Raw genomic sequence first — 72,089 nt, 5'->3', positions numbered from 1 at the left:
GAGAACGATCTAGCTTTTGATTCCCTATCTATTAGCAGTTCTGATTTGAGAGAGGAGGAAATCATGGCTGAAAACCGAACTTTGAAAGAGCTTGTTGCACCTAATTTGAATCAACAACCCTTATGCATAACCTTACCAACTTTAGATGCTAATGCTCCTTTTGAATTAAAATCTGGACCGGTACATCTCTTGCTCACTTTTCATGGTCTTGCAAGTGAGGATCCTCACAAGCATTTGAAGGAGCTTCATGTGATATGCACGAGTATGAAACCCACGGGGGTGACTGAAGAACAAATTAAATTAAGAGCCTTTCCGTTTTCTTTGAAGGATTCGGCTAAGGATTGGCTCTATTATCTACCCTCCAGGAGTATTACCACATGGAATGAGATGAAGAGGCTATTTTTGGAGAAATATTTCCCAGCTTCAAGGATGACCAATATTAGAAAAGAAATTTGTGGTGTAAGGCAGTACAACGGGAAGTCCTTACATGAATACTAGGAACGTTTCAAGAAATTATGTGCAAGCTGCCCCCATCATCAATTCAGCGAGCAGCTACTCATCTAGTATTTCTATGAGGGTCTCCAACCCACTGATAGGAGCATGATTGATGCTTCTAGTGGAGGAGCTTTGGACAAAACTCCCGAGGCTGCGAGAAACTTGATTGCAAATATGGTGGCAAATTCTCAACAATTCGGCTCTAGGCTTGACCCTCCATCAAAGCGTGTTAATGAGGTAAATCTCTCTTCCCTTGAACAACAAATTGCGAGTCTAACTTCCCTTGTTCGTCAAATGGCTGCAGGTAATATGCAAACGGTGAAGGCTTGTGGGATTTGTTCGATAGTAGGGCATCCAACCGATATGTGCCCAACACTTCAAGAAGAGCCCATTGAGTAAGTGAATGTGGCAGGTGGTTTTCTAGGGCAATCGCAAAGAAAGTATGATCCCTATTTGAGCATATATAATCTGGGATGGAGGGATCATCCCAATCTCAGCTATGGGAACCCATAAAACCGCCCGACTTTCTAGCAATATCAGCCGCAACCCCTAGACAATAACCAGCCCAAACTTCCAATTCTGGTATGCCTTTAAAGGATATTGTTAAATCTCTTGCCACTAACACTTTGCAATTTCAGCAGGAGACGAGGGCCAATATCCAACATTTGGACAATCAGATGGGCCAGATGGCAACCACAATTAGTCGGTTAGAGGCATAGAGTTCGGGGAAATTACCCTCTCAAACGGTTGTGAATCCAAAGGAAAATGTAAGTGCAATCGTTTTGAGAAGTGGTAAGGAGGTTGAGACTCCAGCAAAGGCAGCCCCTGCATCATCAAAGCAAGAAAAGGAGAAAGACATCATTCCCAATGACAATGAAGTACACAAGTGTAAATTTCCACCTCTTTCTAATTATAAACCGGTGCCTACTTTTCCTCATGCTTTGGCAGAATTTAGAAAAGATGAGCAGTTTAAAGATTTTTATGAAACTTTTTGTAGATGCAAGGTAAATATTCCCCTATTAGATGCTATTAAACAAGTACGTCATTATGCTAAATTTCAAAAAGAATTGTGTACACATAAGAGGAAACAGAAACTGAAAGGATATGAGAAGGTGAGAGTAGGGGAGAATGTTTCTGCAGTTATTCAAAGAAAACTCCCTGCAAAGTGCAAAGATCCAGGTATGTTCACTATCCCTTGCACAATAGGTAACAATAGAATTGAGAAAGCCATGTTAGACTTAGGAGTTTCTATCAATGCCATGTCATATTCTATATATGCTACTTTGAAACTTGGACCTATGAATAAAACTGGTGTTGTGATTCAATTAGTTGATAGATCTAATGCCTATCCTAAGGGTGTAGTTGAGGATGTTCTTGTGAAAATTAATGATTTGGTTTTCCCTACTGATTTCTATGTGCTTGATATGGATAATAGTAATCAAACCACTCCTATTCTACTAGGGAGACCATTCTTAAAGACATCCAAGACTAAGATAGATGCTCATAGTGGAACACTCGCCCTAGAATTTGATGGTAAAATTGTTAAGTTTAATATTTATGATGCCATGAGATTTCCTAGTGATGATAATCATGTTTATTTTATAGATATGATTGATTCTCTAGCACAGGAAGTTTTTGAATTTGATGGGAAATATGGAAAGGAAATTTCCATTAGTAAGCATCCTGAGAAAGAGGAGTTAACCTTGAGTTCTAATTTGTAGGAGACTGTTGCAGCATTGAATGATTCTCCAGAGTTACAATAGTCAGGTAACGCTCCTTATATTGTGTTGCCAATTTCCACAGGAGACCTTTAGCCTCTGTTTTGCAAGCCCCTATTCCAGATTTGGACCCACCCATGATGGATGAAAGGGGAGAACATCGGAAGTTGCAACTACAAGAGTTAGAGGAGATTCGGAATGATGCCTATGAGACTGCAAGAATTTACAAGGAAAAGACAAAGGCTTTTCATGCTAAAATGTGTTAGACAGTTTTGTATGCCCTTAGCTTCAATCAAAATTGATGTAATTTATGAGTTTATTGTAAATGATTAAAAGTACATATTTGATTCATGTTCCCTTGGTAAGTTTCTGTGTATTACCCTTAAACTGGACACTTATTGAGACTCGTGTTAGTTTTGAATGTTCACAGCCAGTGGGTCGGTCTAGGGAGACCTGACAAGGCTGACACTGTGGTGCCACCAAGTCGGTTGGGGTGGCTTGTCTCAGCTACCGGGGTGAGACCCTAGGCACATACAGTGTGGGATTAATTAAATCTTTGAACTGGACCAGATTTCCAGTATTGCCCTGGACCTTGGAGATTGATGGGCAAAACTGGAAAGTTACACCCGACCCCTAGACTCGATTATGATACTGCACTAGGTGTCGGATCGGGCTATCTTTGATGTATCAATCAGTGAGATCCTTAGTGGGGGTCAAAACCTGGGTATGTTGGGACAATCTGAGAATTCATCTGAGTGGGTGATCATAGTGACAGGGTCAGCCCCTTTGTCGGACAAAGGTAATGATCGGGGATGCACTCTCACTGTTGGAAACCAAGACTACCGGCAGCCGATTTCAACCGTTGAAATTTGTTTTGCAAAATATATTTTATATGAGATATAAAAGTATATATATATTATGGTTTCTAAAATGTTTGCAAAAGGGTTTTAATTCCCGGGATCCATATAATTGGAGAGTGCAGCACTGTTCCTTGCAGCCGAGGGAGAGGTCCTCTCTTGTCGGGCAGTGTATGATCATTATGGGTTGAGAGGTTAAGTGTAAGACCATTGAGGATAATACCCGATGGGCTAATCTTGCATCTGCCCACAGTCCCTGGGTGTTACAAGGTGGCTTGGCCCAGGGACCACTTAGGGTAAGTGTTGGACCCATAGAGCCCATTTGATGGGTTTCAGGGGGTGCACTGTCTTTAACAGTGTATTTGACCAGGCCTTGTAACAAAGGCTGGGCTGAACCCATGTGGCTGATGTGTAGATCAATGCTAGGGTCCGACGCCATACAAGGAAGCCCAACTGGGCAGCAGTTAGGAAGGTTAAGTGAGCACATAAGCTTGATGGGCCTAAAGCCCATTTTGAACTGGGCTATTAATTTAGTTAATTAAAGGGGCGAATTCTGAGATGGATTGGCAGTTAGGATAGGGTCTTAATCGTATCCAATCAGAGAGTCCAGATCTGAATGTGATTCAAATCTAGAAACCTCCTAATAAGATTAGGATAAAGCTAATCTAATCTGCAGATAAGATAAGGGTTTATCCTTATCATTAGAAGAGAAGGCTGATCCAAATATGATTTGGATAAGCACCTCCTAATGGGATTAGGAGCTGATCTTTTCAAGTTAACAAAAGGAAGGAGGGGGCGGCAGCCTAGAGAGAGAGACCAAGAAACACATCAGATCATCTTTAGTGCTGAAATCAAGAAGAGAGAATTCTGCACCCTGCGAATACTCTCTTGCCGCCTCCCTGCTCTTGCCGCCCTGTTTGCCAGTTCGATCTCCAGCTATGGGAGAAGTCAAGATTGGATCTTGACATCAATTCTTTGAGAAAGGATTGAAAAGGAAGCTGTACTCATGTTCCATCCTGCTGTTTCTTGCGAAGGACAGAGTTCTTGGGGAAGAACACTGCTGATTCTGCTCCATCCTGCACTGCGCCATCTTCAGTGGTAGCAGTCTTTGGATCCTTCCTTGGGCGTGAACACCTTCGTTGGGAGATATTGCTTCTCCATATCAGGTATCATTCTCTCCCATTCCTTTTGGTTCAGATCTGGTTCAGTTTAAGGTTCAAGATTTATCCTTGAAAATATGATTTTCTAAATAGGGAATGTGATTCCTAGTTGAAGGGAGAGAAAAAATTTTGAAATTCGCCCCTTATTCCATAATCTTTGGGTGTCCATGTGATGGATCTCTCAACCCTTCAGTGGTATCAGAGCCACAGGTTCAAATCTTGAACCATTCTGTTTCAGATCTGAACCTGCGCAATTAGGGAGAAGGCGTTCTACCCAATTTGCGCAGATTTGGTTTTGGGAAATTTGTTCCCAAAACAGTTGGGCAAATAATCTGAAATTAATTTTAAATAAATTTGATTATTATTTAGAATTGTTCTTTATAATTTTCTTGATTTATGGGCTGTTCGTACAAGAGGAGATCGAATTCTTGGTTTGCGTAGGGAACCTGCGACTTTGCAATTCTTGATTTATTTTGGGTCTGTAAATAATTTTTTTTATTTTCTAGACTCAATGTATAGGTATTCGATCTGATGTAATTATTAATAGAAATAGGATTTCTATTTATTTTATTTTGGATCGAAGATGGCGGCGCAGAGAAGGAGATTTCGCAGATAAGAGAAATGCTATCTGCGATTTACAGTTTGTGAAACTGCATTCTATGATCTAACCTCTGTTTTGCAGGAAGGATTGTGCGAACAACCCTGTTTGACTGATTCTTGTTTTTCCTTTTATCAGTATTTAATTTCAGATTATTTTCTTGAATTAAGGATTTAATTAAAGATCAAACACTAGACCCATTCGAACCAAGATTGGTTCAAAACAGTTTGGACCAATTCTAGGGTTTAATCAAGGCTGAAAGTCAGCCTTAATTTCCCACTAATGGGCCTAAGGATTGATATTTAATTAAATGGTTAATTCGGCCCAGCCTGTAAAGGCCCAGTTTTAAATAGTTAAAACTGCAAAAGCCCATTTTAAAGGATAAAGCTATATGGGCCGAACTGGGTAACCCTAATTCAGCCCATATACCTAGATAATATTAATGGTTAATATTATGGAATTTTAACGGGCTTCCAACGGGCCTTATAGATAATTAATTGATTGGATCAATTTATCCCTGCATGTGATGTATGGATGTGTGATGTGCTGCGTACATGGGCCATAAGTACTTGGCCCATGCTCATTCGGCAATGGCTCTTGCGCACACCATGGCTGAATGCACATCATTGCCATGGTGTCCCTTTGGGTCATTGGATGACTTTCCTCAGTGGTGGGCCCCACACCTCATCAAGAGGTTGCGTGCGGAACCCTAGCCGATTTAAGGCCCACCAAAATCTGGCTTTATGAAAGTCAGTGGGAGCCACTTTGGTTTGACCTAAATCAAACTAGGGCGTAATTTTGTTCCCTCCAGCTAATATGAGTGCGTGTGATAGGGAGATTCATATGATGAACTCTCTAAAGGCCTTCCATCATTAGCATGAGGATGGGTCCTTCAGTAATGAGGAAACGCACCAGAAAATGGGCTATCCATTTGCTGTTGGGCTTGTCTGAGTGTTTCATAAGATGATAGGGGCGTCATAGACCGATGTGGGAGGGGCTTCACCAGAAAATGGGAACTCTCTCACGGTACCTTGGCGTTCATGAATATGATGGGTAAGCACTCACTGGACAGAAAGGTTTACCTGAAAATGGCTCTGAACCTTGTCTGACAGAGGCCAAAGGGAAAACTCATATGATGAGTGGATGTGATCCTTCACAGAAAGGTGGTGGGGTTATGCAGCTGAAACAGTTGGCTCCATGCACCCTATGTGATTTCCCACATTTCCAAAGACAACCCGTAGTCTCCGTCACAGAGAGAGGAGGGAAATCTCAGAGACGAATAAATGGAAATGGATCGTAGATTAAAATCCATATCTATGAAATGAACATGAATCAAATTAGGTTGTGGACTGATGTTTGCTCTTTTATCAGAAAATGGCAAATGGATCTTTTGCAAAACTACTTGATGACAACAAGTTGAAGGGCCCAAACTATGCTGATTGGTACAGGAACCTTATGCTGGTCCTAGCTTCCGAAAAGTTGGACAAAGTGGCAAAGAATCCTGCCCCGGAGCGTCCGGGTGATAGGGCTTTTGAGGCCCGAAGGAGAGACTATCAAGAATGGGAAGAGAAAAACTCCCTTGCCCGGTGTTACATCATTGCCTCCTTAGACAACCCAATACAGAGGCAGTTCTATCAGATCGAACTTGCTAAAGACATATTGGATAGTCTCAAGACAATGTATGAAGAGCAGAATCGTTCTACTCGACAAAAGGTCTTGAAACAGTTCATGACCGCACAAATGTCCAAGGGTCAACAAGTTCACGACCATTGTCTTCGGATGATGGGATACATCAACGAACTGGAGGCTCTTGGATCTGGGCTGGACCTTGCTACCCAGATAGATGCTATCCTTAACTCTTTGCCTCATTCCTTTAATCCGTTCATCATGAACTATAACATGAACAAGCTGAATGTCAGCTTACAAGAGCTCAGCAATATGTTGCAAAGAGCTGAGGAACTGATTAGAAAGGATGAGCCTGTAGCCATGCTTGTTGAAGCTGGCAAGACAGGCAAGAGAAAGAGGAAGGCAAAGAAGCCTCAGAAGAAAGCCACTAAGAGCAAGAAGGAGAAGAAAGACAAAGCATCAGATGCCTGTCACTTCTGCAAGAAGACCGGCCACTGGAAAAGGAATTGTCCTGCCTACCTGGAATCCAAGAAAGGTAACTTCGAAACTTGTGTTATAGAAACCAATTTGTTGGTAGCTTCTGCTTCCTGGTGTATTGACTCCGGGGCTTTGACTCATGCTTGTAACTCACTGCAGGGGTTCAAAGTAAGCAGAAGGCTGAGTGAAGGAGAAGTCACACTCTTCTTGGGGACTACTGCAACTGTTGCATCCGCGGCCATAGGAACAGTGGAATTAATTTTTAGAGAAGGAATAATTGTACTGAAAGACTGTCTTTATGTACAAAATTTAAGGAGAAATTTGTTTTCTGTCTCAAAACTGTGTGCAGATGGTTATTCTGTCTTCTTTAGTAATATGATTACTGTTAAAAGAAACAACAGATTCATCGCATACGGGGAATTGGAGAACGGTCTCTATGTTCTACATCCTTCTCTAGAAACTAACATAACCGAAACTACGTCGGCTGAAATCCCTAAGAAGAGAGCTCGTGATACAGTTAATCCCACGTGTCTGTGGCATTATCGACTTGGCCACATCGGTGTTGACCGAATCACAAGGTTGGTAAAGGATGGTCCTTTGGATTTTCTAACGGTAGAAGATCTTCCCACTTGTGAGCCTTGCCTACAAGGCAAGATGACAAAACGACCATTTAACGGTAAGCCTGAAAGATGTACGGGCACACTTGACCTAATACATACTGATGTATGTGGTCCCCTGAGTGTTAGGACACAAAATCAACACGTGTATTTCATCACCTTCACAGATGATTTTTCACGATACGGTTACGTGTACCTAATTAGACACAAGTCTGAATCCTTTGAAAAGTTCAAAGAGTTTAGACAAGAGGTCGAGAAACAGTTAGGGAGAGAAATTAAGGCCCTTCAATCAGATCGAGGTGGCGAGTATCTCTCTGACGAATTCAGGGACTACTTAAAGGACAATGGGATAGTATCACAATTAGCTCCTCCTGCTACACCACAACTTAACGGTGTTTCGGAGAGGAGGAATAGGACCTTATTGGATATGGTCCGGTCGCTTCTCATACACTCAAAGTTACCCACATCCTTTTGGGGTTACGCATTAGAGACTGCGATTTATGTGCTGAATCGGGTTCCAACCAAATCGGTTCCGAATACTCCATATGGACTTTGGACCAGAAAGAAACCAAGTGTCAGACACTTGAAGATTTGGGGTTGTCCAGCACACGTTAAGAGAACGAGTGCAGACAAGTTGGAATCCAAGACCAGCCGTTGCCTATTTGTAGGCTACCCAAAAGGCTCTGTAGGTTACCTATTCTATGACCCAAGTGAGCAGAAAGTGTTCTGTAGTCGTAATGCGCAATTCTTGGAAACCGACTATATCCTGGACACCCATCGTCAGGAAGTTGTTCTTGGTGAGGAGAGCTCAGGAGTAGTGGGAGATGTCCCCCAAGTTCCAGGTAATGACCAACCTAGAAGATCCACTCGGGTATCCAGGCCATCAGTCCGTTATGGTTATGACCAGGATAGTTACCTGGTGGAAACCTTGACTAGTGAGGAGGATCCCGTGACTTACACGGAAGCTATGTTGGACATAGATTCCCAGAAGTGGGTGGAGGCCATGAGAGCAGAGATGGACTCAATGGAGACCAATGGAGTCTGGACTCTAGTAAATCCGCCCTCCGGGGTAAAAGCAATCGGTTGCAAATGGATTTACAAGAGGAAGAAGGGCCCTGATGGTAAGGTTGAGACCTTCAAGGCTAGTCTGGTGGCGAAAGGGTACACTCAGAAAGAGGGCATCGATTATGAGGAAACCTTTTCACCTGTGGCCATGCTTAAATCCATTAGGATCCTGCTAGCTGTAGCAGCATACCATGATTATGAGATTTGGCAAATGGATGCCAAAACTGCATTCCTGAATGGAGATCTTACTGAAGATATCTATATGCAGCAGCCGCAAGGCTTCATTGCTGCAAGTCAGGAAAACATGGTATGTAAACTTAATAGATCCATTTATGGACTTAAGCAAGCTTCTAGAAGTTGGAACATCCATTTTGACTCTGCCGTCAAATCATTTGACTTCGAGCAGAATCCGGATGAACCCTGTGTCTACAGGAAGTATAATGGAGATTAGGTTACCTTCTTGGTTCTGTATGTAGATGACATTCTACTCATTGGGAATGATGTGGGTATGTTAACTACGGTGAAAGTATGGTTATCATAGCAATTCTCCATGAAAGATCTTGGAGAAGCCTCCTATATACTGGGTCTTCGACTCTATAGAGATAGATCGAAGCGGATAATAGGATTACCCCAATCTGCCTACATTGACAAAATAGTCAAAAGATACAGCATGGAAAACTCAAAGAAAGGAAATGTTCCTTTCAGGCACGGAGTCACTCTCTCCAAGAAGATGTCTCCCAAGACTTCTGAGGAGATTGATGGCATGAAAGACGTTCCCTATGCCTCTGCCGTAGGGAGCATCATGTATGCCATGCTGTGCACTCGTCCTGACATAGCTCAGGCAGTGAGTGTAGTAAGCAGATTTCAGGCCAACCCAAGGCAGGAGCATTGGACTGCTGTGAAAAACATACTTAAGTACTTTCGAAGGACAAAAGAGTTTTGTCTAGTATTCGACGGTATCTCACTACAGATCCAAGGGTATACAGATGCCGATTTCCAGTCAGACCCAGATGATAGAAAGTCTACATCTGGATATATTTTCACAATAGGATCGTGTGTTGTTTCCTGAGTGTCAGCAAACAGGGGTCCTAAGTTGCAAATTAATAGTCCACAACCCAAGCCGAGCGCATTTCCATAAGTGATGCTGCCTTATGAATGAAGGTGTTCATTCATGAATTTGGAATTCAGCACATCACCCATTCCATTGTTGTATGACAACACTGGACCTACGGGAGGATGATAGCAAGAGGTAGCATCAGCGGAGAATGTGGTAGACCCATTGACTAAGCCACTGACACAGAAAGTGTTTGAGAAACATGTGGAAAGCATGGGACTCCGGCTAGTACCTGATTGGACCTAAGTGCAAGTGGGAGCTGTTAGACAGTTTTGTATGCCCTTAGCTTCAATCAAAATTGATGTACTTTATGAGTTTATTGTAAATGATTAAAAGTACATATTTGATTCATGTTCCCTTGGTATGTTTCTGTGTATTACCCTTAAACTGGACACTTATTGAGACTCGTGTTAGTTTTGAATGTTCACAGCTAGTGGGTCGGTCTGGGGAGACCTATCCTGACAAGGCTGACACTATGGTGCCACCAAGTCGGTTGGGGTGGCTTGTCTCAGCTACCGGGGTGAGACCCTAGGCACATACAGTGTGGGATTAATTGAATCTTTGAATTGGACCAGATTTCCAGTATTGCCCTGGACCTTGGAGATTGATGGGCAAAACTAGAAAGTTACACCCGACCCCTAGACTCGATTATGATACTGCACTAGGTGTCGGATCGGACTGTCTTTGATGTACCAATCAGTGAGATCCTTAGCGGGGGTCAAAACCTGGGTATGTTGGGACAATCCGAGAATTCATCTGAGTGGGTGATCATAGTGACAGGATCAGCCCCTTTGTCGGACAAAGGTAATGATCGGGGATGCACTCTCACTGTTGGAAACCAAGACTGCCGGCAGCCGATTTCAACCGTTGAAATTTGTTTTGCAAAATATATTTTATATGAGATATAAAAGTATATATATTATGGTTTCTAAAATGTTTGCAAAAGGGTTTTAATTCCTGGGATCCATATAAGTGGAGAGTGCAGCACTGTTCCTTGCAGCCGAGGGAGAGGTCCTCTCTTGTCGGGCAGTGTATGATCATTATGGGTTGAGAGGTTAAGTGTAAGACCATTGAGGATAATACCTGATGGGCTAATCTTGCATCTGCCCACAGTCCCTGAGTGTTACAAGGTGGCTTGGCCCAGGGACCACTTAGGGTAAGTGTTGGGCCCATAGAGCCCATTTGATGGGTTTCAGGGGGTGCACTGTCTTTAACAGTGTATTCGACCAGGCCTTGTAACAAAGGCTGGGCTGAACCCATGTGGCTGATGTGTAGATCAATGCTAGGGTCCCACGCCATACAAGGAAGCCCAACTGGGCAGCAGTTAGGAAGGTTAAGTGAGCACATAAGCTTGATGGGCCTAAAGTCCATTTTGAACTGGGCTATTAATTTAGTTAATTAAAGGGGCAAATTCTGAGATGGATTGGAAGTTAGGATAGGGTCTTAATCGTATCCAATCAGAGAGTCCAGATCTAAATCACATTCAGATCTAGAAACCTCCTAATAAGATTAGGATAAAGCTAATCTAATCTGCAGATAAGATAAGGGTTTATCCTTATCATTAGAAGAGAAGGCTGATCCAAATATGATTTGGATAAGCACCTCCTAATGGGATTAGGAGCTGATCTTTTCAAGTTAACAAAAGGAAGGAGGGGGCGGCAGCCTAGAGAGAGAGACCAAGAAACACATCAGATCCTCTTTAGTGCTGAAATCAAGAAGAGAGAATTCTGCACCCTGCGAATACTCTCTTGCCGCCTCCCTGCTCTTGCCGCCTTGTTTGCCAGTTTGATCTCCAGCTGTGGGAGAAGTCAAGATTGGATCTTGACATCAATTCTTTGAGAAATGATTGAAAAGGAAGCTGTACTCACGTTCCATCCTGCTGTTTCTTGCGAAGGACAGAGTTCTTGGGGAAGAACACTGCTGATTCTGCTCCATCCTGCACTGCGCCATCTTCAGTAGGAGCAGTCTTTGGATCCTTCCTTGGGCGTGAACACCTTTGTTGGGAGATATTGCTTCTCCATATCAGGTATCATTCTCTCCCATTCCTTTTGGTTCAGATCTGGTTCAGTTTAAGGTTCAAGATTTATCCTTGAAAATATGATTTTCTAAATAGGGAATGTGATTCCCAGTTGAAGGGCGAGAAAAATTTTTGAAATTCGCCCCTTATTCCGCAATCTTTGGGCATCCATGTGATGGATCTCTCAACCCTTCAAAATGATCTCTAGGAAAGAGTATAAAGTTGGTCAAAAAGTTCTTTACCATTCATGGCTTCGTCTATTTCCAGGTAAGTTGCATTCTCATTGGATTGGACCCTTTGTTGTTACTAATGTTTTTCCTCATGGTGCAATTGAAATTCAAAGTCTAGCAATTTCCAAAGCATTCAAGTGAATGGCCATAGACTCAAACATTTCTATGAAGGCTTTTAAGTAGAGAATGTGGAACAATTAGATCTTGAGGATCCGGTTTATGCTGATTAAAAAAAAAGGGGAGTTTGTTTTTTTTTCTTTTTTTTCCTATTTTTGCATTTATGTTTTAGTTATTTCTGCCCTTTCTTTGCATTTCACCTTACATTGGGGGCAATGTAAGTTTTAAGTGTGGGGGAGGGGATTTAGGTTGCATTTTAAATTTTGATTTAGATTGTGTTTTAATTCTGCATTTTTTTTTTGAAAAAAAAATATAGTTTTGCTCTATGTTTTTGTTGTTTTCAATGATTTTATGTTGTGTATGCCATGAGCAAGATTAAATTAAGCTTGAAAAACTCATAACATGATTGAATAAGTAATCTTCCAATTTAGAATTAATTAGTCTAGTTATTTTTCTTGAGAATGGTAGTGATTAAATCTAGTAGACAAAAGCTGGTGAGATTTTGAGCCTTTGAACTGACACATCCACATCAGTCCTACTATTTTCTTTCATGTGAGATATTCTTCCATGGATTTGTTTCTCTATAACTTGCCTTGATTCTCTTCAAGATCACATTGACACAAGCATGCATGAACATGATTAAGGCCTTTTTGTTATAAGCTACATAAACCAAATAACCTAACCTTTGATAAATTATCCTCTTTGTTGAACCCCTTTGAGCTTTATTGACCTTTGTTGTTCATTGTGAACCCATGTTACAAGCTTTAAACCTGAGAAAAAAATAATACCCTTACCCAAGCCGTAGACTTAGTGGAGCATTACTCATCATTATGATGTGCATAGATGTGCAATTTTCAAGTGTGGGGGTGTTTGGATTCATGGTATGGTTATGAATGGTGAAATGAAACATGTTTTCATTCTCAATTCGTGAGTTCCAATGATTGATATGATTTGAAAAAAACAGCAAAAAAAAAGAAAAAAAGAAAGAAAAAAGAAAAAAGAAAAAAAAAGTAAAGATGAAAGGAAGGAATGGAGGAAATTGCTTTAGATGTTACCAATTGTCCATGCCCCTCCTTAAATTCCAAGAAAAAGGGGCTGCTTATACATACAAAGGTGGAAGCTGTTGTGAAGGATTGTTCCCTGCTGCAAACAAAAAGGGTTCCTTTGAATGATCTCTTTTCCAATACAGGAGTTTTACATGCTTTAAATGCATTAAAGCAAAATTGAAGAAGTTGCTGAATGGAGTGGTTGGTTTTACATGTCTTATGCATTCGAGCTTTAGATGATTCAGTTTTACTCTACTAGTTTTGATGGCTTTTGAGCTACATTTCCAAATATTCCCCACTTTGATTCTAAGCCCCGTTAGAACCATTGAAAAGTCCATTTGATTCGTGTTATTTGAGCGAAACACATACCCTTCAAACATGAGAGTTGAGTGTTTATTTCCGTGAAGGTCTACGTATTTAGTTTATTCCATCTTCGAGTGGAAACGCTTACTAAGTAATTGAAATTTGTTAAGAATGTTTGTTCATGATGTGTTATGAGTATTGGAGAGCTTGGTTATTTTCTGTTGATGGCATTGTAACTTTGGTGTTTTTGGGAAAGTGAATTTGAGTTTTGCCCGAGGATGAGCAAAAGCTAAGTGTGGGGGGATTTGATAAAAATTCAAAATATCATATTTTTCCCTCTTAATGTTTAGTCTTTTATACTTATTTAGTGCCTAAATGGACTCATTATTCTTATATTTTGATTTAGGGTACAAATGGAGGCGTTAAATAAAAAACAAGGGCAATCGGGTAATTCTGGATAGTTTCGGCACTACGTCGTAATTTGAGCATAACTCTTTTATTATAACTCCGATTGAGATGATTCAAGATGCATTGGAATGATAAGGAAAAGCTCTACAACTTTCATGTTTTGAGTTTTGTTACAGACTAACGGAATCGAGGTTGAAATCGGGCGCAAAATAACTGCAACCGCACTGCTAACGTGCTAGAAACATTCCTTAGCCTGCAAGTTTTCATATGCGAAATCACCACTCTCCCACTTACGTTAGAACTTTGTTTTATCTTATCTTTGATATTTTTCTTGATAAGTCAGACTTGGAGACTGTTGTCTAGAGAAAATTTAGGAGATTTTGTAGGGTTCTCTTGGGGGAAGTAAAGAGAAAGAAAAGAAGAGGAAAATAAAAAAAGAAAACAATCAGACCTAGGGCTGCCGCACCTCTATTCTCTTCTCTTCTCTTATCTTTGATTTTTCTTGAGTTTTCACCATGACTATGCATGGATAAATTCTGATACTTGGTCGAAGGAAACAAAAGCCTCAGAATCAACAAAACTGTGAGATCTAATTTGATTTATGCTTTGAATATCGAATGTTATTCTATGTTTATGTTTATGATTGTTTCGTCTGATTGCTAGGAGGCCTACTAGTTTATTATTCGTTGCAATATACTGCTAGGTTAGATATCACATCCATAAATGTTTGATCCCTCTAATCTGTGAAGCAACTAGGGTTTAAACATTTGCTGCATCAGAAATTGTTAGATCTTAGTAAGAACACTCGGCTGAATTAAATGCAACTGCTTGTGCTTGTGTTGTTTAGTTTCATCAATCTATAATGCTTAAGGCTACTGCTGGATTAAATCTTTAATGCTTGTTTAGGGATTGTTCAGTAGTAAGGGTTAAGAGGATCGCTTGTTTTCTGATTATCTGTGATTAGGGGGATACAGGAAAATAATTCCTACGATGAATATTCAAAGTCTGAATTGATATATCTTTGCATCGATGACTAATAGTGAAATTCTGATGGTGGATGTTGATTTAGACCAAGACTCGCTCTTTTGATTAATTTCAGTACCTTGGTTTGCATTGCTTCTCATTTGGTTTTCTTTCTTTCTAATTCTAGTTTTCGTTACATACAAACCCCCCTCCATCTTTGTTCACGCAGCACAAAACTAGGCTAGATACTCTCTGTGGGAATGATCCTTACTCGCACTACTGCATTTGTTTTAGGAGTATAGGTTTTATTTTTGGAGGCCTACGATAGCACGCCAATAAGCTAAGATGATGATTTGAACTAAATTAGTCAAGCTATACCTCTGATCATAGACCCATTACATCCATTAGATTAAAGACATTCGAAAGTGCCAAACCACCAAATTCATCCCCAAATTCCCCTATTTGACATTTCATCAAATAAAGATTTTATTTTAGTAAATCTCATTGATCTGAACTTGTCAACCATAGATCTCAATTATCCCAACCCTATTTGAAAAATTAGACATCACCACTGTATTAAGAGACCCAAAACACCCTAGCACATCAAATTTCATATCCTAATTCATCTGTTTGATTGTTAAACTAGAAAGATACCATTTTGATGCACCAGACTAAATTGTCATGTCATCTATCCCAACCTAATAGTCCCAAAAAGCCCCAAAGCCCCAAGATATCCATACTTAAAACCAAGAAAAGACAAAATAACATTTAAAAGTTCATCAAATTTACATTTTCTACCCCTGACAGCCCCAAATACGAGACTGCCATGGCAGACACGCCCCAAGCTCCCATTGGATGTACAAAACCCATGAAAACCACCCCCAAATCAAAGAAAATGTTTTACCAAATAGAAAAGCTTTACTGAGCATCTATTCTTTGATGAATCTTTACTTATTTATGTGGAAAACCTCTATTGAATCCTAAACACTATAGCTGAACAAATTTAGACTTGATCCCCTCCATTTCTCTATAAATATTGATCTAATTCGAGCTCAAAAGGGGAGAGGAGGAAGGACACCTGAGGAAGGCTCCTAGAGAGAAAGGAGAAAACCAAAGAAGGAAGGTAATTGAGGGAGGTCCTTAGAGAGAAAGAGAGGAGAAAACCAGAAGATGAAGGAAACCTGAGGGAGGCCCCTAGAGAGCTGGAGAGAAAGGAGAAAACTAGAGGATGAGAAACCAAAAGAGGAAGGAAACCTAAAGAAGGCCCCTGGAGAGAAGCGAGCTTTCTTCTAGACCCTCCTATTCACCAAAAATTCAGAGGTACTCTGAACCTTAGATTCCAAACTCACCTCCTCCATTTTCAAGTGGAAGTTGGAACCCACTTAAACTTCATTCTATCTCATCCTTAGTTGTTGGAAAACTTTTGACAAGGTACATACAAAATGTGAGTCTTTTCAGTCTTTTGGATTGCTTGAGGTTTTAAAATGTTGGAGAACCATCGCTTGCAATTTCTTCTTGACTGAGAATAGAGGAAGAGAGGCAAAGGTTTTAGGAAAATTAGTACCTAAGACTCAATAACATCACCTCAAAATCAGTTTTATGAGAAGTTGAAATCATGTTCCTCCAAATTTTAGAAATTCCTAAAACCATTTATATTTTTCTCCGAAAGAAGTTGAGCCTAAACAACTCCCATATTGGGCTACTACAATAGCTTGGAGAGAGGGGTACCTAATACCTTCCCTCTCCTAATCCTTGGGACCTAAAATCTCTTAGTTGTGTGCCTTTTCCATGAAAAATAGAGTCATTATCAAAGATTTAAAACGAACTTTTCAAATATGAAAATGAGGGCCCATTTCCTCTAAAAAATGGGTTGCGATTTCATCTCTTTGAACCGATCATGAGCTACTTGGAGCTCACAATGGGGTTTACCAATCTCCAATTAATTTGTTAGAAATAATGTCAAGGTCCATGGTACTTGTTTTGTGTTGTGGATACTTGTTATTACATCCCAATTTGAATGGAAGCAACATCCCTTCCCTTGGCTGGAGAATAAATAGCTAGGCTTTCTTTTTGATGTTTTTCCCCATTTCCTTTCTCCTTTATATTCAGTCGAACCTGTTGAACTTGCAATCAACCTATTTTTTAATTTCTTTTTATTTTTATATTTAAAAAATGAGAAAAGTGCATAAGCCACATAATAGGAGGGTCAACTAGTTGTTTAATGACTCCATCCATGTGAAACGTAAGTGTTGTAGATGGATGGCGTGTAAAATGGTGAATGGAAGAGCACCCCATCTCAAACCAAGTGGAGTGTAGGAAAACTTGACTCCTTTTAATAGTAGTACAATGCAATATCATTTGCTCTAATACAAATGTATGGGAGTACAAATGAGAAAATTGTAAAATTTGGTTCCTTTTTGCTTTGGGTTTCATTTTATTTTGTTTAAGGTTTTATTTTACTTCATTTGCACTATAAATAAACAAAGCGAAGAAAAACCTATAACCAAATCAAACCAAAATTTGGGCTCAACTTATTTGCACTCCCATGCTTTTGCATCAGTGCAAATGAAATTGCACTACAAATAAACAAGGCCTAAGGAATTTAACAAAATTTGTTATGAATTTTCCCTCAATTTTTTGTTTCTCTTTTCCCATGCTTTGCATCAGTGCAAATGAAATTGCACTACAAATAAACAAGGCCTAAGGAATTTAACAAAAAATGTTTTGAATTTCCCCTCAATTTTTTGTTTCTCTTTTATTTTCTATTCAAACATATCAAAGGATCAATTTTCCTCATAGTAGGAATCAGAATCGAAACTGGAATTAGAACCGAAATCCCTCAGAATCAGAATTGGAATGGTCTATTCTCATAGCTTGTTTGGTTCAGATAGAAATCAGAATGAGAGTTGAAACTAGATGGAATGGGATTTCATTCCCAAGGTAGGGGAAGAAATGGCAATTCCCTCAAATGGAAGAATGTCATTCCACTAGGAATGGGAAAGGAATCTTGATTCTGCCTAACCAAATAGTTGGAATTGGAATGGTCCATTCCAGTTTGATTCTAGACCCTTATTCTTGTGAACTAAATGGGCCCTAAGTGTATGTTCATGGTTTCATTTGTTTCCATCTGGGCCTAGAATATATAAAAACAAAAAACTTTTTTATGTATTCAATTCAATTGTTGTAGTTTTCAAATCAACAACTATGGTTCCAAAATCAACAAAACCTCCTTTTTTGAAACATGTCAACTTATTGTGCTATATATCAATTATATGGCAATGGGATTCTTTGCAAGTAAAAACTCTATACACAATTAGAAAGCAATAGAATCCAATCCGATGTAATAAGCATCTCCCTATAAATTTAACATGCATATATACATGTGTGGGAGATATTCCCAATGAGTGACCAAGTAATATGTGATTATGTTCGCAGATTGTATGTTTGTAAGGGATCGGGACTCAATTATATAATGCATCTGATAGACTAATAAAAAGCTCCAATTACGTTTCTTTTGCTCAATAACAACCATATAATCAAAAGTCAATACTAAGAGTACATATAAACATGGGTCACATAATTTATATTTACATAGTTGGTAAGAAAATGAATCACAAACAGAACAACTTCTCTCATATTGTCTGATTCAAAAAATGAAATTTTGTTCTTTGATAAAAAATTAGAAACATTTTTTTAACTAGGCCACCTGTCAGCATCTAATTTTTGCTCGGTCCCTTAACTCTACCTCTATGTACCCTCCTCTTAGACCCCAAAAACTTGAAAAAATAAACAGATCAACTTGAGACTTTACAAAACCCCGAAATACCCTCATTTGACACAATCCACAGGACAAATAAGAACCTTGATATCAACATCAATGTTTGATTATACGCCATCCCCAGTCTTGGAAAACCATAACTTAGTTACACATCAATTTTTATGACTAAAATCCAAAGATTCACCATTCATCACGTCAACTCCCTTTCTAACGGTCCCAATCTATGCAATATTCAAATTCCAACTCCTCCAAAATCAAATCCAATATATCTACAACCTCAAGATCATTAGGAAACAATCAACTAGCAAATCACAACTTAAATCTACAACAACCAACTGTAAAAACATTAAGATTTCATTCTAATGCATGGCCCTGATCGATTACCAAGATTGACCATATCTTTTTCGAATCAGAACCATCCACTTGACTCTTCACCCTAATCCATGCCTACCTACCAAATTGTAGCTCAACATTCTCCTATTTGATCTCCTATCAAGCCTAGATCCTATTTTAGCAGATTTCATTAATTAGAGCTTACCATCCGTCATCCCAACTCCATGACCAATCAAAACTTACCATTGTATTCAAAGACCCAAAAAACCTCAACACGTCGAATTTTACGACCAAATACCTCCATTTGACCATTAAAAAAAAGTAAGATTCCATTTCAGACCCTCTCATCACATTTGACCATGTGATGAGAGTAGAGTTTATCATATTTTTATCCTCAATTACTCTGTCTTTTATACTGAATTAGCACGTAATTGGACTCATATTTCTGTTCAGGGCATGAAAGAAAGGCATCAAGAGCAAAGAAAGACAATTCGGATGATTTTTCACAGTTTTGACATCGTTGAGTGATTTGGGCCTAACTCGCGTCTCCGAACTCCGAATGAGTTGATTCAAGACCCATTGGAAAGATAAGAGAAAAATTCACAACTTTTATGTTTTTGGCTTTTACATATTTGACTTGCATCGAAGTCAAATCCGGGCCCGAAGTCAGGGTAAATTCATAGGAAGGACCAATCCGCGGCTGAAGCCCAATACGCAAAGGAGGTCTATTAAGAATCCAAGAACAAGAAACTAAGAAGAATCCTTCTAGATCTAAATTCTTGATATAATCTTAGAGTGATAAAGGGATTGAGTTCAAGAGATAAAGAGATAAGATTAGAATTAGGATAGAACTTTTTATTTCTTGTAAAGATCAACTTCAAGAGAAAGTAGGAGACCACCCCCTCCTCTTTAATCTATAAAAAGGAGGGGGTGGACCAGCTTTAGGCATCACTGAATCACTCAATTTCTGATTTGAATTAAGAAGCAAGGAGCAATCAGTCAAGAAGGGTTCAAGAATTCAAGAAACATCAAGAAGAAGGTGGCGGCAAGAAGAGGAGATCTCAGCACCATGGGCGAATTCAAGAATTCTTTCTTCCCCTTTGTTTGCTTTAATTCTTCCATCGTGAACTGATTTGTTTCTTGTAGGGCTATGAAAAGCCTAACCATGCTAGTGAATATGTTTTTATTTTCTTGATTTATCCAAGATTGTGATTTCCATATAGTCTATGAATTATTGTGCTTATTGCAATTAAGAGCTTGGTCACCTCTTAATTGATTAGGGTTATGTGAATGAATTGAAAAAGGAATTCACATAACTGACAGAATAATTCATAGTATGAATTGAATGGTATATAGAGATATATATACATGATTCATCTGAATTTAATGGTTTTCTTGGACTTAATGCACTTCCATCTTGAGAGCTCTACTCGAGAGATCGAAGGGTTACCTGATGGGCGTAAGTTTAGTATATCTCAAAGAGAATATTAAATAAATTTGAAAAAACCTCAGCTTATGGGAATGACAATTAGTCTTGGATAATCAGACCCATCAATATTCATTACATTGGTTAGGTGAACCAAAAGTCCTAACGATTTCACCATTTGCATATTCGATTAGTGATCACCCTTGTTTTTATTTTCTTTGTTCCAAATTTATTTTCAGTAGTTCTTGCTCAATCCAGATTTTTGATTGTCCAAATAATTAGGGAAAACTATGACTCTAATACTTATTTTGTTAAATCCCCGTGGGAACGATATTATTATACTACTTGATAACTAGTGCACTTGCTAGGGTTATATATTTATAGCTATCAAGTTTTTGGCGTCGTTGCCGGGGACTTAATCCTAAAATAATATTAGAATTTGTTAACCTTGATTAATTTGGACCTTTTATTTCTATTTTTATTTTTGTTTATTTGTTCGAATTCTTGCTGGTTTAGATTTATTAGTTCATGACACACACTAGAAGAGAAGGACTAGCAAGATTCGATCCTGAAATAGAAAGAACCCTTCTTTATTTAAAGAGATGCTTAGGAAGTATCCTCACCATGGAATACTGGTTTGGTATCAAAATCAGACCTTTTATAATGGCATTACCCCCCCTTATCAATCTATTATTGATGCAGCCACAGGTGGCACTATCATGAGAAGAACACCAGAGGAAGCCTTTGACCTAATAGAGGAGATGGTGTCAAACAACTACCAGTGGGGCAGATTGTGCATATGTTGTTAGAAAGAAAAGAGGAACGGCTACCCAACAATACGGAGAAGAATGCAAAAGAGCAAGTAAATGCCATAGCTTTAAGAAGCGGGAAGACAATTGGTGAGACCTAGAAGGATGATAAGGAAGCTGATGTGGCCGATCTGCAAAAGGAGATCATAGGGAGTACAACTAAACTGAGTTTAGATGCTATTAAACTTCCTCTCCCTTACCCTGAAAGAGTTTTGAAAGATAACTTGGGTGAGGAAGTTAAGAAGGTTCTGAACTATTTGGAGGACAGTCAAGAAGGACAAGGTAATGCCCATTATATTATGTTGCCAATTTCTAATAAGAGACCATTATCCTCTGTTTTGCAGGCCCCTGTTCCATATTTAAACCCACCCATGATGGATGGAAGGGGAGCACACCGAAAGCTGAAACCATGAGAGTCAGAGGATCTGATTCATGATAGGGAAGTTCATTTTTTTTTCCTTTTTCTTTATTACATTTCTAGTTTAGTTTTGCTACCCTTTCTTTACATTTAACCTCACATTGGGGACAATGTAAGTTTTAAGTGTGAGGGAGGGAATTTAGGATTTTGGATTTTGGATTTAGGTTAGAATTTTTTTGATTTAGGTCATTTTTTTATGATTCATACAAAAAAAAATCAAAACCTCAATTCTTTTGAAATCAATTGAAACAATGTTCTAGAAAAACTCTTGTGAACCAAGTAATGAGGTACGATCAAGGGGTACATGACTTATCTAAAGCCATTTCCAATTAAGCTAGTTCTAAATTTAGGTTTAAGTAAATGGGGTAGTTGTTTTACCATTGCTACAATTGGTAGGATGGAGCATAAAATTCACTTACCGTCCAAGTAATTCAATGGAAGGATGGAGCATAAAATGCACCTACCAACCAATCAATTCAATAGTAGGATGAAGCATAAAATACACATACTATCCAACAAATTCAATAGTAGGATGGAGCATAAAATGCACCTACTGGCCGAGTGATCCAAAAGTGAGGTGGAGCATAAAATGCACTCACTCTCGAAAAAAAAAAGAGAGAGAGAGAGGTTTTCCCTGATTTACTACCTGGTTTGCAGTAGCAAGAATTGGATTGGATGATAGATGAGTTGAGTATAACTTGGTTGTGTTGATTTAATGGTTTGCAATAGTTAACCTAGAATATTTGTGAAGAAAGAGGAAGGAGAGTTGAGTTTAAAAATCGGTAGGAAAGTTAATTTTTTCTTGCTTGAGTTTTGTCTTGTCTGAGGATGGGCAAGAGTTTAAGTGTGGGGGATTTGATGAGAGTAGAATTTATCATATTTTTATCCCAATTACTGTCTTTTATACTGAATTAGCACCTAATTGGACTCATATTTCTGTTCAGGGCATGAAAGAAAGGCATCAAGAGCAAAGAAAGACAAATCGGATGATTTTTCACAGTTTTGACATCGTTCAGTGATCTAGGCCTAACTCGCGTCTCCGAAATTCGAATGGGATGATTCAAGACCCACTGAAAAGATAAGAGAAAAATCCACAACTTTAATGTTTTGAGCTTTTACGGATTCGGCCTACATCAAAGTCAAATCCGGGCCTAAAGTTAGGGCAAATTCGTAGAAAAGCCCAATCCGCGGCTGAAGCCCAATACGCAGAGGAGGTCTATTACGAATCCAAGAACAAGAAACTAAGAAGAATCCTTCTAGATCTAAATTCTTGATGTAATCTTAGAGTGATAAAGGGATTGAGTTCAAGAGATAAAGAGATAAGATTAGAATTAAGATAGAACTTTTTATTTCTTGTAAAGATCAACTTCAAGAGAAAGTAGGAGACCACCCCCTCCCCTTTAATCTATAAAAATGAGGGGGCGGACCAGCTTTAGGCATCATTGAATTACTCAACTTTTGATTTGAATCAAGAAGCAAGGAGCAATCAGTCAAGAAGGGTTCAAGAATTCAAGAAACATCAAGAAGAAAGTGGCGGCAAGAAGAGGAGATCTCAGCACCATGGGTGAATTCAAGAATTCTTTCTTCTCCTTTGTTTGCTTTAATTCTTCCATCGTTAACTGATTTGTTTTTTGCTAGGGCATTGAAAAGCCTAACCATGCTAATGAATATATTTTTATTTTCTTGATTTATCCAAGATTGTGATTTCCATATAGTCTATGAATTATTGTGCTTATTGCAATTAAGAGCTTGGTCACCTCTTAATTGATTTGGGTTATGTGAATGAATTGAAAAAGGAATTCACATAATTGACAGAATAATTCATAGTATGAATTGAATGGTATATAGAGATCTATATACATGATTCATCTGAATTTAATGGTTTTCTTGGACTTAATGCACTTCCATCTTGAGAGCTCTACTCGAGAGATCGAAGGGTTACCTGATGGGCATAGGTTTAGTATATCTCAAAGAGAATATTAAATAAATTTAGAAAAATCTCAGCTTATGGGAATGACAATTAGTCTTGGATAATCAGACCCATCAATATTCATTACAGTGGTTAGGTGGACCAAAAGTCCTAGCGATTTCACCATTTGCATATTCGATTAGTGATCACCCTTGTTTTTATTTTCTTTGTTCCAATTTTATTTTCAATAGTTCTTGCTCAATCCTGATTTTTGATATTCCAAATAATTAGGGAAAACTATGATTCTAATACTTATTTTGTTAAATCCCCGTGGGAATGATATTATTATACTACTTGATAACTTGTGCACTTGCTAGATTTATATATTTATAGCTATCACCATGATATAAACTAAATCTGTTAATCCACTCTTTTGATCAAAGATTTGTAGCTTCCATTAAATTCGGGACAATAAAAAATGCCTACCTACCAAATTGTAGCTCAAAATTCTCTTGTTTGACTTTTCGTCAAACCAAAATCTTATTTTGGCAAATCTCGTTAATCCGAACTTGTCAGCCATAGATCTCAATCATCCTGGCCCTATTTGTCCAATCAGACATCACCATTGTGTTTAGACCCAGAAAACCCCAACACGCCAAATTTAATGACCAAATTCATTTGTACAACCGTTAAACTAGAAAGGTACCATTTCAAAGGACCATATTAAATTGTCATGTCATTTGTCCCAACATGAAGCCTCAAAAGGCTGATTGTTGATGTCAGACCCATTCTTGACCCATTAGAACACTTGGACCAATGAAATAGAGCCTAATAGACCCAAAACCCCCAAAACCTCAAGATATTCCTACTTAAAACCAAGTAAAGACAAAATAACATTTTAAAGTTCATCAAATTTTATATTTTTTGCCACTAACAACCCCAAATACGAGACTGTCATGATAGGCATGCCCCAAGCTCTCATTGGACACACAAAGCCTGTAAAAACCACCCCCAAATCAAAGAAAATGTTTCACCAAATAGGAAAATTCAACTGAACATCTATTTCTTTGAAGATCTTTGCCTATTTGTGTGAAATATAGTTGGACAAGTTTCAAACCCTTTCTCCTTTTTTCTCCATAAATAGAGGTCCATCTTGAGCTTGAGGCGAGGGTAGTTTCCCAACTTTTGTAATACACCCATTCTACTTGAAATCCTAAAATCCTTGAAGCCAAGCTCAAGCCTCAAATTTGTTTCCCCTGTTTTCCAGACATAACACTAGAAACACTCAGCCCAGCCCTGTAACTCATTCATGCTTCGTTTGAAGTCTTTTTAGCTGCTAGGAAGTTTGTTTCAAGGTTACACACAATAGATAAGTCTCTCATTCCACCATTTCTCTACTTTACATTTAGTTTCAAATTGCTTAAAGTCCTAAAACCATGGGAAACTTGCATTCCTAGCTTCCTCCAGATTGTGAGAAGAGGTAGAGAGGCAAGGGTCTTGGGAAACTAGTACCTAGGATTTGATAGCATCACCTCAAATCAATTTTGGGCGAAGTTGGGAACATTTTCACCAGATTTTAGGAGCTTTGAGCAATCCTATTAATTTGTGTTTCACTAGAATTTGAGTTTGAACAACTCCCACATTGGGCTGTTATAACAGCTTGGAGAGAGGAGTGCTTGACACCTTCCCTCTCCCAATTCTAAGAATCCAAAAACTCTTGATTGTGTGCCTTTTCCATGGAGAATGGAGTCACTATCAAAGACTTAAATCAAATTTTCAAATCTAAAAATGAGGGCCCATTTCCTCTAAAAAATGGAGTCACTATCAAAGATTGGATTGGACTTGGTCCATCCGTAATAAATTTATGTTGGATTGGGTTAGATTAAGCCAATGTCTGGTCCATTGATATAAGATAAGACTATAGGTGTCAATGGACTGGGTTTGGGTTGAAACCAATCTAAATCAAAATGAATTTGAATAGATTGGGCAATCTAGACATTAAATTGGACCGGTCCAAAATGATTCAGAATATTCATTGGATTGGACCTGGTCCATTTATAATGAACTCACCTTGAATTGGATCGGATTGGACCAAATCTAGTCCAATTGCCCCTAGTTGTGATCACCCGCATTATGACTCCTATCCAAACATAGACATAGATGTAATCCCCGCCTTGGTAAGCCCATGGATTAGGAACTGGTGGTCAGCTCTGAAGGTCTGAGGGTAAAACTGGTAGGGATAGATGAAAAGATATTGGGCCCTAGATGGATTGTGATGGAGGATGATTTGACCCGACCCATTGAGATGATGACACATGGACTGACTCTGCATGAGCAACAGCTCAACACCACAGCCTGATTGCAACTAAGTAACGAGCCTGTAGAACAGCTCGCTACGTCATAGCTCACTGTAGGGGGCGCTCGCTACAACGCGAGCTCCAGGTCCCCCGAGCTACTGAGAAGGGAATACTCCAAGACTATTTTAGCTCGCGAGCTAGGGTAACCAACTCACTCCAACACTTAGGCAAAAGAACTGCCCCAAAGACAATCTCGATGAGGGCCACCTCGAAGTATCCCTAGGAGCTCGCTACAAAGTAGCTCACAGCAAAGATAGCTTGCTATGCTACAGGGTAGCTCACTACAAAGTAGCTCGCAACTAGGCAACATGACGCTCTCAGGAACCTTCTATCTGACAAGACCATACCTGTCAGACTGCACCATGTCTCTCGACTGACAATGTAGTTCCTGCCCATTTGACAGTCTTCACCCACGTCTCTCAACAAATGGTGGCGTGCCTGTCCCTTTGGGATGTGTCACTCATCCAAGCGGGTAGTACGTTGTAATGATCACTTGCGCAGCCCTAGCAGGTAATGACTGCAACAGGAGCCTAGTGGTGGTTACGCCCAATTTGACAAGAATGCCCCTATAAAAGCCCTTTAATCGAAGGGGAGAGGACACTCTCAGATTTTCATCCGAACTTGAATTATCTTACTTGCACACGAGCTAATCTTGAGATACAGTGATCTAGCGCGACCTACACTCTTAGATTTTTACACTATTTTCTTCCTCCCCAACATTCTAACTTAAGCTTCGGAGTATTTTCACCGGGCAAATCCCCCGGGAATCCTTTACCTTCATCTTCTCATGTGTCGTCCGTTGCCAGCAAGGAGCCAGTCAGCAGCCAACTAGGAGTGCCCGGATCGTGCCGCATCATTTGGTGCCGTTGGTGGGAAACACTTCAAGAAGCCTTCCTCTAAGCTTTTACAGTTTCTTTTTCTGAAAACTCAACATTTATGGCTTCCTCCAGCAATGTTGGACGTGGTGCCAGCTAGAACGCTTCTGGGGAGCAGCCCCAACTTCCTATTGTCTGTATTGCGCAGTTCACCGTCCCCCTCTCCATAGACGGAGTCCCCAGTTTGAACGTGCCCCTCACTGTGGCACCCGCGGTCGCTCCACTCCCTTCCACAGTTGGAGCAACCTTTGCTGAACCCTCAGTTGTGCCCCCAGCAGCTAACCCGAACCAGTTGGAGGACTTAATGCAGTGCATGCGAGCCATGCAAGCTCAAATGCAACAACTTCAACAATTCCAACTCTATCAACAACAAGTGCTGCACCAGGTCTCCCAGTACCAGTATCAGCAGTAGTTTCCTTCTTTACCTCAGGCCCAGCTATCGCTTCCCCCTCGGCATCCGGCCATGAAGTAGACCAAGCCCTCCCACTAGAGCGAACGACCTCATTGGGGAGAGGCCTCCCAAGCCCAAGATACCGCCAAGAGTCAACCCTCTTCCCATAGCTAGAAGGAGAGGCCATCCACCCCTGCCTCACATCCTACTGGCAGGTCGGGGGCCTCCCAGCTAACCAACCCCGTATCACCCTGGCCTTCGCGGTTCAAGCTCCCACTCGTGGAGAATCTGTTTGAGGTCCTGACCGTAGACTATAGGCAGGGCCCTTCGATCCAAAGTCACCACCAGCAGTCTGAGTTTGTCGAGCTTAGCGTCAAGCACCAACACTGAGCCAACAAAGCAGCAGCGAAGACGCCAGTGAGCTCGCCGAACTGCTACCCGAGTCTCTCCCGAGCTCAAAGGAAAAGAGGAGGCATGCTCAGGTGAAGTGAAAGCTACCTTTCTCCTCTCAGTTTCTTCCCCATTATCTCCAAAACTCCTTGCTGTCCCCATGCCAAGGGACTTCAAGCTCCCTCCACTGGACAAGTGTGATGGATCTTTTGATCCAAATGACCACGTGGATGCCTTCCAGTCCTAGATGCACATGGCAAGAACCAATGAGTCTTGCATGTGCGTGGCCTTTTCTACCACTTTCAAAGGAGTAGCCCGCACCTGATACCGAAACCTCACACCCTATTCGGTAAGAAGCTGGGCATAGTTCGTGCAAGTTTTCACCTTCCACTTCGTCACCAGCAAAAGGTGTCTATGAACTCAAGAAAGCCTCCTCGGCATAGTCCAAAAGGAAGGGGAGTCCATTCGGATCAAGTAGTTCAATGATGCTTGCTTGCAAATACCTAACCTGGATCCCACAGTTCGCCTCACCACAGCCAAGCGAAGTATCACCCACAAAGAGTTCAAGTTGCACGTAGTTGTCAATCAAGCTCGGGGGGCAACCAAGCTCGGAACAGAGGAGGAAATCAACCAGAAGGGTGAGCAGGCCCCAGAAAAAAGAAAGAGGGAACTAGAGCCCCCGTCCCAGGGAGATGACAGGAAGAAGAAGAACCAAGCTCGGGGGGCAAAGCCAAAGCAGCCTTTCTGAGCTCCAGCAGTAGAAAGGGACTATACACCCCTCAACACAAAGCAGGCCGAGATCGTCATGGTGAAGATGGACACTCCATTCGTGAAGTGGCCACCTCGCCTAAAGGCTGACCCTAATGCTAGGAATAAAAATTTGTATTGTAGCTTTCATAAAGATCACGATCATAGTACCGAAAGTTGTAAAAACCTCTGCGATGAGATAGAAGAACTCATCCGTCGTGAATATTTGAAAAATTTTGTACAAAGTAATAATAATAATAAAGCAGGACGACAAGAGGAGCAGAGTAGAGATGCTCTTGAGTTTAGCAGACAAAAGGAGCAGCCCCACGAAGAGAGACTAGTTCGGGGGACCATCCACGTCATAGTTGGAGGCTCGATTGTGGCGGGTTGTACCTCAGTTGCAGCTCGCGCATTAGCTCGCGAAGCCGACAGGGAAGAGTAGAACTCCCCAAAGCGGCCAAGGTTGGAAGACCCCATCTTTTTCATAGAAGGTGACATGCGCGGGGTCCACTACCCCCATGATGATGTGCTCGTCATAAAGGTGAAGATCAATGACTTCGAAGTTAGGCACATCCTCGTCGACTTAGGCAACTCGACGAACATCCTCTTCAAAGTAGCCTTCAACCAACTCCAGCTTCAGGAATGCAACCTAAAGCCCGCAAACACTCCCCTGGTAGGCTTCAGCGGAGAGGAAGTTCGGCCCCTAGGAAGGGTAACAGTACCTGTGGAAGTCGGCACCTGGCCTAACATAGTGAGGCTCAACCACGATTTCTGAGTGATCGCAACCCCCTCCCCATACAATGCCATAGTAGGTCGGCCGATTACCCATGCCTTACGGGTTGTGGTGTCCACCTACTACTTGACCATGAAGTTTCCCACGGACTTTGGCATCAAGGTAGCATGAGGTGACAAGCTTGAGTCTCACAAATGCTACGTCGCCGCCCTCAAGGGAAAAGCCAAGGTGGCCGATGACCTCGAGTTGGAGCAACCTACGGAGCAAAGCGAGGAGAGAGCTGCACCCACGGAAGAGACCATCTCTATCCCAGCCTCGGTGAAGGACCCTACCTGAACTCTTTAGATCAGTGCTTCCATTGAGGAGCCTCTACGATCTAAAATGGTACATTTTTTACTTGAAAAATTAGATGTTTTTGCATGGTCCATGGCATAAATGCCCGGCATAGACCCTAGCATCATAACTCATAAAGTTAATACTGATCCTGTAGTTAGGCCCGTTAGATAGAAGAAACGCAACCTAGCCCCAGTGCGATGGAGGGCAGTCGACGAGAAGGTCGGGAAGCTCTTTGTAGCCGATTTTATTAGGGAAGTCCATTACTCGAGCTAGGTGGCCAACCTCGTTCTGGTGAAAAAGGCTAACAGTAAATGGCGCATGTGCGTCGACTACACCGACCTGAATCGATCTTGCCCAAAGGACTGCTTCCCACTCCCCATAATCGACCGTTTGGTTGACGTGACCTTGGGGCATGAGTTGTTGAGCTTTCTAGATGCCTATTCAGGCTACAACTAGATCAAGATGGACCCAGCAGATGAATGAAAGACTACCTTCATAACCGAGTTTGGCCTGTACTACTATAAGGTCATGCCCTTTGGGCTAAAAAATGTCGAGGCGACCTTTCAAAGACTTGTAAACAAACTGTTTGAGCCATTGATTGGCCAAAGGTAGAATGTTATGTAGACGACATGGTCGTCAACACCCAGTTCTCATGTGATTTAATACAAGACTTGAATTTAGTTTTTGAAATCCTGCGTAGATTCAATATGAAGCTAAACCTGAATAAGTGTGTCTTTGGTGTCACCTCGGGTAAATTTCTAGGATACATCATAAACTGGCACGGCATTGAAGCCAACCCGTACAAAATAAAGGCCATCTTAGATATGAAACCACCTCAAAAAATGAAGGAGGTTCAGAGGCTGAATAGCCGAATAGCCGCCCTGAGCCGCTTCATGTCCAAGTCAGCAGATCGCTGCCTACCTTTCTTTAAAGCAATTAAAAGCAAAGGGTTTGAATGGACCCAAGATTGTTAGCTCGCATTTGATGAGCTCAAAAAGTACCTCGCTGGCATACCGGTCTTAACCCGAGCCGAAGAGGGCGGTGTTTTAGAGTTGTACCTCTCGGCAAGTGACAAAGTGGTCAGCTCGGTACTAATAAAAGAGGTAGGTCGGGTCTAACAACCTATCTACTATGTTAGTAAAGTGTTGCAGGGAGCAGAAACGAGATATCTAGAGATAGAAAACTGGCATATGCACTAGTGATTGCAGCCCAAAAGCTCTGTCCGTACTTTCAAGCTCATACTATTATCGTCCTCACCAACAAACCTTTGAGGCAAGTCTTACTCAAGCCCGATGTCTCTGGTTGACTAACGAAGTGGGCCGTTGAGCTCAACGAGTACGACCTCCAATATAAGCAAAGGGTTTGAATGGCCCCAAGATTGTTAGTTTGCATTTGATGAGCTCAAAAAGTACCTCGCTGGCATACCGGTCTTAACCTGGCCCAAAGAGGGCGGTGTTTTAGAGCTGTACCTCTCGGCAAGTGACGAAGTGGTCAGCTCGGTACTAATAAAAGAGGTAGATCGGGTCTACCTCACAAACAAACCTTTGAGGTAGCTCGCGTATGCACTGGTGATTGCAACCCAAAATCTCTGTCTCTACTTTCAAGCTCATACTATTATTGTCCTCACCAACAAACCTTTGAGGCAAGTCTTACTCAAGCCCGATGTCTCTGGTTGACTAACGAAGTGGGCCATTGAGCTCAACGAGTACGACCTCCAATAAAAGCAAAGGGTTTGAATGGACCCAAGATTGTTAGCTCGCATTTGATGAGCTCAAAAAGTACCTCGCTGGCATACCGGTCTTAACCTGGCCCAAAGAGGGCGGTGTTTTAGAGCTGTACCTCTCAGCAAGTGACGAAGTGGTCAGCTCGGTACTAATAAAAGAGGTAGATCGGGTCTAACAACCTATCTACTATGTTAGTAAAGTGTTGCAGGGAGCAGAAACGAGATATCTAGAGATAGAAAAATTGGCGTATGCACTGGTGATTGCAGCCCAAAATCTCCGTCCGTACTTTCAAGCTCATACTATTATCATCCTCACCAACAAACCTTTGAGGCAAGTCTTACTCAAGCCCGATGTCTCTGGTTGACTAACGAAGTGGGCCGTTGAGCTCAACGAGTACGACCTCCAATATAAGCAAAGGGTTTGAATGGACCCAAGATTGTTAGCTTGCATTTGATGAGCTCAAAAAGTACCTCGCTGGCATACTGGTCTTAACCCAGCCCGAAGAGGGCGGTGTTTTAGAGCTGTACCTCTCGGCAAGTGACGAAGCGGTCAGCTCGGTACTAATAAAAGAGGTAGATCGGGTCTACCTCACCAACAAACCTTTGAGGTAGCTCGCCTATGCACTGGTGATTGCAACCCAAAAGCTCTGTCCGTACTTTCAAGCTCATACTATTATCGTCCTCACCAACAAACCTTTGAGGCAAGTCTTACTCAAGCCCGATGTCTCTGGTTGACTAACGAAGTGGGTCATTGAGCTCAACGAGTACGACCTCCAATAAAGCAAAGGGTTTGAATGGACCCAAGATTGTTAGCTCATGTTTGATGAGCTCAAAAAGTACCTCGCTGGCATACCGGTCTTAACCGGGCCTGAAGAGGGCGGTGTTTTAGAGCTGTACCTCTCGGCAAGTGACGAAGTGGTCAGCTCGGTACTAATAAAAGAGGTAGATCAGGTCTAACAACCTATCTACTATGTTAGTAAAGTGTTGCAGGGAGCAGAAATGAGATATCTAGAGATAGAAAAACTGGCATATGCACTAGTGATTGCAGCCCAAAAGCTCTGTCCGTACTTTCAAGCTCATACTATTATCGTCCTCACCAACAAACCTTTGAGGCAAGTCTTACTCAAGCCCGATGTCTCTGGTTGATTAACGAAGTGGGCCGTTGAGCTCAACGACTACGACCTCCAATATAAGCCGTGAACTACTTTTAAGGCCCAAGCCTTAGCAGTTTTCATTGCGGAGTGCACTTTCAGCTCTGGTTGAGCACGAGGCCCCCAGATCGAGCGAGCCTGGAGCTCCCAGGCCGGTTGAGTCCGAGCACCGTGAGGTAGTAGCCAATGCGGCATCTCTCCTAGTTAGGCCAAGCTTGAACTGGGATGAGGAGCCCTAGATCCTTCACGTAGATGGCTCCTCAAACCAGTAGGGCAGCGGAGCCAGAATAGTTCTACACGGCCCAAATGGCACGAAACTGGAGTATGCACTACGCTTCGAGTTCACAGCATCCAACAATTAAGTAGAGTACGAAGCGTTGATAGGATCTGCCCAACTTCTAGTCACAGTTCATCAAGAAAGTCCTGAGGTCTGAGAATGTTGAGGCCAACACCCTATCCCGGTTAGCCAGCACCAGTGATAACACCATGAGAACCGTGCACATAGAGAACCTGCCTCGGCCTAGCATTCTCGGGGGAGGCATAGGAGGTTGCTCCTATCATTCAAGCAAAGTCGAGCTAGATTGACCCGCTCGCGAGCTTCCTACTACATGGGACCCTCCTTGCGGATCGCAATGCCACCAGATGAGTAGAGCATCAGACGGCCAAATACATAATGATAGATGAACGGTTGTACCGAATATCCTACATGCTCCCCTACCTGTGCTGCTTGCGACCTTTCGAAGCTGAGCTCATACTTCGCGACACTCATGAGGGCTTGTGCGGCGGACACTTGGGGGGTAGGGCCCTCGCCCAAAAAGCACTACAATAGGGATACTACTGGCCAACAATGAAAGCAAATGCTATTGAGCTCGTCAGAGAGTGTAACAAGTGCCAGAAGCATGCCAATATCCACCATCAGCCTGTTGCTGATCTCAAGTATCTCACCATCCCATGGCCTTTTGTACAATGGGACATCGATATACTTGGACCGTTTCCATCAGCTACAGGCCAAAAGAAGTTTCTAGTGGTAGCAGTGGATTATTTCACTAAGTGGGTAGAAGTCAAACCTCTTGTAATGATCACAGCCCGAAATGTTCAGAACTTCTTTTAGAAGAACATTGTGTGCCGCTTCGGGTTACCTCGGGTATTAATTTTTGATAACGGTAAGCAGTTCGAGGACATCAAATTCCAGAACTGGTGCCAAGACATGGGGATCGAACAGAACTTCACTTCGGTCGCACACCCTCAAGCAAACAGTCAAGCAGAAGTCACGAACAAAGTTATCCTCTGTGGACTGAAGGCATGGTTAGACCGAGATAAAGGACTATGGGCGGATGAGCTACCCAGTGTTCTATGGGCTTATTGAACCACAGAGAAGACCACCATAGGAGAGACTCTCTTCAACCTCACCTATGACATTGAGGCAGTCATCCCAACTGAAATTGAGGTTCCCTCGCTATGATTGGAAGCATATGACGACAAGGCAAATGAAGACGAGCTACATACCAACCTCAACCTACTCAACAAGGTAAGGGACCTCGCATATATCCGGACCGCAACTTACTAGCAAAGAGTAGTTCGGTACTATAATGCCAGGGTCAAGAAGCGGAACCTCCGCGTTGGTGACCTGGTCCTTCGAAAAGTTATGGTACCTGAGCCTGGCATTAGCAAGCTCAGACCGAATTGGGAAGGACCCTACTGAGTGAAACGGGTACTTGGGGAAGGAACATACAAGCTCGAAACCCTTGAAAGAAAACAAGTACCTCGGGCATGGAATATTGTCAACTTAAGGCAGTATTATCTATAACTACTGAGTAGACAATGAGTCACTCCCAGAGTCTAACGACCAAAATGCTGGGCTAACACAACCTCGATGCAATAAGACCTAGTCGCCTCCATGGCATGGGCAAACTTCAAGGGCAGACTATAAGTCACCCCCTCAACCTAAGGGCTAAAACACCGAGCTAACTAAGACCTCAGCATCAAGAAAGACTTAACCACTTTAGTGGCGAAGGCAAAATATGAAGTATCAAAGGCGTAAGTAGCTCGGGTCTGAACCCTACAAAGCATAGCTCATCTCAGTACATCGGTTGGACCAAGTAAGGAACAATCTACAAACATACAATTTGGGCATACATAGTAATCGCTTCGCGGTATGCTATAAAGGTGCCCCCAAACACTAAGGGATAGCTCGGGATAACGATCATCGAAAAATCCTACCTCGGGTATGCAGCTCTAATAGCTCGAGTGATGAGATCGCTTTGGAAAAAAATAAAAGGGCACACCACAGTTATAAGAAAAAGAGAAATTTCATTGCCATTCCAAAAAAAAAAACTGAGCTAAACAGCTCGAGAAAGTTCAACAAGAGATAAAAAAGGGCACAATCACCCAAGAAGATCTTTTCAAGACCGGGTTCTGGCACCCGGGAGCCACCAGTAAATAGAAGAACAGAAAAGTAGAGCCGCCAGCCTTAGGGGTCCACCTTCTCCACCTCATCCTCATCCTCCGGGGAGTCAGGCTCTTCCTCCTCCGCCTGGTCCGCCATCTCGGGAGCTAGGCCCTTCATTGTGATGCCATCAAGGTTGAGCCCAGAGAATTTCTTTCGGACCAACCAGCGGCAGAGCTTGAACCTAGAGCAGTACGAGTTCGAGCCATACTCCACTTGGAGGTTGTGATACTCCTAGGAGTCCTTGAAGTCCCAGACTGCCTTCTCCCGCTCGACCTCCACCATGGTATCGAAGTTCCAAGTTTGGTCTAGAAGTGTGGACTCCAAGTCCCGAACCTATTGGCGAAGAAGCTCCCTCTCCGCTGCCACCCTCGATGACTCTTCCCTGTAGCGCGCACTCTCCTCTAAAAGCCTAGTGATCTGCGTCTCCTGGTCATGGACAAGCAGCTTCCGGGCCTCGCTCCCCTTGCGAGTGTGAATGAGCTCGCCTCGAGTCCGGTCGAGCTTGCCCTGTTGCTTCTGAACGATGACCCTCTGATTGCGAGCATCACTAGAGTGAATGTTTGTATGGAGGGCCATGGCGTGGATGAAGGAGTTCACCTGCCAACAAGAGACTAAGGTCAGAAGAAGCAAAAAACAAGAAGAAAAAGAAAAAGACTACTTACCACCATACAGTAGGAGGCGGCAAACGCGGCGAGCACCTTGGGCTCCATCTCCCCCCATCTGGCGACCTCCTCATGGTAGATTGCCCTTCGGCTCTTCAGCCCAGCCACGATGTAGTCGTTAACACCCTCCCAATTCCCGGTAGGGAACTGCGGGTAGGGAAATGAGTGGGAGGGACCAAGAGGAATCACTCCTTGCCTCGGAAGCTTGCCCTCCTCGAGGCCACCTTCTCTGGTGCCTCCTTTGGATGGGATTGGCGGAACTTCAAGCGGTGGAGAAGTAAAGTCTGGCTCAGCAGACTCAAACTCAATGCCCCCAGGGGTGGGAGTCCGGTCAAGATGTGACCTCTTCACCTTGCACTTTTGGTTGCTCGAAAGAAGGCAACGCGCGTCAACACTAGACATGGTGGCTACCAAAAAGCCACAAGGCATTAGTCCAGTAAAAAAAAAAAAACAAAACATATGTATACACATAATATTTTTACAAGGCACTACGCAACCTAAAGAGGCAACCAACCCGAACTCAGGCCAGCCTGCGCAAGCTTCTCCTCGGTCAAGTAGTCCGAACAGAGGAAGCCTACTGATGCCCAAGACAGCATTGTTTTTCGAATTTCAGGGTCCAACTCGGCCTTGGGGTCCTGGATGGCGCCCCTCCAGGAAGTTGGGAAGGGCCACCCGTCGGGGTTATGGACTACAAAATAGTCCCGCTTCCAGGCAGGAATCTTGTTTGGTGGCTCGTACAGGAGCTTATAGCTGCGGCGGGGAGAGAGGTAGTAAAAACACCTTTCCAAAGGAACTCTGGGAGTGGCATTCTTGATGCAAAGAATGTTAGACAGTTTTGTATGCCCTTAGCTTCAATCAAGATGATGTAATTTATGTGTTTATTGTAAATTAATAAAAGTGCATATTTGATTCATGTTCCCTTGGTATGTTCCTGTGTAATACCCTTAAACTGGACACATAATGAGACTCGTGTTGGTTTAGAATGTTCACAACCAATGGGTCAATCTGGGGAGACCTATCCTGACAAGGCTGACACTATGGTGCCACCAAGTCGGTTGGGGTGGCCTGTCTCAGCTGCCAGGGTGAAACCTTAGGCACATACAGTGTATGATTAATTGAATCTTTGAACTGGACCAGATTTCCAGTATTGTCCTGGACCTTGTAGATTGATGGGCAAAGCTGGAAAGTTACACCCGACCCCTAGACTCGATTATGATACTACATTGGGTGTCGGATTAGGCTGTCTTTGATGTTCCATTCAGTGAGATCCTTAGTGGGGGTTAAAACCTGGGTATGTTGGGACAGTCTGAGAATTCATCTGAGTGGGTGATCATAGTGACAGGATCAGCCCCTTTGTCGGACAAAGGTAATGATCGGGGATGCACTCTCACTAATGGAAACCAAGACTGCCAGCAACCGATTTCAATCGTTGAGATTTGTTTTGAATAATATATTTTATATGAGATATAAAGGTATATATATTATGGTTTCTAAAAGGTTTGCAAAAGGTTTTAATTCCCGAGATCCATATAAGCAGAGAGTGCAACACTGTTCCTTGCAGCCGAGGGAGAGGTCCTCTCTTGTCAGGCAGTGTATGATCATTATGGGCTGAGAGGTTAAGTATAAGACCATTAAGGATAATACCTGATGGGCTAATCTTGCATCTGCCCACAGTCCCTGGGTGTTACAAGGTGGCATGGCCCAGGGACCACTTAGGGTAAGTGTTGGGCCCATAGAGCCCATGAGATGGGTTTCAGGGGGTGCATTATCCTTAGCAGTGTATTCGGCCAGGCCTTGTAGTAGAGGCTGGGCTGAACCCATGTGACTGATGTGTATATCAATGTTTGGGTCCCACGCCATACAAGGAAGTCCAACTGGGCAGCAGTTTGGAAGGCTAACTGAATACATAACCTTAAGTAGGCCTTAAGCCCATTCGAACTGGGCTGATTTGATTATCCATTTAAAGGGGCGAATTCTGAGATGGATCAGCTGTTAGGATTGGGCACAAACCCTATCCACTTAGAGAGTCCAAGATCAAAATGAGATTTAGATCTGGAAGCCTCCTAATTAGATTAGGAGATGGCTGATCTGATCTGCAGATAAGATAAGGGTTATCCCTTATCACTTAAAGGGACTTCTAATCCAAATATGATTTGGATCTCCAACTCCTAATGGGATTAAAAGTTGAGCCCTTTAAGTCTATAAAAGGAAGAGGGGGCAGCAGCGTTTAGACATGCAACCAACACACTCTTGTCTTCAGAGCTGAGATCACAAGAAGAGAGAATTCTGCACCCTGCAAATACTCTTTTGCCGCCTCCTTTCTGCAGCCGTCGCCTCCAGCAGTTCGATCTCCAGCTCTTGGGAGAAATCAATATTTGATCTTGATACCAATCTTTTGGAGAAAAGATTGGTTGGAACTGTATTCACACGCCATCCAGTTGATTCTTGCGAAGGGTCAAGTTCTTTTGGAAGAACACTGCTGATTCTGTTCCACCCTACACTGCGCCATCTTCAGTGGGAGTAGTTTTTGGATCCTTCCTTGGGCGTGAATACCTCCATTGGGAGATACTTTTTCTCCGGATCAGGTATAATCCCTCCCTACTCCTTTTGGTTCAGATCTGGTTCAGTTTATGGTTCAAGAATGATCATTGAAAATATGATTTTCTAAATAGGGAATTCGATCCCCAGTTGAAAGGAGAGAAAAATTTTTGAAATTCGCCCCCTTATTCCGCAATCTTTGGGCGTCCATGTGATGGATATCCTATCCCTTCAAAGAATAGAAGTGAAAATATCAAGGTCAAGGGGAAGACAATACTCATAGTACAAAGAAATGGTCACAACCATGTTCCGGATGGCATTGGGATGGAGCTAATCGATGGTGACGTTGAAATGGTTTAACACCTCCACTATTAGGAGGTACAGGGGAAGACGCAGGCCAGCCTCGAGCTGTTCCTGGAAAATCACTATATCATTGGGACCATGTTCCCAGGGGAGGTTACCAGTGGGGATACTGTAGAGGAGGTCCCTGGGAAGGTGAAAGTAACGGATTAGAGACCTGAGTCTCTCCACTGTCATGGAGGAGGGGTAGAAGGTATCGGGCTCCCTCCCCTGAGAAGTAGAGGCCTCATCACCGAAGGTCTCCTGAGTGATGAACCTACAATTTATCTATATTTTATGAGGTTTTTACATGAAATTTTATGCTGGTTTAATTAGATTTTGCCATATTTTAGCTTGATTGCAAGAAAGATTTCAGGGGGAGCCAAATCAACAAAAAGAAGGCAAAAGCAAGAAAAGAAAGCCCAAAATTTATCAAGTTCAGCCCGGCCCAGCCATGAGAGCAAGGGAGTTTCATTCGGCCCAAGTAGTGCAAGCTAACTCTTTGGAAAACCCAAGGGAAGAAGCCTAGCAAGAAGGAAATTTCGACCCAGCCCATTTTTAGCCCAAATAACAGCCTAGAGCCCACATGAGCTCAAAAGCAAGCTAAGTTGTAGCCCAAATAGCAGCCCAAAGGGAGCTAGGGGCGGCAACTCCTAGAAGTTTCTTGAAGAGAAGGAGGGAGCACTCTAGAAGATTCATGAGGGGTGTAATACACCCAATTCTAGAGACTTCAAGAAGGGGCAAAAGCCCCCTTGAAAAACTATATAAGGAGGCCTCTAGGAGGGGGGAGAGGTGTTCAATTGCTTGAGAGGAAGGCTCTCCCACTCTTAGAGGTTCGGCCACCTTGAGAGAAGAGAAGAGAAGAAGGCTAGGCGCAAGGAAGAAGAAGAAGAAGGGCTGAAGGAAGTTCAAGACAAGCAAGCTAGAAGAGAAGGTGAGTTCGAATTGAGGGTTTGTGATTCAAAGATCTTTTGTAATAAATCAATTGTAGTTTCATTATCTTTTGATTCGAATTCAGTTTCTTTGTTATATTTTCTTTCTTCTTTCTCATTTTTTCCATTCTTCCTTGATGTATTTCAGCTTGTAAAATTTCAGTTCAGCAATCTAATTCTTTTTTATTCATTCAAATGGTCATGAATTGTACTTGAAGTTTCTTGAATTAATCTACAGCTTGGAATTCCTAGAGTGCTTGAGAGAGACTCTAGGAATTTAGATCTACTATTTAAGAACTGAATTGAGTGCAAGGTTAGAGATAACTTGCACAATTCAGTTGGTGATCAATTCAGATTTGAATTGATGCCTTAGAAGTGTTTGAAGAAATGCATGCATGGGGATTAGATTCTTGCTAGAGATAGAAGAACCGTCACTCATGCATAGGATGAACATGCGCTTGGGAGAGGCTGTTCATGACCTTGGGGTTTCACCAAACCAAGGCTCAATCATGATTTATTCGAATGATCCAAATTGATAGATTGCTGAATTCTGAGATTGACATTTACTGCTTACTCTTCTAACCTGATTTGAAGGCAATTGGGCCAATGATTTAGATAGATTTTAATTTAGGATTTTTTTAGCTTTCATTAAAGTTTTGATTTATTTGTTGATTAGATAAGAAGTGCTCAATTTAGTATTGGTAATTGTTTCCTAAATCCTCGTGGGAACGATACTTCACTCACTACTTTATTACTTGAACGGCTAGTGCACTTGCTAGTGTCACAATGAGCCACACATCACTGAGCCTCCAGAACCTGCTCCAAACTTTCCCCCTGAGCTCGAGGGGGTGTTGTCGTCCTGGTTACCGTCCCAGGAATAAGCATGGTACAGATACCCAAACATGATTGGCAGAATGATTAAGACTTACCAAGAAAAAATGAAACGGTGTGAACGGAAGAGCTCGGGTAGCCTAGATGGATGTGCGACCTCAGAATCCGAAGACATCAAGATAGCATGAAAGAAAATGAGGCCTGGGGAGCCCTCCTATTTATAGTCACTGTGCCTCCAAATCAATTCCCCAGACTGAGGTAGATCTGACGATCCGCAGTCAAGCAGACCGCACGCCTTCTGAAACCAAAATGTGACTGGCTGCACATCTCCCATGATTGAAGTAATGGCAACTACATGACATCCGGAGTTAAGAGCCGCTTCAGCTCATTTTTTGGTATTCGAAAAGTTAGAAATCCCATGATTCCCGCACACACAATTAATATGAGCAGTCAATCAAGTTTGAACTTCGATCAAATCAACCCATCACGCTTCATGAATTCCTCGCGCAAAGGTAGCACTCTTAGCTCGAGGAGTGGGGGCAGTTGATGGAGGATGATTTGACCCAACCCATTGAGACGATGACATGTGGACCTGACTCCGCACGAGCAATAGCTTAGCACCATAGCCTGACTGCAACTAAGTAACGAGCCTATAGAATAGCTCGCTACATCATAGCTCACTGTAGGGGGAGCTCACTACAATGCGAGCTCTAGGTCCCCGGAGCTACTGAGAAGGGAATCCTCCAAGACTATTTCAGCTCGCGAGCTAGGGTAACCAGCTCGCTCCAACACTTAGGCAGAAGAACTGCCCCAAAGACAATCTCGATGAGGGCCACCTCGAAGTATCCATAGGAGCTCACTATAGCTCGCGGCAAAGATAGCTCGCTACACGACAGGGTAGCTTGCGACTAGGCAACGCGACACTCTCAAGAAGCTTCTATCTAACAAGACCATACCCGTCAGAGTGCACCACATCTCTTGACAGATGGTGGCGTGCCTGTCCCTTCGGGACGTGTCACTCATCCAAGCGGGTAGTACATTATAATGATCACCTGCGCAGCCCTGGCAGGTAACAACTGCAACAGGAGCCCTTTAATCGAAGGGGAGAGGACACTCTCGGATTTTCATCTGAACTTGAATTATCTTACTTGCACATGAGCTAATCTTGAGATACAGTGATCTAGCGCGACCTACATTCTTAGCCTTTTATGCTCTTTTCTTACTCCCCAGTGTTCTAACTTAAGCTTCAGAGTATTCCTGCCGGGCAAATTCCCTGGGAATCCTTCATCTTCGTCTTCTCAGGTGTCGTCCATTGCCAGTAAGAAGCCAGTCAACAGTCAGTTAGGAGTGCCTGGATCGTGCCGCATCAGACTGCACCACATACCTCTGGAATCATGACATTGATCGGGTTGACTTGATTTGGTTCTGGTTTAAGCTAGGTGGATTAAATTAGATCTATGCTCTTACACCTATCCACCATAAAAGTTTTAGGAATTATTTGTACATAAGTTAATAAATTATTTTAATTGAGGGTTGAATTGCAAAATTAGTATATAATCATCATCGCCATCATCACCTAAGTCCTGGATCGATAAGCTTATCCAAGTTTTGTCCCAATTATAATGCTGTTTGGATAAGCTAGCTCTTGCTTTTGAGCTCCAGGTTGTGCAATGAAAGCAAACTTGAACCCAAAAAAAAAACATGTTTTGTGAGTTGTTTGTAAAAAGTAAAGGTTCGGTTTGGAAGCAATACAAATGCAAATATGTATAATGTAAATACATAAGAAATAATACAAAATATAAGGTTTTGCACTCTGCATATTTGCATTTGTACTCCTTCCAAACTCGGCTAAAATCATTATAATTTGAAGTCAAAACAATTTAAGACACAAAACACAAATCTCAAAATTGGGGCTTCATGACTTCAGTCAAATTTCTGAAATGTAATAGGTCCTATTTTGAATTTTTCTTAGAAGGCAAACAAAGCATTCATTAATCAATGAGGAAAATCAGATACAATGAGAGCATGAACAAAAGATCCTGTTTGGTTTTACCCATACCAATTACCAAACCCGAGTCACTTCTGTGCCCAACCCGAATCGCTTCTCTGGTACTCTTTGCGGTCTTTCGTTGAATAAGGCTAGAAGTAAAATAATAATAATAATAGCAAACTAATAAGTTTGTTAAAACAAAGCTACCTATTTCATTTTAGATTTGTGGAAATATTATCAATTCTGTCACGGATCTCAAAACTTAGACAGCATAATTTTGGTCAAAACAAAAACTTCCCCTTAGTTTTCTGACAATCTTATAAATCTCCCCTGTGTTTTGATATGAATAGAATCCTCTCTTATAATTTTGAAAAATGGTGCATATATCTATTAGTTTATTTTGACCGAAAACCCTAATATAATACATTAATTTTCTCAAAATTCCACATTTACCCTTGAAGTGGTAACTGAAGCAAACCACTCTCCTACCCCTGTTCTTTTCACTTCTCTGTCTCAATTGAGCTACCCAATCGTCACTCATTTTTTCTCCTTTTGCTTTATTTTATTTATTTTTCACATTTTCTTAATTTCTCATCTCTTTTATTCTTCTTCAGTTCTCTTTCTTTCTTTTTTTTTTTTCATTTTCTGTTTTTTTTCCCAGGTGACAGGCAAATAGGAACCACATTCTAGAGACTTCGTAGAGATGCCTATTAAATGGTTCTAAGTGATTCCTTCTACTACTTAAGTAATTTAACAGCCATTTCTCGCAACTATTTAATCTACCCAAGAAACTTCAATCGTACTGAATTCATCTTTATAATGCGTTCATAACTATTTAGAAAACTGCATTTTCAATGTTCGTTCTTGAAACAAAACCGGACCAGATTTGAACCCAAAAGAAGGGAGAGGGAAACACCTGATACAGAATTAAAAGGAACTCCCAATGTAGGTGTTCATGCTCAAAGAGGATACCAAATCCGATTCCATTGAAGATGACACAACATATGTTGAGGCAGGATCAACAAGAATGGTTCTTCAGCAAGAACCTGAGATTCTTCACCAAGAATCCAGTAGGGTGGTGTGAGCACGACTTCTGATTGTTTCTTCACCAAGAAACAATGTCAAGAACACTTCTTGATCACTCCAATAGGTGGAGATCGAATTGGGATGGTGCCAAGAACTGAGGGAGAGAAAAGACTACAGAAAGAATTGTGTTCCTTTTGTGGAATTCGCCCCTATTTATAATCCCTTCAGGATCAACTTCCTAATCTAATTAGGAATGAGATTTCCTAATCTAAATCTTGTATTTATATCTGGACTCTCAAGTTGATAAGACTTATCTTATCCAACTACTAATCCCACTTAGATTATAAACCTAGAATGGCCCATTTTTATTAAACCAATTAAACCTAGTTCGAAATGGGCTTTAAGCCCATTAAGTCATATTGCTTACTTAACTCATTATGTGCTGGCTAGTTTGGTTTTCTTTGTATGGCGTGGGACCCTAGCATTGATCTATACATCGGCCACATGGGTTCAGCCCAACCTTTGTTACAAAGCCTAGCCAAATTCACTGTAGGTCACAGTAACCCCTGAGTCCATCACCATGGGCTCTTAATGGGGCCAACATTTACACTAAATGGTCATTGGGTCGAGCCATCTTGTGAAAACCTAAGGACTGTAAGCAGATGCAAGATTAGCCCATCAGGTATTACCCTCAATGGCCTTACACTTAACCTCTTAGCGCTTAATGATCATACATTGCCAAACAAGAGATGACCTCTCCCTCGGCTGCAAGGTATAATATTGCACTCTACTCACATGGATCCCGGGAATTAAAACCTTTTGCAAACATTTTGTGAAACCAGAACATATAAGTATATCTCTATATAAATATATTTTGCAAAATAAATTTCAAACACATTTGAAATCCACTGTCGACAGTTTAGGTTTCCATCAAAGAGAGTGCATTCCCCGATCATTCACTTTGTCCGACAAAGGGATTGATCCTATCACTATGATCACCCACTCAGGTGAATTCTCGGACTACCCCAACATACCCAGGTTTTGACCCAGAAAAGGATTTCACTGATTGTCATATCAAAGACATCCCAATCCGACACCTAGTGCAATACCATAATCGAGTCTAGGGATTAGGTGTAACATTCTAGTTTTGCCCATCTATCTCTAAGGTCCAAGGCAATAATAGAATTTGGTCCTGTTTAGGGTTTCAAGAAAACCCACACTGCATGTACCTCAGGTCTCACCTTGGCAGATGAGACAAGCCACCCCATCCAACTTGGTGGCACATCGTGTCAACCTTGGCAGGACAAATCTCCCTAGATTTATCCAATGGTTGTGAAGATTCTAAACTAACACAAGTCTCATAAGTGTCCAGTTTAAGGGTATTACACAGAAACACACCCTAATAACATGGACCAATTATGCACTTTATTCATTTACAATAAATGACAATAAGTACATCAATCTGATTAAATCTAAAGGCATACATAGTCTAACACTAAGGTGATTCCTTCTACTGATTAAGTAATTCAACAGTCTTTTCTCATAACTATTTAATCTACCCAAAAAGCTTCAACCATACTGAACTCATCTTTATAATGCGTTTAAAACTTCATATGTTGTGTGTGACAGTACTCCAAGTGTTCAAAGAAATTCCTAACACGATCTCGAATCATAAAACAGAAAAAATAAAATAAAAAATTCAAAGTTCTATTAAGTATTAAGCGCCAACCTATTTCTCTCAATCTTACCTAGATTGTTTTATTAAATTTAACATGAACAAAGTCAAAGACATTGCCTTCCACACGATTTATCTCCAAGAGCAAAAATCTTGACAAACTAGAGAAATCAAACATGGAATCTAAATTAAGATTATCAGCTGCCTAATAAAATCTTGCTGAAACCTACGGGAATGTTGCTAGTGAATTTGTGGAGATGTTTTTATTTCAAAGAGAAGCTTGCTCCATTCTGTTGAACTTGACGTAGAAGGATCCCATAAAGAGGAGGATGATACTTGATAGTATTTAAGGGTATTTTAGTAAATTCCTCTTCTAAGTAAACGGAACTTTAATGGAAATGAGGTATTTATAGCTTTTTTCAAAACTATAGGGGAGGATTCTGTTAAAATCAAAACATAGGGGAGGTTTATAAGGTTGTCAGAAAACTCAGGGGAGGTTTTTATATTTTACCCTTAATTAAAAGTCAAAACAAACACTAATGCCTGATGTGATATGGGAAAAGAGTCGTCCGATCTCGGCAACTCTTCTCTAATATATCAACTAATCACATAACATCACTGGCCGATTATATAAATCCGACCTTCTCACAAAATAAACAAACACTGTTACTAGAGATCGGATCTGTGAATTAAGGAAGAACCAACCTCGGCCGGTCTACCCATGACGTTATGGTCTTCTCAGCTCTTTCTCTTCCTGTGATCTACCTGAACCCATATCAACAACTCTTCGACAGAAAACCCTTTGTTTTATTTCTTCGCCTTCTTTCCGTGCTCATCATTCAACAATTTCTTCTGTTAACTGTATATATTTATACGCACATTCCCTTTACATTGTCATCGAGAAAACTGTATAAAAGGTATATACTAGATTGCTTTCTCCCTTTCTTATTCTTTTCAGTTTTTAGTTTGTTTGTTTTGATCTGAATGGCTTCTCTTGATCTTTTATAAGTAGAGAGTAGCTAAATAAACAAAGTGGGTATTAAATCTATTCTCTCTGTCTGTCTCTCTTTTTTAATTTTCTTCTCTTTCCTCTTCCTTGTTTTTTTTCTAAGTTGGGTTGCTTGATTTAGGATGCAGAAGAGTAATAGTGGCGCATCAGTACACCATGCCTGCGCAGCCTGCAAGCATCAGAGGAAGAGGTGCGGGGAGGATTGCATACTGGCGCCATTGTTTACTCCAGAGAAGACCCAGCAATTCCAAGCAGTGCACAAGGTGTTTGGTGTAAGCAACGTCCAGAAAATGTTGAGAAAGCTTGACAGCCATGAGAGTCGGGTTAACGCAGCTGAGTCTCTCATATGGGAAGCAGTCCATCGGCAGAAGGACCCAATTCATGGATGTTATGGAGAATACAAGAGAGTTGTTGAAGAGCTTAAGTCGCTTAAACGGCAACAGATGGCGGCGATGCGCCGGCCGGAGTCCATGATCTACAAGCCTGGACCAGCTTTGGTAGATTGGTCCAATAACAATAATGCTAATGCCATGGGAATGAATAACAGTAACTATATCCAGAGTGGTGGAAGCTTGTTATTTGACGTTGTCCCATATAGTATACAAGGACAAGAGAAAGGAAGCCATGGAAGAGATCCTCTCCGCTCTGTTGTTTGCTCACCAAATCCCATGAATGGTTTTAACCAAACTTACAATTATCTTCCAGGTGATGAATCATCCTCCATGCAGCCGAGTTTTCAATAGCTCATGCATCTAGCTCTGTGTCATGTGTGAGAATTTCTTTGACTTCAGAGGTTTAATTTTGGGTTTTTATGGTTGTGGCAGATCAATATGGTCGGATGAATGACACAATCTGGGGTGGAGGTTCGTAATTGCCAGCTGCCTTTTTTTGGATTTCCTCTAGTTCTTCTCTTGTTTGACACCAGTGGGAATCACCAGTTAAGTTACTATGGAGTTCTACTACAGGGTTCAATCAGTTCACCAAAAAAGAGTTCAATTATTTGAGTAGTTGTCTATCCTTAATTTGTATATTGTTAATGGACATTGTATTTATTCACAATTTTTTTTATTAAATACCATCATCTTGGAATCTAAAATTAGGTTTTCTTTTTTTTTTCTTTCTCAATTTATCATATTTTCAGTTCTGGTTTGTTCAGAAAGTTTGGTCTTGAAAGCATTAGTGAATTTACGTCTAGCATTAGGTTATAAGATGATGATGTATTTTTTGTCCTTACGCTTTCTCAACTCCCAAGACTATTAAGGATTTCTTTTTGTTTCAGTTAAATTAAAATAGCTCCACATTATCTTAAGACCTAAGATGAGTAGAATTCTAACATTATCCCAATTAGTTTGAAAAAAAAAAATCAAACATATGCATATATTTTATAAATGTGATTCATTGGCTTAGATGGTAGGATCACCGATCAGCTAAAGACTAATTATTGGTCCTCATAGGGCATGGGCTGGGCTGTGCTGGGCTTTGGACCTGTCACAAATAAATTTATAACATATATAAGATACTTATATACATAATATATTATATGCATTATTTTATAATATAATATAAATTTTGATCAAACCCATGGGAAGCAGGAATACCTACTTCCTGGATGTGATTAAGATGATCAGTCGGCACCCCTCCCTCTGAAATGGGAGGCATGGGATCAAACCCAAACCCAAATCCAAACCCAGGGAGCTTCAGGCTCTCCATGATTTCTCCAAATGGGCCTCATATGCACGATACACCCTGCTCTGTTACCACCCCTGAATCCTGATTTGTGCATCTTTGTGTACATATGGGGTGTATTCTCTTTGTCCAATCAATGTCTTCAATTCACCGATTGGGCGGTCGAACGAGTGACCAGAAAGCTGACCCGGTTTCAAGGCTTTTGACAAATGTGATCATTATGTGCCCTAGGGATGGTAATTTCCCCTGTAAAGCCGGGGCCCAGCCCCACCCCGTCCTGAACGGGGTGGGTTTTCCTTGACCCTAAACAGGGATGGGGCGGGGACTGGAAATTTTTTTTTTTTCGAATTGGAGACGGGGTGGGGACGGGTTTTATATATAATTCTCCGAACTCATTCTGAACCCGAAGGTAAATTAGTAAAATATCTTTAGGTTTAATATTGATATTTAAAATGTCTCTAAGTTTTTCTTAAATTCTTAAAATCCTATGATCCCATAATTTTATTTTTGAATTACCCTTAAAGTATTATAATTCAATTCTTAAAATACCTCCAAATTCTTATATCCTATGTATAAATTATCCATAAAATAGATACTTTTGAAGTAGTTGTCTTGGAGTGGGAAAAATTTGGGGATTCCTCATCCCCCATAGGGAATGGATGCCCCATCCCGAACCCACCCCACCACTAGGGATGGGACAGGTCCGGGCAAAATATCTTGACTTCGCGGCAGGAACGGAGAGATGGTGCCCCACCCCAAATCCACTCCATTGCCATTCCTAATGTACCCGTTTGGGAGGGTTGGAAGTGCAATGGTTTCTGTTTTTTTGAGATAGACCCAGGAGAACAGCCTTTAAGCCTATATTGGCTGTCCGCTTCAATCTCTTTAAATTCAGCATTCCAAAGCAACTGAACTAGCTTTAACTGAATATGATTGGCAACTTTTCGGTTCACTTTATTGAAATAGCTTAATTGAATCTTCAAAGCGGCTGAACTAGCTGAGCTGAATTTTCAGCAATCTGGAGTACTTCAAATATCCTTCATGGAGATAACTACTGAATTATTTCACAGCCTTTTATGTATCGGGCGGAACTATATGCATGCATCAACCGATACGCATCCATAGCTGTGGTATTTTGAACCTTTCATATATAAAGTCCATCAAGGAATGAATTTGTTTCTATGGCTTAGTTTGGAAAGAGTAGAAATGTAAATATGTACAATACAATACAAATACATACAAAATAATATAAAAATAATAAAATACAAGATTTTGCATAGGGGTGGATTCGAGTTGAGTCGAGCCAAATAGTACGAGGCTCAAGCTCAACTCGAGATTGTTCTACAAAGCTCGAGCCAAAACCTTGAGCTCGAGCTCGGTTCTAGTAAAAAATTCATAAGCTCGAGCTTGACTTAGCTCGAGCTCAATTTTGAGAAAAAACATTTTATAAAAATAAAAAATTATATATAAAAATATTTTTTATTTGATATTTAAAAAAATAAGAATTTTGAATAATTAATAATTATAATATTTTTATTATATATATATTTTCTATAATTTATATATATATATATATATATATATATATATATATATATTCAAGTCGGCTCGCGAACCTCACGAGTCGAGCTCTAGCAGGCTCGAGCTCGGCTCGTTTCACAATCGAGTTAGTGAATTGGGCTCGAGCTCGATTGAAACCGAGCCGAGCCAAACTCGAGCAGCTCATGAAAAGCTCGGCTCGTTGCTACCCCTAGTTTTGCACTATACGCATTTGTATTTGTACTCCTTCCAAATTAGAGATCAACTTCTATCAGGGCAAAACTGTGCCCACACCGTTCTAACAGTCATTTTCACCCTTGCATTGGGAATATCTCCTCATAAAATAAAGCATAATAGAGATAATCTCAATGCAAGGCAGTAAAGAGTGCTTGAACCGGCTTTGCCCTCACTGAAGCCGAACGCTCCAAACTGAGCCTATGTGAAGAGTTTTATTTTCTTTTTTGCTAGTCGTGGGACTTTTTATTAGAACAGATTACCTTTTTTATGATCCATCCATCGTTTCGTCTATTTATCCTGATTTTCCTTTTGAGATGTCCAAGTGGACAAACTAATAGTCTAATACTCAATCTCTTATTTGATGTAAAGATATCAAAAGATAACACAGCTATCAGAGTATTGTGGATGCTTTTTGTGACAGAACTTAATAGGCCGGGGTTCTCCAAGTTATTCTCTTTCCACGTGGCAAATTTTAATCCTGTAGTTCTCATCACATTAAAGTAGTAACAAATTTGAATAAAAGAATCTGAATCAACAGTATGATTATTCAATAACAGCCCATGGAATCTTTATATGATTATCCAGCGCGCCACTGGTTTCGCTTATCAGAACTTAGTGGTCACTTTTAATCATCATGGAAGGCTATCAATATGGATCTTGCAAGAAACAAATTGATTCCGCCAGTGCACTGGATAAAGCCAATTCCTTTCAGAATTCAGGTGTGGGATTTGTAGTGAGGGGCCACACGGGATCTTTCATATTTGTAAGAGCTATTCCTCTTAATCCATTGCTTCCAATTGTTTATGAAACCACAACTCTATTGGAAAGTATCAAATTTGCTATTTTTATGGGATTTTCTCAATTATCTTTGAAGGTGATAATGAAATAGTTATTAAGGTTCAATTTAGAAATAGTATAAATACAAATGTACAGTGCAAATACATACAAAATAATATAAAAAACAAGGGTTTGCACTCTACATATTTGTATTTGTACTCCTTCCAAATTGAGCCTAAGCTCTTGTCGGAGGAAAACCCTCATCCTCCGTAGAGTATTTTTACTCTAATATCTAGTTGTAGGAGTCTCTTCAATCACCTAAATGGTTCATCAATTACTTTCACTCCTGAATCTAGTAACCAGGTAGCTCACCACTTAGCTAAATTTTCTCTTACTTGTCAAAAATATACACTTACCCTGGGATAAGTGATACTTATCTCTCAAGTGGATAAGTAATTTTCCCTAGGTATCACTTACCCTGGGATAAGTGATACTTATCTCTCAAGTGGATAAGTAATTTTCCCACCTAAGGGGATAAGTAACTTTCCAATCTAAGGAAAAGTTGCCAACACTTGGATGGGACAAATTACCTTTTTAATAATGATTTTTATGACTAAAATGATCATTTTCTTATTTACCTAAAAAATAAAAGAACATGGATAAATGTCTGAGTAAACATTTCCTAGAAAACACTTACCTAATTAAATATATTTTCCTGGGTAAACAACTTTCCGAAAACTGAGTAGAGCCTTAATTATTTATTTATGAAAACTAAGATAGGAAGTAAAATGAAGTGGCCTTATTTTAAATGAACTTGGATCTGCTGGGATTTGCGTCCCTCCAAAATTGGAGCAACCCTCAGCGATGCAAACACGCCAATGTATTAATAAAAAAAAAGAAAAAATCACATATATTTTGTCTTTTCTTTATCAGAAGTAGTGTGTTCACATTTCACCAGGGGGTTGCAGTAGATGTGAACTCACTTTAAATGGAAGGGAACGGAGGTAGGAGTAAGCTGGGATGAAAGATGATGTGGTCTCCATTTTACATGAGAAAGATTTGAGGTAGGAGGAAGGTGGTGCAAATTTTGCATTACTTTTTTCAGGATGCAAAACTTGCACTGTCAATCATGATTACAAACAAAAGCAAAACTGAATTAGGTACAAATTTTGCACCCGGTTAAGATTTGCACTGCAACCAAACATAACCAAATAAACAGATTATGAATAACATTGATAATGCATGAACTTATAATAGCCTAGCAATTTATTTATAAATTCTCCAAAAAAAATTGGTTACTACTAAAATTGAAATCATTAGGTCATGAAAATGCATCATATACCCTCTAGGCAAATCTTAATTAATTGGTCTCCTAGCAATTTGTTTATACCAACAAAAGGAATCAGAGTTCAACCAAAAATAATAATAAATAAGCAAACGAAAACAAAAACAAAATGAAATCAGACAAAGAGATCCCTTATATTTTTGTGATTCGTGTGAAAATAGTAATGAGACAATTGATAAAGGAATTGAGAAAGGAGAAAAGAACAAAGGAAATTCCGTGCTAAATCGTCAGAATATTTATGAGCTAACAATTGAATGGAAGAGGATTTCTTCAATAAACAAAATTTAGAAAATTCTGTATTCTTAAAAGACTAAGGGTCTGTTTGATTTGCAGGACCAGCGTTTGGTTCGGTGGAAACGGAATCCGATTTCCATTCCGAGCGGAATGGCAATCCCCCATTTGAGGGAATGGCCATTCCCGACCCATCCCCCCGGAATCAGAATCCCATTCCCGCTATTTAATATAAGAAAAAAACCAAAATGACAAAAAAACCCCTCAAACCTCTCCCTACCCGATTCCAACTTTCTAACCCTCATTACCCTTTCTCTCTCGTCACTCCCTCCATAGGCAGCTGAAGTTCGAAGTATTGATCTGAACTGAAACTCCGGCAACGGTGGCGATGAGGTACATCACCATCAATTTTTTTTTTCTCCTCTTTCATATTCTTCTTCCTCTCCTTCTCTCTCACTTTATTTTTTCATTCCTCCCCATTTTTTCCGTTGCAGACCAGACCAAACCACAGCAAGGTATGTTATCCTCGATTTTCCTTTCCAGCAAAGTATTTGTTATATAGATCTTTAGTAGAAGGTCTGAAATGCATGGTAAATTTAGTCGTTTATACTTGACCTCGAAATGCATGTTAATTTAGCAGGTCTGAAATGCATGTTAATTTTTTTCCCAATTTCAATTTGTAATGCATCCTTATGTGAGTAGAGTTATTTGGTCATTAGTTCTGTATGGTATTTGAATTTTTCTATGTTTATTTTATTGTTTACCTGATTCAGCTCTATCTTTGTAGCTAATAAGTTTTGAAAGATCTCTATCAAGTTCATCAGAGTACAATAACATTTTAATCTAATTTCAAATTAGATAACAGTCTGATTAAACATGAATAGTGACAATTAATTAAGGGATTTTAGAGTTACAAGCAAGCAACCACTTTATCCCGATTTCTATCTGGATTGGTTAATAGGTTTGGTGTCATGTTTATTCATATTTAACAGTAGCAGCTGAGATGTGGTTCAAATGAGTCCACACGTTTCTCTTTTCTTTTTTCTTTCCGTGGGATGAGTTTCGGTCCAATGTCTTGTTGTCTTTCTGACCAATAGAATTTGTCATTATCTTACCCTTTTATTTCTTGAAATTCAAGACAAGCTAGCTCAATAATCTTACATATTGAGCTGCAAACAATTTTTAATTCTAAGGTATTTAGGTATATTGATTGATTCAAGACAAGCCCAATTCTAAGATATATCTAGCAGTCAGCCCAATAATTGACTGCAAACAAATGAAAATTATTCATAATATACCTAAGGTATTTAGATAAAATAGAAAAACAGAAACAAATCAATACCCACTTGACAACCTATAGAACTTTTAATAAACTAAAACAGATAAAAATAGAACTCCCTATTCATTCCTAAACACCTAAAGTTCTTTTAAAAGACAACTTGTAACCTGCAAACAAAAGTACTGCAGTAGCTAACTAGCTACCTTTTCCTTCTTGCATAAATTTTCTCTTTATATCCACAAGTACCTAAAAAGCAAAAGCTTGTTCTTGGATGTGTATTTGACACACCTAAAGTAAAAGTATTCATAATATCTGTAATTTTATTTGACACAGATGACATATCAGTTAAAAAACAATTGAGGTTTGGCTTTCTGTGCACACATTTATGATAATATTTTAAGTGATGGCATTTTGGGTGCATTTAAGGTCTTTCATTGACTGAAGGTAGACAGGGGCTTCATTAATTTCCTCTGTCTTCACTAGCGCATCAAGAATGCAATTCCATGTGTACACTTTAGGTGCCAATCCCTTGTGGATCAACTCTTCCATGATAACATATACCTCATCTATTCTACCAACCTTTCCAAAACCATCAATTGGATTGCTATACCTTAATACATATTCGCCTACTCTTGATTTTGATTCTTCAATTAAAGAGCATGTATGCTTCATCAAGCCTATCAATATTGGAAAACTCATGAATGACTGATCCATATGTAACCACTATGGGTTGGTAACCCTTTGTCTTCATTTCCTCTAGAAGCCGGTAACCACTCTCTCAAACAATCTGTAAGTATCATCAACCTGACCTTGCCTACCCAAACCATCTATCATAGAACAATGGTTGAGTTTAGGCAGTGGCGTGGCATACACAAGCTTTCTGAAGAACCTGTGACCCAATTCAGTGTAAGTAGCTTTTTCCTTTTGCATATACATTTGTGTGTTATCATTATGTCTGTGTTCTAGCCAAACTTTCAAGAAATAGTCTCAAAATCTTGCTAGGTTAATGTTCTAACAATAAATTTAACTTATATAATTTCTATATAACAGCTTGGTACATATTTGTGGGGATCTAGGAGTAGCTCCAGTGGGTGTGAGGGAGGATGAGTGGAACACTGAAGCTTTAAAAATTCTAAAAGGACAATCCGCTTTGCTCCTTGATTCTTTGGTTCTACACAAATTTCAGACTTACTAACATTATAACATTATAAGGTTTAAAAATTTCCCTGTTAAATCTTTCTAGTCCATGTGTCAAACTCCTATTCTAGAATTGGAATTTCCAAGGTATTTTAGGGATGGATTGTTGTTACCATTTTCCTCTCAAGGATGCTGATCAACATCCAATCTGTAATACCTTTTACATATAATGGTTAACTGTCTATTAATTGATTTGTTATTAGTGTAGATTATCATATGTTGTAGAAATGAGCATTCAACCTCTTCTATATTAAATTGAAATGTTTCAAATGGTAGCAAACATGCTTGTTAGTTCATCCAGATTCTTCACTTCATAAACTAACAATGGGTGTCATGCTTCTGTTACAGAATGTTTGTATCAATAAAGAAAATCATACTATCAAGGTCCCTTGAATGGAACCATCCATGTAACTGTTGGGGGAAGAGGCGCTAGCCTTGCAGAATTCACCACAATACATACTAGATGGAGTTATTACAAGGACCAAGACTTTGGATTCATAAAGCTTATAACATTTGACCACTCAAATCTGTTGTTTGAGTACAAGAATAGCAGTGATGGAAAGGTCTATGACTCCTTTAGAATCTCACGAGATTATAGGGACATTATGGCTTGCAGTGTTGACAGTTGCCCAAGCATGATATTAGCTTCTTGAAGAGAATACACTTGGGTATCTATGTAAACTTTTACTCGTTGTAGTGGTAAATTGGTACATCTCTTTCATGTTCCAGAGAAAAATAAATTCTAGTATCCTAGTCTTTGCAAACCAAGAGTCTAGACCATGAAGAAATAACTCGGTTTTCTGCAAAATTGTTGTAATTTCTACATTTTCCTACAAAATTTCTGTATTTTTATTTTTTAATAAAATTTCTGTAATTATCTGCAATTTTTTTGCAAAATGTCTAGTATTTTCATGCATTTTTCTGAAATTTCTACAAAATTTCTGACATTTTCATGCATTTTTCTGAATTTTCTACAAAATTGTTGTAATTTCTGCATTTTCCTGCAATTCTTTTGTATTTTTCTATTTTTTTTGTAAAATTCTGCACTTTTCTGCCATTTCTACAAAATTTTAGGTATTTTCATGCATTTTTCTGAATTTTCTGAAAATTTGTTGTAATTTCTACATTGTCTTGAAAAAATTCTGCAAAATTGTAATTTTTGTATTTTTCTTCAAATTTTCTGTAATTTTCTATAATTTCTGTAGAAATTACAGTATTTCCATGCATTTTTTCTAAATTTTCTGCAAAAGTGTTGTAATTTCTACATTTTCCTGCAAAAATTCTGTGATGAGAATAAAATTTATCATATTTTTATCCCCTAATATTCTATCTTTTATACTGAATTAGTACTTAATTAGATTCATATTTCTTGTATTTCGGTGCAATTCAAGGAAAGAAGTCGCAAGAAGGAAAACAAGGCTAATCGGATGAGTTTTCACAGTTTCGGTAGCGATCAGTAATGTGGGCCTAACTTTCATATCCGAGCCTCGATTGGGCTGATTCAAGATCCATTGGAAAGATAAGAGAGAAAGCTACAACTTTCGTGTTTTGGGCTTTTGCAGATTCGGCCTACATCAAAGTCAAATCCGGGCCCGAAGAAGAAACAATTTCGTAGTGAGGCCCAATTCCCAACTGAAGCCCATTTCACAGAAAAACATTGAGGCGGCCCAAGTTATTAAAACAACCCATTCAAATTCAAGAATTCGAGAGTCCTCTTAGATTTAAAATTTTAAATGTAATTTTAAAAAGATTAAGAAAGGTTTAGATAATGAGAGAGGAGAAAAGATAGGATAGGATAGGAGGAGTTTGGATCAAGACTGGATTATCCATTCTTGAGATAATTCCAAGTAATTGTAAGCTATATGAGAGCTGGGCGTACCAACCCTAGGGCATCACGAATTGCATTGAGTTATCTATCAAAAAAGGAGAAAACAAATCAAGAAACTTGGGGAAAGTGATCAAGAATTCAAGAAACCTCAAGAAGAAGGTGGCGGCAAGAAGAGGAGATTTCAGCACCATAGGCGAATTCATGAGTTATTTCTCTCCCTTTGTTTGCTTTAATTCTTTTATCATGAACTGATTTGTTTTTAGTTAGGGCTGTGGAAAGCCTAACCCTGTTAATGAATATATTTTTATCTTTGTGATTTATCCAAGATTGTAATTTTCGTATAGTCTATGAATTATTTTGCTTAATGCGATTAAGAGCTTGACCACATCTTAATTGATTTGGTTTATGTGAATGAATCGAGAGAGGAATTTACATAATTTGATTGAATAGTTCATAGTGTGAATTAAATGGTATATATATATATATATACATGATTCATCTGAAATATAATGGTTTTCCTCGGATTTAATGTACTTCCATCTTGAGAGCTCTACTCGAGAGATTGAAGGGTTACCTGATGGACATAGTTTTAGTATATCTCGAGAGAGAATATTAAATAAAATTAGAAAGATCTTAGCTTATGGAAATGTCAAATAATCTTAGTTAATCGAATCCATTAATATTCATTACATTGGTTAGGTGGATCAAAAGTCTTAGCAATTTCATCCATTGGATATTCGGTCAGTGATCACCCTTGCTTCTATTTTCTTGTTCTAGTTTTTATTTTCAGTAGTTCTTACTCTTAAAAATCTGAATTTCAATTGTCCAAATAATTAGGGAAGACTGTGGTTCTAATACTTATTTTGTTAAATCCCCGTGGGAATGATATTTTTTATACTACTTGATAACTAATGCACTTGCTAGGGTTATATTCATAGCTATCATTCTGCAATTTTGTAATTTCTGCAATTTTTGCAATTTTTTTTTGGTATATCCATGCATTTTTTTGCTTTTTTTATTTTTTATTAGGGGCAAATATGGAAATCATGGTTGATTCCGATTTCTGCCTCTTAATGAACTAAACAGCATAAATCTGAATCCGATTCCAATTCCTATTTGAATCAAACAATTAGGGGAAATAGGCCCTTCCGATTCCAATTCCAATTACGAACCAAACGGGCCCTAAAATGTTCTTTTGGCTCCTCATTAACGATAAACTTCTAACCAAAAATATCTAAAAAGAAAGGGTGTAAATGTCAATGTGAAATTGCCTTCCTTAAACAATTTTGGTTGATTCATGACTGACCACATACATACCTAGGACCAAAAGAGGATGATGGAGGCCTAAGGGAGTTGATGAAAGCATATGATCTCTATGAAAATAGGGACCAAGTAGAAAATTATTAGGAAAAATTGCTTCCTAATGTGGAAAAGTTTTCAATAATACAAACTCAGGCACCGCAAAGTTTATGGGTTTAGGCTTTTACAAATCCAAATTGTCAATATTAAGCATAAAGACATCAAAATGGGAAATGTGCTATATGCTGTATATAGTCCCTAATTTGAAAATAAAAAATTAATAGCAAGAGAAAAAATAATTGGTGCAACATCAATTAATATAATTAATATAGCTGAAGCATGGGCACTAAAGAATAAATGTATTAATGAAAAATTGTTTAATTTGAACTAGCACAATAAGTATGGAGGTCAAAGTGCATTCATGTATTTAGGGAAGCAAAACATACAATGGAATAGCAAATTTGGGATATCGAAGGAAATTTTGTATTGGATGCAAAAAGGAAAGTCACACGGCAGGTCATCATGGACTTAATAAAATGATCAGAAGATTATACGGCAGGTCATGGACTTGAAAAGGAGAAAGAAACCAAACGAGAGGATTGTTAAAGCTAAAGCCCATAGAGAAACGTTTGTAGACTGAACATTTTGGGCAATCCTCGACAGAAACTGGGGGTGCAAATCGAGTTGGCTCCAGTTTGCATTTTACACTGTTTTAGGCTTGGGCTTTTAGGCTGGGTTCATTCAAAATTTGACAAAAGCCTAACTTGAGACTGCCCAAGTTCCGCCCCTACTAGAGACTGGGGAACAATTTGATCTGGGTTTGACCTCACCAATCCAAAAAAAATCAGGTTGAGATGGACTTGGTTGAAGTTCAGATTAGGGTTAGGGTTAAGGCCTTGGCCAATCTGAACCAGACTTAACTTCATACTTGTGTGTATAAATCTATAATGTATAAAGTGAATACTTGTTTTGGGTCACTGTGCAGGTTATATAAGTTAAAATTTTATAATGCAATGTTAACTCGCATATTTACTCTTTACCCTTTGCTTGCGAACATGGCATGACACATGCCCTTATATATAAACATGCATTTATTTTTATAAGTATTTGCGTATATATGTATATGTATATTTATATGCATATATGTGTGTATATCAACAAATTTAGTTTGAAGGCAATTTTTTTTTAAGAATAAATGCTAAAACCTAATTAACCTCAACTTGGGTCTAGGAAATAAGAATATTTGACAGAGGGAAATAGCTAGAGAAAATGGATTTAACCCAATCATGTTAAGGGTTCAACAGCTTGGCTAGGGTTGATCTCTTCTCACAGTTGGATTCCTATGAAGAAAAAAACAAAAAAAAAAAAAAAAAGAAGAAAAGAAAAAGGACTAGCTGAAAACAGAAGTCACAAAAATGATTGTGAATATCACTTGCGTGTAAATGGAATGGAGTTACATGTGCCTAATCCCATATAGTTGGTGTAAGGGACGATGGTGATAGTGATAACAAATGGAGAAATCCTGAGTCACCATGTTGACTTTGTAGGCCCGCCCTAGACGTCAAATTTGAAACCCACTAAATAGGGCATCCAGCCATCCACCAACGACCTTCACTTTGTCCTCAATCAAACTATAAAAATTAATTTGGGGCCACATAACCCTTGGAGCCGCAGTGGGGACATGAGCTCAGACTCTCAGAGCCGTTTCATAAGGGCCGAAGCTAGCTATTCTATTCAACTCAACCATTTATTGCTTTGTCTTTTTTATGGACAAAAACAACTAGATAATATAATACTAGTGACATAATAATTTAGGGAGTTTCATCAGCTTCGGCTTCGGCCATTAATAATAAGGTTCCGTTTGGGAGGGCTGAACAGAAAATTCCGCATAAGTTGTAATTACTTTGCAGCACTTTTAAGTAAGTTATTCAAAGAGGCTGAGGCAGAGACACAGCAATTAAAATGACTGGTGGACAGCTGATTTTTCACCTATTTGCTCCACTGTTAGGTCGATTATTTAGCTGAATAATTTCAGGTTTGACACGTGGAGTCTATCATACAAAGTCAGGAACCCCATGTGAAAGGCCTCTCAAACTTTGTTTTTTTTTTTTTATTTTTTATATTCGATTTTATCCACCATTAATAACTTTCCCAGTTCCCCTCAACCCCTTTTTCCCCAAAATGCTGATAGCGGAATTTGATTTGATTTTCCAAGAACGCAGGAACAAATCAGTTAATACACCAACGAGTTAGCCCTCGGTTTATAAAGGCCTCCCAAACGGGTACTAAACTTTTTATTTTAATTTATCTACCTCAGCCGTTTATCAAAAGATTGCCTTTTAACTTAACTTAAAAAGCTCAAGCTGCTTCCTGCTTCACCACTTCAAAGCAGGTGGTCATATGACTGACCCAGAAGGGTAGGGTCTTCAATTTTGACCGTCTTCCCCTACTTTCTCAAGTCTCATCCATCTGAGCTCGGAGTTTCGGACTCGATAACAAAAATCTTGTTAAATATTTATTTATTTATTACATAATATTTATTAGATATGATTTTTAAATCAAAGAACGGTATTCACGTCTGAGCCATCTGACAGTCCAGAACTTGTTCCAATCTGGTGGCTGTAATTAACGACTCCTCACTCTTGTGGAAAGGTCAAGTTGGAGACAGGAGTGGATCTCAATCGGGTCCCACCAGGAGTCAGCAGGTGACCGCACTAGCAATGTCTCCTGAATGCTACGTCACCTTTTTTCATGAATGTCTCATCCCTTACGTCATCAGGGACTATGGAAATTGATACTCACAGATTGCCCTTCGCCTTCTCCCATATTTACTATTTATCCTTTCGTTGACAAATGACAATTAATGTACACATGGTCCAGACCGAACGGTCTAAACCCTGGATGGATCGGAAACCGGCAGTCGAAACGGTTCATGGGATGCCAATTGCCCATCCTCAAACTTGGAGTTATGGCATTCTAAATTTCTAAACTACAAAATATATATATATATATATATTTCTGTTTTGTATACTATTATTTTATTTATTTTTTCACATTTTTGTTTAAACAAGTTAAGTGGTCCAATTGAATCCTTGGACTATTTGACCCATGACCCCCAATAGCTGAAATAATCATAGGTTCAATCTGAGTCTGACAACACTACTGTTTTATCCTCCTTTAAAATCGGTAGAGCTGTCAATGTGGGTCGGGTCTAGTTGAGATAGGCCAATAGGAGTGGATCAGTAGAATTGAACCAATTATTAATTGGGATAATCGAATGAAAGGATAATAACAATAAACAATTCAAAACTTCATTTTTGATATAACACCATTCATTAAAATGACAACAAAAATATCTTTATATATTGTGTACGAAATTTATCCTTTTTAATAAAAGATAATAAAAAATACAAGAGAACCAGAGACCTCTATATGATTTTCCGGTATTAATTTGTTCAGAACAGGAAGAGCCGGTCCAACCCTATTATTAACCGGTTCTTTCGAATAGACCAAATCAATTTGACAACTCTAAATAAATCGGGGAAGAAGGGAAGGAATATCGTAAATTTGGTGAATATAGGGATTAATATTGTGTGCATTCCACAGAAAGAGCCAGAGAAACGAGAAAAGCAGCATTTAAGCACTGACTCTGATTCCTCCTCTCACCTTCGTTTTCTCTGTCCCTCATCGCTTTAAGAGTCTTCCATTCAAAAAGGACCCTTTATAAACCATCTTTCTTCTGAAGTCTAACATCATTCACAAGAACAAAGTTGCAGTTGCAGAGCAAGAGGAGATCGGAACAGAGGGAAGGAAGGAAGGAAGCAAGAGCCATGGTTCCTTCATTGCTGAGCTCACCAAGAAAAGTGAGCGCCCTAGAGAGCGAGCTACCTCTCAATGAAAATGACTCACAAGACATGGTTCTATACGAAGTTCTGAACGAGGCCATGAACATCAGCAATTCATGGTTACCCTCTAGAGACACTATATTAATTCACAACCGAAACGGCATTCAACCAACTGGACACATCGGAAAGAAGCATTACAGAGGTGTGAGGCGCCGGCCATGGGGGAAATTCGCAGCAGAGATCAGAGACTCATCGCGACATGGGGCGCGTGTGTGGCTTGGCACCTTCAATACAGCAGAAGAGGCAGCTTTGGCTTACGACAAGGCAGCATTCCGGATGCGGGGAGCCAAGGCACTGCTCAATTTTCCTGCTGAAGTTGTGGCTGCTGCTTCCACCTGCAGATTCAAGCAGAAATCCAGCTTTAATAAGGAGACCTCAAGTTCGACTGGCAGTTGCAATGGGGCTTCAAGGGGGGACGATCAATCTTGAGTCCGAAAGTAGTCTGAGTTCCAAGATTTGGGCTCCGACTACCTAGAGAAGTTGTTAAAGGTTTCTGAGATTTGAGAAGCCCTGAATTCCTCTTCATCATCTTCTTGTAGCCCCCTGGAATGTTGAGACATGAAAAGCCTATTCGACTTGGAGTAGGAACATTTTCACTTTTAGGGTGCTTTTTGCCTTGTATATAAGAGCAATAGTTAGTATGACTTGTATGCTTTCTTTGCACTCATATGCTGCATATTCACTTCTATGGTAAGCAACAGATCAAGACATGACATGGGTAGGAAAAAAAATATATTGTATCCTATTTAGTTCTTCTCTCTTTTTTATATGAAAAGATTTTGAATCTAGTTGTTTGTTTGCGTTGATTTTATGAAAAGATCAAGCCATGAAATGGGTAGGAGACAAAATGTACTGCATTATGTTTGTAACACAATTCTTGAGTAAAATAATAGTGATAGAATCTGTTTCTGTTAACCTCATCCACATAATTGGGCAGCATCTCAAGAAAATTTTGGATTGCTCAGAAGAACCATGTAAGAAGCATATGTTTAAGGACAGTGTTTTGATTATGTTACTGTTTGGATAATTGAGAAAAGAAAATTGGTTTATAGAGAAATCAAATATAGGCTTCAGAACAGAGGATCCAAGCTCACATTTCTTGTTTTTTTTATTTTATTTTATTTTTAAATATGTTCAAATCTAAAGACAATCTCTTCATTACATGGTCATGGGATCATACATTCGGGTTTCATTCAGAGGGCAAAATTACCATTCAATGAACTCATGATATTTTGAGTCAAGGACATGAACATTTGTTATCCTTCTGATTTCTACTTTTTTCTACATGATAGGTCGGTAGCTATGGTTATTCCATTATGTCAAGATTTTGACAACAATTGTAGGTTGGGCATTGATCCTCCTACTGATCAGGCTGCTTCTCTTATCTTGATTCATGAAACACGGATAAATAGATGGTGCTTTAATCTTAAAAGTTAAAATATCCCTGTGTAATGGTGATATGCTGCAATTCATGTTTTCGAGATCCAGGTGCACAGAACTTCCTCTGCTCTGTAATATGTCAGTAGCTTGACTGACTCCAGTGATAACTGAAGTAGGTGTTCTCCAACCTGACTCCCATGACAGTGTTAAGGGGTTGCTAGTTTTCTCCAATGGGGACCATCAACAAAAATCATGAATCATTTAAGCCTCCAACTAAAAGAGTAAGAAAAAATAACCAATAAGAAGAAGAACCCTTTTATCTTTAAGCGGGGCATTTCTAAGGTACAGGGTATCTCTGTGACCAAACAGGTACAGTACAGGAAAGTCTTACAGAGTTGGGTCACCATTTAATAATAAGGGTCACACCTCATGAGGAAGAACTATTGTGACGCCAGATTGGAATTTTCTTCACACCAATCTTTTGGTGAAACATGTCCCATCCTCTGAAGGGCCTTTCTTAGAAAAAAAAATGTACCACAAAAAGGGTTTTCTATTTTCCTGATCTGTCTCCATCCAAACAGAAGATTCCAACCCCACTCCAACCATCTTGTGTAAGATTCCCAGTTTATAAGTTTCAGTTCGCCAAAAAGGATGTGGAATACTGAAGTCCATAGAAATGGTCTCATGGACACCTTGATTTCACTCACAGGGAACACATGCGTTCTAATTCTAAATCCAGTCATTCTAATCTCTGTTCTCTGGTTCCCACCATCTTTGTTGAAGTTAATTTGTGTTTAGGTTTCTCACTATGACATGCAAGAAATGATCTAGAAGGAAGCAATAAACAGTATTTATGCTAAAAACAACTACTCTGAATTGACAGGGCTTTCTACTGGGGAGAGAGGTACAAGAACAGTTGAACACATCCTGCTTTCAACAAGAGAAAATGACAAGACATATCTAGGGACCATCATCATTGGCCATTCCCAACTCCCAAGCATCTACATGTCTAACCCATGCAAATTTTGCCTCGGCAGCTGCAATTTTTGGCTGGCTCGGAATCCAAGACATGTTTTAAAGGGTCATTATTTGGTGTAATGGTAAAATCTTAGGCAAGAAAAGAATGCCAGGTTAGGACTGTATCCAGTCTACCCCTCCCAAGACCCTAGATAGATGGGACCAATATTGGGTAATAGCTTTTATTTTTCTTAATCTGAGACATGTTTTAAATGGTTTAGATGGTGTTACTTGACCAGCTCAGTATCACTCTCACAGGCAAATAGGCTCATGTTTCTTCACTTTCTTGAGAGGGATACCCACTAAATCAAGTTGATGAGAACAGCCCGGTATCCTCTTGCTAGGTTTCTCTCATCCAGAATATCATATTCGCCATCACAAAATAGCAGAATCAGTCACACACAGAAATGAAACATAATTACCATATGAAAAATAAGAATCCCATTGCCTTGGGTTAGCATGTTTCCACTCTTAAAATGTTTGAAGGTCTTCACACCACCAAGGCAACAACCATAAGAAGGAAATGAAAGGTCAATATGTGGCACCTGATGTCTTCTAGTGCAGTACTCCACTGGTGTGAGTGTGACATGTGCAAACAGGACCTGTGTGTGGGTTTGGGTTTTCCATACTTTCTACTTGTTTCATGGTTACCATTTCAACCAACCATAAAATGGGTCCTATTTAGAAGAGCATCCTGATCATAGTTGATGAAAGTATCGGTATATTGGATATTGTATTGGACAGCTCAGATACAAATATTTATAACACTTGGATATGGTAGGGAAATGCATACAAATCACATGATATATTTATAAAACAAATGAGAAATGAACTCTTTAATAGGTTCATCATCATCATCTTTGTCGTCACCAATGCCTTATCCCAATTATATGGGATCAATTACACTCTTTAATAGGTTATATGAAGAAAAACAATGCAATCAACAATGTTGGGACTCTAGAGCATGTGTACATCATGCAATAATTCTCACTCTATTTAAATTTTTATAATTATATTTTAAAATTTTATTAATATTTTTGGAAAATTTATTTGCATAGTAGTTTTATATAAGTAATAACTTTGTTTCTAAAATAATAAATATGTTTTGATTTTTAACATATAATTTGTTTCACATATAATTGTAAAATAAAACATATAAATCATTTAGTATAGATAAAATAAATTATTTTTATAATTTTCAGTTTTTATTAAATTTGGGGAAAAATAAATGTTAAATTCTTATTTATTTCAGTTTTTTACAATTATAATTTTCAAATTTTATTAATTTTGTTGGAAAGTTTTATTTATTTAGTATTTTTATATACATAATAACTGTATTTTCAAATAATAAATAAGTTTTTATTTTTATCATATAATTTATATGTAAAATAAAGCATATAAATCATTAAGGTAAATAAAATAAATATTATATTTATACTTTTCAATTTTCATTAAAATTTTGGGGAAATTAAATCTTCAATTATTTGTTTTTTTTTTTTTTATTAAAGTTCAAAATCAATCCAAATGTGGTTAATATTCAGATTCGTCAAACCAAGCATTGATATACTTTCATGCTGGTGCATATCAGACTATATCCATGATACAATTCAATGCGGCTAGATACAAAGCCGTATCATGCTGATACACATGACTTATGAGATAGATACTTAGTCATGTTGTATCCTGTATCTACGGCCATGGATATAGATATGATACACCCCATACCAAAAGTATTATATCGATAATTTAATCCTTGATTTTAGGGGGTGGGACTTTGAGTAGATCCATTCCCACATCCTCCACCTCGAGTAAGTTCATCCCAAACCACCGAGATATTACATTTGATTCATTATAACATATAACCCAACCATCTTTTTTATTTTATATTTGTCAGACGACTGATAACTGTTGAATCACCTTTTCCAAAATATCAAAAATTGGACATCAGGGACTAAAAACACCTATTTACATAACAGCAAAAGTAAGAATAAAAAAGACGAAGAAGCTTGTTGGTCTTGGACAAAAACCAAAAGCAAGACCAAGGATGAGAAGCCTTTAATTTAATTGCATTGCTTGCACTACAGAGTAAATTGATTGGGTACCCATTAAAATAACATCTGATCCAAATCTGGTACATGAATATCTTTGAGCATCTTCCAACAAATGAGATAATAGAAGTGTACGTAGAATTGTTCAGTAGGGATGTTCACGGGTTGGTACAGTTCGATTTTAGTTATTTGATCAATTGGATCGATCTAATCGAGTTGGGAAATTAGTCAATTTAAAGAATTGTAATGGTATTATTAACAAGTAAATTCAAAAATAAAAAATTACAATATAAAATATTTTAAACTAGAAAATATGGGACCAGATCTACTCCTCACACAACATGCCTCACACCAACCTCACAAGTACAGTCCACTGTGCATTGGGAAATATGGGCATCTCCCAATGCACGGTGGGAGATGTGCCTATGAGGTCAGTGTGAAGTGTCCGATGTGAGGAGCATATCCCAATTCAGGAAATATGGGCATTTTCTACTTTTTTATATTAAAAATATAAATTTTAAAATTTATGGTTGAATTGGATTAGTTTTGATCAGTTTATAAATGATCAAACTAAAACCGATCCAATCACTTGGGTTAGCATAAAAACTAAATCAAAGCCAACCAAAATAATTAGAAAACCAACCAACTTGGGTCAGATTGGGATGGGTTGGTTGGTTTCGGTTTCATCGATTTGATGAACAATCTTACCGTTCAAGTTAAAAGTTTGTTGAGTGAGATCTTCAAATAGGTATTTATTCCCTAATAGCAAGGAAAAGCAGTTCGTGGCATGAAGAGTCATTTGTGCTTTTGAATGAGGAACTTGATTACAAACTCTCAATAAGCTTTTTGCAGATTGCTATATATACATCATTACATGTGTCAATCCTAGTTCAATAGGGATATGGTTCATTTACGCTTAGTTTGGAAATAGTACAAATACAAGTATGTACAATACAAAATACAAATTCGCACACTATATATTTGTATTTGTACTCCTTCCAAATTAAGCCTTAAGGGTTACTATTTAAAACTCTGCTTTACTTTTATTTAACTCCTTAGATCACTACAAGAAAAAAAGGCGGCGGTTTAGAGCAAACGTTCTTTAAGACCGTTGCCTTAGAGAGAACTAAAGTGACGTTCCCAAAAAGACTGCCACTTGCAAAACTAAGGCGCCACTTGGCAGGTCTTTTTGCACTATCTTTTGGCTATTTACAAGCTGGGAAGACCGAAAATCGGTCTATTCCCGTTTGGCATGCGGGAGATCTAATTGCCAAAAGACGTGGCACCAAAAAGACACACGGAGCCCATTTTGGGCTGATTTTGGGAAGCTTCAAATGAAGCTTTTCACATCTTTCACGTTTTAATCTCGCATGGAAAGACCCAAAATGACCCATAGAAAGACACATGTTTGCTTAATGATCTTCGGACTATCCAAATCTTATGTCCAAAGCTCAATGCGTCTATTGACTGCTAGAGCTACAAGAAGATCTCCCCCAAAAGAATTGCCAAATGGGCCCTAAATTAAATAAAAATAAAAGGTAGGCGGCGGTCTTTGGCACCTCGCACAATGCTTTATTGTTTGAACCAGTCTAAAACCCATTACTCTACCCGATAAAATGGCAAACCCAATGCCAAAACCTTTGAAAAAGGTTTGAAATCTCGTGTTCATTCTGCTACTTCCTGTGTAGCAAGTGCCTTCAGGACTCTCTTCTCTTGTTTGCGAAAACCTTTTGCATTCAAGACTCTCTTCTCTCCACGACAATGATCTATGATCTGTTGTTTTCCCCTTCTTATGTAGCAAAACCTTTGCAAAAGGTTTGTCATTTTGGGTTTACAAAAGGCTCGTTTTGCACCTGAATGGGGATTCCATTCGAATGGGGGCTCTTAGATGTCGAACGAGTTCAAGTGAGAATGATACGCATAAGACCACTATTGGTGGGGAGGAATCCACTAGCAACTCGGGTAGAATGTGCTGTTGGAGTTTGCGAGGATTATGAATGTGAAGGAGTAGGTGGTTATTGATACTCTGCACCATCTGACTCTAGGGCGTAAAATTTTGTTCCCTTCAGCAAATATGAGTGCATGTGATAGGGAGATTCATGTGATGAACTCTCTAAAGGCCTTCCGTCATTAGCACGATGATGGGTCCTTCAATAATGAGGAAACACACCATAAAATTGGACTATCCATTTGCTGTTGGGTCTGTTAGAGTGTTTCATAAGATGATAGGGCGTCATAGACCGATGTGGGAGGGGATTCACCAGAAAATGAGAACTCTCTCACGGTACATTGGCATAACCTGAATATGATGGATGAGCACTCATTGGATATAAATGTTTACCTGAAAACGGCTCTGAACCTTGTCTGATAGAGGCCAAAGGGAAACTCATATGATGAGTGGATATGATTTGTTACAGAAAGGTGGTGGGGTTATGCAGCTGAAACAGTTGGCTCAATGCTCCCTATGTGATTTCCCACATTTCTAGAGACATTTCATCATCTCCGTCACTGAAATAGGAGGAAATTTTCAAAGATGAACAAATGGAAATGGAATATAGATTAAAAGCCATATCTATGTAGGTAACATGAGTCAAACTAAGGTTGTGGACTAATATTTTGTTGTTTTATCAGAAAATGGCAAATGGACAATTTGCTAAGTTGCTTGACAATAATAAACTTAAGGGCCCAAACTATGCCGACTGGTACAGAAACCTTATGCTGATCTTAACTTCTGAGAAGTTGGATAAGGTAGTTAAAAATCCTACACCGAAATGTCCGGGTGACAGGGCTTCTGAGGCTCAAAGGAAGGAATTCCAAGATTGGGAGGATAAAAACTCCCTAGCCCGCTGCTATGTCATTGCCTGCCCGGATAATCCAATATAGAGGCAGTTCGATAAGATCGAACTAGCCAAGGACATATTGGATAGTTTAAAGACGATGTACGAAGAGCAGAATTGTTCTACTCGGCAGAAGGTCTTGAAGTTGTTTATGACCGCGCAGATATTCAAGGGGCAGAAAGTTCATGACTATTGTCTTCAGATGATGGGTTATATCAATGAGCTTAAATCCCTTGGATTCAAGCTAGATTTTGCCACGCAAGTGGATGCCATCCTTAATTCTCTGCCTCCTTCCTTTAATCCATTCATAATGAACTTCAATATGAACAAACTGAATGTTAGCGTCCAAGAACTCAGCAATATGTTGCAGAGGGCCAAGGATTTAATCAAAAAGGATGAGCCTGTGGCTATGCTTGTTGAAGCTAGAAAATCGAGCAAGAAAAAGAGGAAGGCAAAGAAGCCCCAAAAGAAAGCTGCCAAATCTAATAAGCAGAAGAAAAACAAGGCATCCGATGCCTGTCACTTCTGCAAGCAGTCCAACCACTGGAAGAGAAATTGTCCTGCCTACCTGGAATCTAAGAAAGGTAACTTCGAAACTTGTGTTATAGAGACTAATTTGTTAGTCACTTCTGTGTCCTAGTGTGTTGACTCCGGGACTTCAACTCATGCATGTAATTCACTGTAGGGGTTCAAAGTTAGCAGAAGGTTGAGTGAAGGGGAAGTGACACTTTTCTTGGGAATGACCACAAGTGTTGCAGCTGCGGCAATAGAAACCGTAGAATTAGTTTTTAGAGAAGGAATTTTTGTACTTAAAGATTGTCTTTATGTACAGAACTTAAGAAGAAATTTGATTTCTGTTTCTAAACTTGTGCTGATGGATATACTATTTATTTTAATAATATGATTACTGTTAAACGAAACAATAAATTCATCGCATGCGGGGAACTGGAGAACGGTCTCTATGTTCTATGTCCTTCTCTAGAAACTAACTTAACCGAAACTACATCAGTCGAAAACCCCAAGAAAAGAACTCGTGATATAGTTAGTCCCACGTGCCTATGGCATTACCGACTAGGCCATATCGGTATTGACCGAATCACAAGGCTGGTAAAGGATGCTCCTTTGGATTTTCTAACCGTAGAAGATCTTCTCACTTGTGAGCCTTGCCTCCAAGGCAAGATGACAAAACGACCATTTAACAGTAAGCCTGAAAGATGTACATGCACACTTGACCTTATACATACTGATGTATGTGGTCCCCTGAGTGTTAGGACTCGTAACCAACACGTGTACTTCATTACATTTACCAATGATTATTCTCGGTATGGTATGTGTACCTAATGAGGCATAAGTCCGAATCCTTTGAAAGGTTCAAAGAGTTTAGACAAGAAGTCGAGAAATAGTTTGGGAGAGAAATTAAGGTTCTTTGATCGGATCGAGGTGGTGAGTATCTCTTTGATGACTTTAGGGACTATTTGAAGATCAATGGGATAGTATCACAATTGGCTCATCCTGCTACACCACAACTTAACGATGTTTCAGAGAGGAGGAATATGACCTTGTTGGACATGGTCCGGTCACTTCTCATACGCTTGGAATTACCCACATCCTTTTGGGGATATTTATTAGAGACTACTATCTACGTGCTGAATCGGGTTCCAACCAAATTGGTTCAAAACACTCCGTATGAACTCTGAACCGGAAAGAAACCAAGTGTCAGACACTTAAAGATTTGGGATTGTCCTGTGCACGTTAAAAGAACGAGTGCGAATAAGTTGGAATCCAAGACCAGTCGTTGCCTATTTATAGGCTACCCAAAAGATTCGGTGGGTTATCTATTCTATGACCCAAGTGAGCAGAAAGTGTTTTGCAGTCTAAATTCCTAGTTCTTAGAGACTGATTACATCTTGGACACCCATCGTCAGGAAATAGTTCTTGATGAGGAGAGCTCAGGAGCAATGGGAGGTGTCCCACAAGTTCCACGTAGTGACCAACCTAGAAGATCCACCCAGGTGTCCAGGCCACCAGTCTGTTATGGTTATGACCAGGATAGTTACCTGGTGGAAGCCTTGACTAGTGAGGAGGATCCTATTACTTATTCGGAAGCTATGTTGGACATAGATTCCTAGAAGTGGGTAGAGGCCATAAGAATCGAGATTGACTCAATGGAGGCCAATGGAGTCTGGGCTCTAGTAGATCCACCCTCTAGGGTAAAAGCAATCGGTTGCAAATCGATCTATAAGAGGAAGAAGGGCCCCGATGGCAAGATTGAGACTTAAAAAGCTCATTTGGTGGCGAAAGGGTTTACTCAGAAAGAAGTCATCGACTATGAGGAAACCTTTTTGCCCGTGGCCATGCTTAAATCCATTAAGATCCTGCTAGCTGTAGCAGCATACATGACTATGAGATTTGGCACTGGGTCTTCGACTCTATAGAGATAGATCGAAGCGGATAATTGGATTATCCCAAGCTGCTTACATTGACAAAATTGTCAAAAGGTACATCATGGAGAACTCCAAGAAAGGAAACGTTCCTTTCAGGCACGGAGTCACTCTCTCCAAGAAGATGTCTCCCAAGACTTCTGAGGAGATTGAGGGCATGAAAGACGTTCCCTATGCCTCAGCCGTAAGGAGCATCATGTATGCAATGCTGTGCACTCGCCCTGACATCGCTCAGGCGGTGAGTGTGTAAGCAGTTATCCCTAGGTTCTAAGCCAACCTAGGGCAGGAGCATTGGACTACTGTGAAGAACATACTCAAATACCTTCAAAGGACAAAAGAGTTTTGTCTGGTATTCGATGGTAGTTCACTACAAATTCTGGGGTATACTAATGCCGATTTCCAGTGGGATCCAGATGATAGAAAGTCTACATCTGGGTATGTTTTCACGATAGAATCATGTGCTACTTGCTGGAAAAGCAGCAAACAGGGGTCCATGGAAAACTCCACAACTGAGCCGAGTACATTGCCACAAGTGAAGCTACCAAGGAATCTGTGTGGATAAAGAAGTTCGTTCACGAATTAGGAGTGATCTCGTCCAGCACATCACCCATACCGTTGTTGTGTGACAACAATGGAGCAATCGCCCAGGCTAAAGAGCCTTGGGCCCACTCGAAATCAAAGCACATCGAGAAGAAGTACCATGTATGCGAGAGATCGTTAGAATAGGGGACATCCTGATTCAGAAGGTAGCATCAACGGATAATGTGGTAGACCCATTAATTAAGCCACTCACACAGAAGGTGTTTGAGAAACACATGAAAAGTATGGGACTCTGGCTTGGACCAGATTGGACCTAAGTGCAAGTGGGAGTTGTTAGACAGTTTTGTATGCCCTTAGTTCCAATCAATTTTGATGTACTTTTGACATTTAATGTGAATGAATAAAGTGCATGTTTGATTCATGTTGTATGGTGCATTTCTGTGTAAGACCCATAAATTGGACACTTAATGAGACTCGTGTTAATTTAGAACATTCACAACCGTTGGATAAGTCTGGGGACATTTATCCTACCAAGGCTGAGACTGGTATGCTGCCAAGTATTGGGGTGACTTGTCTCAGCCGCCAGGGTGAGACCCAAGGCACATGCAGTGTAGGATTACTTGAATCCTTGAACTGGACCAGATTTCCAGTATTGCCCTAGACCTTGGAGATTGATGGGCAAAACTGGAAAGTTACACCTGACCCCTAGACTCGATTATGATACTGCACTAGGTGTCGGATTGGGCTACCTTTGATATGCCAATCAGTGAGATCCTTAGCGGGGGTCAAAACTTGGGTATGTTGGGACAATTTGAGAATTCATCTAAGTGGGTGATCATAGTGACAGGATCAGCCCCTGTGTCGG

At 39.9% G+C, this 72,089-nt stretch overlaps 2 protein-coding genes, 1 long non-coding RNA gene and 1 other non-coding gene across 5 annotated transcripts; 3 read left to right on the top strand and 1 right to left on the bottom strand.

The window, feature by feature from the left end:
- Nucleotides 1-435: 435 nt before the first annotated feature.
- Nucleotides 436-542, bottom strand: LOC148877621 (small nucleolar RNA R71). Its single transcript, XR_016106277.1, has one exon. It is a non-coding gene; the product is annotated as a small nucleolar RNA R71 (small nucleolar RNA).
- Nucleotides 543-45,760: 45,218 nt separating this feature from the next.
- Nucleotides 45,761-46,509, top strand: LOC148877620 (LOB domain-containing protein 2-like). The gene is made up of 2 exons (XM_088970106.1): nucleotides 45,761-46,343; nucleotides 46,463-46,509. Exons 1-2 carry the CDS (start codon nucleotides 45,761-45,763, stop codon nucleotides 46,507-46,509), a joined length of 630 nt encoding a protein of 209 aa, XP_088826232.1.
- A 5,045-nt stretch (nucleotides 46,510-51,554) lies between these two features.
- On the top strand, nucleotides 51,555-56,098 carry LOC148877619 (uncharacterized). 2 transcript variants are annotated; one of them, XR_016098279.1, is made up of 4 exons: nucleotides 51,624-51,846; nucleotides 51,948-51,968; nucleotides 54,278-54,597; nucleotides 55,321-56,098. It is a non-coding gene; the product is annotated as an uncharacterized LOC148877619 (long non-coding RNA). The 2 variants fall into 2 exon arrangements; XR_016098277.1 differs by lacking the exon at nucleotides 55,321-56,098 and having other exon boundaries at nucleotides 51,555-51,846; nucleotides 54,278-54,693.
- A 4,567-nt stretch (nucleotides 56,099-60,665) lies between these two features.
- Nucleotides 60,666-61,876, top strand: LOC148877618 (pathogenesis-related genes transcriptional activator PTI5-like). The gene has a single exon (XM_088942234.1). It carries the CDS (start codon nucleotides 60,887-60,889, stop codon nucleotides 61,388-61,390), a length of 504 nt encoding a protein of 167 aa, XP_088798360.1. The 5' UTR covers nucleotides 60,666-60,886; the 3' UTR covers nucleotides 61,391-61,876.
- Nucleotides 61,877-72,089: the final 10,213 nt, after the last annotated feature.

This window comes from Nelumbo lutea, chromosome 1 (genome assembly GCF_056320005.1).
Source record: "Nelumbo lutea isolate HS-2025 chromosome 1, American lotus-T2T, whole genome shotgun sequence".
Lineage (NCBI taxonomy): Eukaryota > Viridiplantae > Streptophyta > Magnoliopsida > Proteales > Nelumbonaceae > Nelumbo > Nelumbo lutea.
Note: the sequence above shows the minus strand (reverse complement) of the source record. Positions and strands in the feature narration are given on the sequence as shown.

What these genes read in the sequence shown, in the direction of transcription:
- LOC148877620 (XM_088970106.1), top strand. Translation starts at nt 45,761, where the DNA reads ATGCAGAAGAGTAATAGTGGCGCATCAGTACACCATGCCTGCGCAGCC. An exon ending in AACTTACAATTATCTTCCAG is followed by an intron (nt 46,344 to 46,462) that starts GTGATGAATCAT and finishes TGGTTGTGGCAG; the next exon opens with ATCAATATGGTCGGATGAAT.
- LOC148877618 (XM_088942234.1), top strand. Translation starts at nt 60,887, where the DNA reads ATGGTTCCTTCATTGCTGAGCTCACCAAGAAAAGTGAGCGCCCTAGAG.